This window comes from Pholcus phalangioides, unplaced genomic scaffold, assembly GCF_987345545.1.
Source record: "Pholcus phalangioides strain wild (caught in Gottingen) unplaced genomic scaffold, Ppha-v1.0 ptg000015l_1, whole genome shotgun sequence".
In the NCBI taxonomy this organism is placed as follows: domain Eukaryota; kingdom Metazoa; phylum Arthropoda; class Arachnida; order Araneae; family Pholcidae; genus Pholcus; species Pholcus phalangioides.
In genome coordinates, this window is record NW_028301608.1 from 45,830,964 (window position 1) to 45,903,052 (window position 72,089).

A 72,089-nucleotide genomic window follows, 5' to 3' on the forward strand; every position below is an offset into this window, starting at 1 on the left:
ATTTTTTGAAGACAAGCGTAAAAAGCTTAAGTTTTGATAAACGTCGTGATTCCGCAGATTCGGAACGTCTGAGAACTTAGTCACTTAAGCCTTATTATTATCCTTCGATTTGATGAAAATAGCCACTAGCGCAAAATGAAACTGTGAACGAGCAAATAATTTCTTTACAATGCCTTTGTTTCCGATTTTACTGAAATCACTTTTGTGTGATTCAGTATTTTTGTTTTAAATCATTCCCTTTATTGATTAATTTCAGGGATACGTTAAATGAAGAGGTGTGATCTCTCCAGCGAATAAAAAGAATACTTATAATATCAGAAATTTGAAATATGTCTATTTCTGTAAAAAACAATTATTTTGCTCTCTAATCTGTGTTTTTAAATGCATCAAATATCAGTTAACGAGGTGAATAACTTCCAGTAGTTAGCATGTACGATCCTCGTTACGATATCCGGGGTTCGAATCCCGACAGGTCATTAAAAACTCTTTTATTTTATCATGTATTGTTTATAGTTTTTGTAATTGCATTTTTAGTTAGGTTCCTGTATTTTAAAAATATGTGGCATCCATATTTGTTATGGGAAACTTTTTTTCAGCCACGTCGTTGGGAATTGTGCCTGTTGTGGCATTGTATTTGTATTTGTGAAGCAGTGTATTATAACTCACTTTTTTATCTATTAGCAATTTCATCTTGAAACGAAATGATTGAGCACCACGAGTTGTTCATTTCTCATTTGCTTAATTATTAAAGTTCTAAAAATATTCAAATCACATAACTATCACATTTTCTTGAACATTTTAGCACTCTATGGTTCTCCCCCATAAAAACATATAAATGTATTGCAAAAAAAAATGCTTACAAACAACGAATGTAAATGAACTATTAGCATATTTTTAATTGAAGCAATCATCATTTAATTTGATCATTTTTGTCTCGTCACGGTCATTTTCTGCACACTAAGGCTAATGAGACCGGGACGGGACCTACAATTTATTGCCGATTCCGAACGTCAGGCTTGTTTTTATACTCATAGAGAAATTGGGACGCTAACCCCTCGATGGGGGGACTCCCTGCGGTAGCAATTTTTTCTGCTGTCATGTCACCGTTTCTGTTGTACCCTTGTGTCCGGAAAGTTTTCTGACAAGAACGAACCGGGTATCGAACTCGCGACGCCTATAAACATCCTTTGGTACTTTAGGCGAGTATCTTATCGACCTGGGCTACCGTGCCCCTAATTGAAACAATACTTCAACACAGTATTTGGACAATTAAATTCAATATTTTAATTAGGCACAATTGTCAATCAAGGGTATAATATAGTTTGCCTTTATTTTACTGCTATTTAAAAATTTTTAGAATCTTGCACAGTGAAGTTGAATAGTTGTTACCTCGAATTTGATTTCCGATTCCTTCAATTTGATGCAATTTTATAAATCTTTGGCCATGTGAAATTTCGGCAATTCTAAAAAAAATGACACCAACTATGAATCAATTTTTTACAGACAAAAAAAAAGTATTGTACTTATATAGCCGTATTTTGTTCTGAAATGACACTCTAAAAGATATACTTTCAAAAATACTAAAAAAAATTGAGAAAACAAATTGGTACATTGGGATTACTTTTCTGACCAATGTATATTAAAATATACACCGGACCCGTAAATAGAAATACGAAAACGAAGGCCACAACAGGTCAACTTCCCAAGAAAGTATCTACCCATTTATGATAAAGTAGTTATGATAAACTTATAAAGTAGTACCCATTTATATATTCAAAACTTCAGCATTCCAAAATATAGCAATTTTCATAAGGAAAAAAAACAACCAAAAAGAGGAAATTACAAAACTAAAATGAGAAATGAGAAAACTAAACAAGAAATGAGAAAACTAAACAAGAAATGAGAAAACTAAACAAGAAATGAGAAAACTAAACAAGAAATGAGAAAACTAAACAAGAAATGAGAAAACTAAACAAGAAATGAGAAAACTAAACAAGAAATATATGATATGATATCGCTCTCCACTTGTGTTAATGCAGAATATACAGAAAACTGGATGTGTGAAGATATTTTTTGAGATGTTGATTTTTTTTAAGGAAGGGAAAAAACGCATCTCTGAAGAGTCGAACCCGGGTCCCTCGCTTGCCGAACGAGTGCTCTCACCACTAAGCTACAGAGGAGAGCCAATGCCGTGAAGGAAAATCTCTATCTCCTCTGTAGCTTAGTGGTGAGAGCAGTCCGGCAAACGAAGGACCCGGTTCGACACTTGGCAGAGATAAATGTTTTCCTTCCTTAAAAAAGATCAACATCTCAAAAAATAAATATCTTCACAACATCCCGTTTTCTGTATATCTTAACGAGAAATATCTAATACACTACCTATAAAAAATTGTGGTCGTCTTCATCTAAGTATGAATAGAGATTCGCGCGATTCAATCCAGTATGAATATCTCATATATCTTTTTTTTAAACGTGTCAAGTGTGGTTAAAACTACCAACTGGTGGTGAGAGAGATATCGAAGCGTTCCCGAAGGATGGGTGTATCCGGAAAGTTTTATTAAAATAGTTCCAACTGCAAACTATTTATCAATCCAAATTTTGAATACATTATTTATTGTAAAATTTCTCAATTCTAACTTAATGCATACTGAAAATTATGTTCATTATAAAATAAAACTATGATGTTTGTAATCACCATTATAGAAAATTAGCTATAATACGGGTGAGACTAGTGCTTTCTCTATAATGTGAGCATAAGAGAAGTGGCAAACGATTGTAAATTGATAAACATGTTTGAAATACATTGTTCGGGAACCACAATTACCAAAGTAAGCTTTTCAAAAGTCATTTTTGAGGCCCAAGAACCATTGTTACCAGACTTTTTTTTTACCAATTAAGGTAATTTTCCCAGACCTGATGAACTTTTTAAGTAGCCTATGGTTCAAGTCGCCTCCTGTTTGGCGTATACGTACCCCACGGCTGCTGAAAACACCGGTTCTAGTCCGATCCCCAAAGTTAAGCAGCAAATGGCGCGGTTAGTACTTGGGAGGGTGACCACCTGGAATCACCGCGTACTATTGTCATACATTAACACTAATGGTGCCACAGTGGTGGTCGGCTGAAGTCGTTTTTCTGTGGTTCCCAAATTCGATGCGTGAATGCGAGCCAATCTCTTAGTTAAAAGTCTCACCACAGGGAGCAACAGGCCTGCAAAACGGTACAAATACTCAATTATTACACACACTCCACTCAGGGTTCGAAATATAAATGGCAGCACAATAACAACCATTACACAGAAACAAACGTCACGTGGCAATACATACACACGTACAGCTTCTAGCATGGCCCAGGTCTTTTTCGACCACCTGCTTGTATTTGTTCATTGAGACAGAGCGGCCATGATCTGGTTAAAAGGAGGTATACACGCGTAAAATATTGTGGAGATCTTCCTGAAATTGTTGATTATTATAGAGAACATACCTGGACATACAGAAAATCATTTTTATATACTTAGATAACATTCAAATAAGACGTTATGGAGTCTCTTATTACGCAAAGAATGCAAAAATCTAATACGATTTCCAACAGTCACTCAAATTAGTTGACTATTTCCGTTAGAAAATCTTAATTAACTTTCATCATCCGATACTCGAAACATTCGTGCCGTTTACGTAGTAAATCTGGATTTACTATTGATATAAACAGAGAAGGAGCTCACTGCTAATTAGAATTAAATACTTCTATCGTGATCAAGTAAGCATCGAGGTATATAAATTCTCATTCGAAGAAAAAAACATATCCACCGACCATCAGAAGAGTCCTGACCAATAATTCTTTGGTAACACTCGCACACACAAAGTACAATCGTGCAAAATTTGATTGTATATATATATAACTGCTGCATTACGTATAAATAAATATTAAATTGTTCAATTTGGCGTGAAATCTATCGTCGGAAATTTTGTAATCTCTCGACGGAAATTCACTTTGAAGAGAATATTAACTTTAATTAAGTATGTTAGGTTTCCAATTTTATAAGACGATTACTCTTTCGAAACCTCCACATTCCGAAGTCTTCTGAGAACAACTTGGAAGTTTGTTTAAGCTCTTACAAGAATACGCTAAAATGCAGGGTAAAGCGCTCTGTATTGGCAGTAAATTAGTTTCCAATGTATGTACTTTAACATTTTCACGCAGATGCGTGTATATCACACAATTTTGTTGTACTTGATCAACTTATCACTGCATCGTCCGACGTAACTGAAGGTTTAATTTTCATCGTAATATATTTTGAGGAAAATCCGAAATTCATTCACCATAAAATATTTTCGTAATTTTCTAAGGTCTGATGGTTGGCATGTGACTGTGTGTTCCAGGTTAACCTTTCATGTCTACTGCATTAGAGAGAAAACATTTATTATCACATCGTAATTTCGGCTGCTGAGCTTGGGAGAAATTTATTCACTTATTAGTGATAATGAATAAGAATTTTGACTACTGATATTGTAGTTTAAATGTAATGTTCCGCAGTATAGGCCAACAAATTCAAGGTTGAGAATTAAGAATCTTCAACGGTGATTGTGAAATTTAATCATGTTGAAGTGCACCCTAAATAATAAAAAGTTCTATGTATTGTCTTTTTATTGTTATTATTTTTTTTGGAATATCAGTATAACAAATTAGAATAAAAATAACTATCACAAATAAAGAAACTTTAAATATTTATTATTCAGCTGAACTATCAACTCTTACAGTAGTATTTTTATTCAAAGTAAAAAACTACATTAAGACCTCGGTATAACGTCACCTCAAGGAACAAAATAAAAGTTACTTTATAAGCGGGGTTATTTAATAGTGAGTAGGTCTGCTGTAACAAATGAACATGCGGTCTGGAAAGGTACATCTATAAATGAAAATTCACACATTCAAAATTCATTTTACGTATAAAAATAGGACGTTGGGTCTATGGCACTATTATTTAGATGTTAACTCATTGAACTAACAAATAAATCATATAATTTGTTTCTGTTGATTTGTGTGATTTAATGGAAAAATAGAGTAATAGGCATTTATTTTGAACATATATGTTTACAATATTTGAAGAGATTTGTTGTACAAACCACCCCGGTTTGGGCATGGATGTCTATTAACACACTAACAAATTCCCCGGACAGATCGTAAAGATCTCTTGGGAATGCGTGATAATCACGTCACGTTTCAAAAAAAAAAAAAAGATGATGTCTCTGAAGGCTAAGTAATTTGAATCCACTTTTCCAATTGCCTCATAACGTTGAAAGGCTCTTCGGTGAACTTGAATGTTGTGAGGAACCCTTCGACAATATTCAATGCTAAGAGGGCTTCCGACATGAATGCTATTTCAATTTCAGATTTGCAGTCACTAAAATTATTTTCATCCCTTAATAATTCTATAACCTGAAACTTAAAGGCTTCAAAGGAAATGAAGGCATTGCTGTCCATCGTCGCGTATCCGATTTCATCATGGTAGCTTCACCACAAACAATCTGGAAGTTCAAGTCAAAGTATGACTTTCAAGTCATACTTTGACTTGAACTTTTATGGGCATTCATTACATGGAAAAAATTCTGAATCAACTTTGTAAGTGGTTTTGGACTTTAGGCATGATTCCTATTCCGTCTGCCGAGACTTTTAACAACTGAGATTTTTATACGGGATGACGTTAATAACTATCGATGTTTTCCGAGATCATGCTTTATATGCAGGACATATCTACGAATGTCACTACATGAATTTCTCCAGAAACTGCAGAAGAAACATCTTTTGTTACTATTTCGTGTAATAACAAAATACACGTCTATATTCCAACAATGAACTATTTCAAGCTAAATTCGACGTTGTTCTACCAATGTGAATAACAGTAGATTTTTCTTAGAATATTCTACTTTATTTCATTTACGTCGTGGTGTTTTTATACCGTGGATCGCTCTGAGTATCAAGTTGAACAAAACTACTCTGAAACAAATTTTACAATACCTCTGTCAGAAAAATACTTAGATCTCTCAAAGAGTTGCTACACAAATGATAATTCAATAAAAGAAGCTGTGAAAGGAAAAGTGCGTAAAAAGTAATTGCGGCTTGAATCTAGAAACAATTTCTATGAGTAAATTGGGAAAGCTCGATTCCATGATCAAATGTATACAATATTTTATCTCTCTAATAGTTTTTCCAAATACGGAAAAACTATCTTGAATTCAAAGCGTTTCATTAAATAACAGAAATTTTGCATGTTCAAAAGTAAAGAAAAACAGTCTTTGCTGGAGTATTAGAAGAAATCAGGGGGTATAACAATATACGAATTTATTAGTTAATTAGAAGATTAAACAGCATAATTATCAAACGAAAAATCACAACTTTAAAAGGAGTTTTAATTTTTCTCCGAAAAAATTAATCGCCAAAAAAAAAAGCAAAAATCATCTTCAAAAGTCTCCATCTTCAACCGTTAATGAATTCTTCATTTTCACTCTTTACGTATTAAGCACAAAACGTATAAATTTAATGTCACTTATCAAAACATGGAGAAGAGCACTTTTCCCGTCTTGTTCTTGCTCTTCTTCTTATTCTTATTTTTTTTTTCATTATTATTATCATTATTAAATATATACGTGTAGAAGCCATCGCTATGTTCTTAATCACACAATGGCTCACTAATTAAGTCTCCGTTGCGAGAACAAAAATTCCGTCGGTCTCTTTTGCAAACTCGTTGAAAACGACGTAATTCATTAGATAATGTCAACCTTTACCCTCGAAATTTCCAATTAATTAGCGAAAAGATTATTTTAAAGGCTTTGCTCGAGATGGGCAATCGACAATTCCAATGCAAACAGTCGGAAAGCGCATATACATATATCTATGTATATCAAAGGATTTTCGGGCGAATATATATACACACGCACACACAATTCTATGTTCATAAACCCTCTCTTGCTCCCTCTGTCTTCTCCTCTCCAATTTCCACCGTCATTGACAACATGTCCTCCAAAGAGATGAACGTCAGATCAAAGACATTGCATTGGAGCAGCTTCTAATTAATTTGCTTCCCTCTTGTCCCGCTTTCATTTCCTTAGGAAACAATTCCTTTTGCACCGCTTTCTCTTTAAAATCGCGCGGGTAAATTAAAAATAATTAACTGGAATATTATTCCCCATTTAAACACTTTTGTGTTTTCATATTTAAAAATTTGATATTACTTGCTCTTGTTTTTAATTAGCAGCAGCAGTTGCGTTGATTCCCTTTTGAACGTGAGACCTCTAACTGGGTTTATATGTCTTTTCTTATCATTCGACGTGAAGTAACACGAACAGTGCCACGGATATCTGTTGTACGTATTACAGGGTGGTCCGGAACTCTACTGACGAAATGAAAGTTCTGAGCACATGTGACGGCATGACGTGGAAGAAGACAAATACTTTTTATTGCGAAAAGGTTACAATCCATTCACTCCAGCGGAAAAATAGTAGAGAGGCACGCTTAGGTCGAAGTTGTTGTCGAGAGGGAGTTTTTGACGATTTCACGTCCCGGGAAAATTTGCTCGGGAAATCCGAAAAATAGCTTTTTCAATCAAATAACACCTGGTTTGTCAAATAAACAGATGTCAGCACTTAAAAAAAACAGGTGACAAGCGCAACTGTGATAACATGAATGCGTTAAGCCCACACATATACGCACACACAACGCGTCCGGCATTTACCGATCCGTAAGAAATTCCACAGAGGAATGTGTTCGAGGTACATGTATAATTAAGTAGTAGTAGTTGTTGTTGCTGAGGTGCTGGACTATTATAGAAAAGATCCGGATTCAAACCTCGTTAGTGGCACAGTGGTGATCGACTGAAGTTGATTTTGCGAGCAGATCTGCCATTTAAAAGCAGTCTCTTCGCAGAGAGAATAGGCAGACCTCCAACGAGATACTTGCGTAAAATGGAAATTCAGGAATTGATCACTTCCACTAAAAATTTGGGACACAGTTGGCTTATAACATAAATGCGTTGGAAACACGCAAAACATTATTGTATATACTAATTCACTATAAATTCCCCAGAAAAATGTTTACGCTAAAAATGTACGGTAAGTAGCAATAATACTTGTTGTCTCATGACTATTTCGCAGTTTATTAAGTCACTACATCTTTGCATAGGCACTTCATAAAGGAGAAGTGAGGTTGCTGGATCTTATATGTCTGGGACCTTTTTTAAATGTTTTTATTGTTTTAACTCTAAATTTAAAGTAAAATTTATATATTGAGTCAAAGTTTCGATCTAAGAGCCCAGTTTAGGAGGGAGAAGATGCTGCTTTAAAATTAATAATCTACGAAAACTAAAGAAATATGATTTCTATACATGATACAAAGGAATATACTTTAAATAATTTCCTTTTTTTGCATCACCATTTTATTTACATTTACCTGCTTATATTTCTTCCTTGAGGCAGAGCGGTGGGCCATGACCAGGTTGGGAGGAGAGATTTCTCAAGAAAATTCCCGAGGAAATACTATTTTCTGATTTCCGAAGGTATCAAAACGTTGGAAATTGGGAAACACTATTGAGTTTAACACATATTCATCAGTTACTTGATTGAAAACGTCAATTCCAGAAGTCAAAGTAGCTTCTCAAAGTGGCATCCGAGGGTGTTATTCCCCAACCGACAACGGTGAAGGAGTGTTTCATTCTTGAATTTTCAGCCTCCCACGCACAATTCGACATTCGAGGTGCTTTTCTAAACTAACTAAATAACTCAATTATGAGCCTGAATCTCACATCAACGATGATGTGACGTGTCTTGACATGTGTTATTTTAGCATTTATCAATCTTCTAATAGTTTCGACAGGGTTAGAAAACACCTATCTCCAATTTGGCTGTCAAATAGACTAACTAAATTGCCCCTTCAGTTACAATAATTGTAAGTTTTCTTCGCTAATTTCAAATTGATTTTAAATGACTAACTTAAAATTAATTTCTTTTTAATCACACACTTGTATATAAAGTTTTTTTTAATAAAAAACATCAGAGAGATTTCAAATATTAAATATGGACAAACATAATGTTCATAGTAAATAAATCAAATTCTTTATATGTATTTTCAGATCATGTACTATAACTAAGAGTATAACTTACTCAGTAATATTCAGTACCATAAAAAAATAGAGGTTTCCATATTATAAACAAACTACATCCAATATGATTATCTTATTTTTGAAACTATAAAACCAAAGTCATCGACGTAATACCCATGAGATTACAGTCTGAAAATTCGATTCTCCATTATTCTATACCTCGTGCTTCAATCTCGCATTCTTCTTTATTATTATTCTTCAATATATATCTTCTCTCATGCTTTCCTTTTTTCTTATTATCATTATTTAAAAGCTGAATAAAGTTATGTGGAAATTTTCCAAAGAACCGATTAGCGAGGATCAAAAACCCAGTCGCCATGTGGCTGATTTGTTTCATCATGTAAACTTCTTTTTTCAAAAACAATTTTCCATCCTTCTCTTTCCTTGATTTCCATCTAACGTATTTCCTTCTTGTTCTTCTTTTTTTTATTTCTTCCAGTATAGAGGGACCGATTAAAATACTTTTATAACGATTTCAATCTTAAGGGGATAAAGCTTATAAGAAAAATATTTCCGAATATTATCGAAACTTCACCGCCTTCCCAAGCTCTTCTTTTCATCCACCCTCTTCCCCCCAGTTCTCTCTTTTCACTTTCTTGAAGTAGTATTACAGCCCTAATGCTGTCGAAACGAATTTCAAAACGCTGATCCGATTATTGGAGTATAATTTTTTCCACCGTCTATTGCAATTTTCCAAGGGAAAATGCCTAAGAACTCTTCTTTACTTCCGACGAACTGCTTAATATTAATTTAAACTCTGAGGCTGTAGCAGTACTTCAGCAATAAACTTCAAAACGGTAATAAGAACAAGAAGAAGGGATTTTTGTCGGAGAAAAGCGTTTTAAGAACTGCGATCTCTGCTCCCACCGTCCCCAATATTTTCAGTAACTGAAAATGAAAGGGTAAAAATATATGCATAGATGGATAGAGTTTTAAAGAGAAAGAGTCAGGGAGTGCGGATGGGGAATTGGAAGTTTTGGAAGAGATACTCTCTCTCCTCTCACACAGGCATAAGTATAAGTATTTACTACGCTGTATAAGAAGTATGTATGCGTTTGTCCTAGAAAAATTCTTCATTGCTTTTGCTCGAGCATTAATAAATTGAAAGATTTTCTCGAGAATTTTAATTGGTACTGCCCTGCGCAAACTGCTTCTTTGTTAAGGGATTAAGGAAGAAAATGTTAATCCGGTATCAACACCATCCTCTCTACCCGTTTCTTCTCCTCTTCCTAAAAATTTAGCTAGTTTAAAATTCTATGTACTTTGTGAAGAAGAAATTTTTCTTTTCATGCATACACACTGATAAACCTTTCACATAGACTATGCTTGCTAAAGTTAAACGTTTCCTCTCATATTTGTTTACCAGTTGCTCAGATCGTTCAGGTGCAATAAAATTTTGTGGTGAAATAAAACATGAATTTTAGCGTGAACAAAAAAAATATTGGCTCACGTATGTTTTGGATTCAGATATTTGAGAGCTTTATATTTAGAGATTTTCATTCATGTATTATCAAACTTGAAAGTTTTAGTACTATAGAATATTTAAAACAACGAGGGACATTTGAATTTTTTAAAGAAAATAATTTTAAAATTTTATTAAATTCCTAAATTATCCATATCACATATATATTTAAACTTTTTTATGAATTTGCAATAGCATTTGAAGCTATAAGTGAAAAACGCTATTTTGTACAACATTGTTAAATAAAGCAGTGAAAATATTGAAAAAAATCAAATAATATTAAATAAAATAAAACTAAAATGTTTATCCTATCTCATAACTATGTGAAATATAAGCACAATTTTTAAATATTACAATATCTTGAACATCAGTTTCAATGATTCAGTTTCACGAACATCAGTTTCAATGATTCAGTTTCACGAACATCAGTTTCAGTTGAGGGGTGTCAAGGCCCCCCCCCCCTCCGCCTCTGAAGTCAATTTTTCAAAAATGATTTCAAAAAATATTTCATTCAACTGACAAAATCAAATGCAAAAAATCGTGTCAATCGGTTAATTTGTTCTTTCAAAATAAAAGAAAGAAATAATAAATTGTAGTGCAAATGTATGCAAGAAAAACGATTGTAGTTTTTGAGCTCATTTGTGAGATTTAAAAAAACAGCAGCGCCAAAAATTCTGAAACTTTGCAGGTATGTTTATTCAACATGTGTTAGTAAAATTAACCTCGAACTTGGATATCTATTTTTTTTTTTTAGCATTTTATGAATTTTTCAAGATTTAAAGTTTGAAAAAGATAAATTTCAAAAATCCGAATTTAACATGTTTTTTAAAAAACACTTTCCATTGGCTAATTGCAAAATTGTAGATTCATTTTACTAACAAATGTCGAACAAACATTTTTGCAAAATTTCAGAATTTTGATGCAGTAGTGCTTTTTTTTTACTGCAATCCGAGAAAATCACGTTCAAAGTGTTTTTTCTTGTATACATTTACACTATAATTTACTACTTCTCTCTGTTATTTTGAAAGAACAAATTAACCGATTGACACAAAATTTTGCATTTGTAAGTAGTTTTTGAAAAATCTGCTTTCGGGGTCGTGACAACCCTTAATTAATTCCAGTTAATTGATGTGTAGGTATCCAAATGAATGCGTGCTCTTGGCTGTAACAATCACTACTAGTCATGCAAAAGAAAGAATTGATTTCTTGGATATGTTTACATTGGAAGAACGCAGTTGTTGTGGGGAAATGATCGAAGTGTTTCAAATTTTCAACGAGATGGATAGGATGGAACATGAGTAATTAATACCCCGTCAATGAACTATTTCGACAAGCGGACACCAGTATCGTTTAGTAAGGGATGATTCCAGGTTGTGGTGTCGCAGGGAATTTTTTTTTAATTAAATGTCAATTCTTGGAATAAATTTTCTTCGTGGGTCGTTAATTCCAACACAATTGGCACGTTTGAAAAGAAGTACGATAAACATAGTGGGATATATCGAGAAGCTATTCATACTTAGACAACCATAGTATTTTCTACGGGCAATGTATTATATAATATTCATTATTCGTTTTCTTCTTTCGGGATATATTCTTTTATATTGAGTTCATGTATTATGATTATATTTGAGATCTCTTTTTTCAGCCACCTCACTGGGCATTTTGCCTGTTGTGGCCTTTGTGTTTGTATTTGTATTTGAAATATCATGGACAATATCTTGAACACATATTGAACAAGTTCTTTTTTTCAAACTTTTCTGTTTACTCCTTTGCTTTCCACCTGCTGAAAATCGGAAGATATTCTACTTATTAAAAGACGAAATACATTACATTTTACAGTTAGGTATATTTATTTCTAGTATGCCGAGGTAAAGGTTATTAATATTGGAAATTAGAACCATATGAAATCGTGACCTATATTTCTCCAATACATTAAATTATAATTTAGACTAAACTTAAAAGAAAGTACTTTCAGTGTGTGTGCCCATCAACCAACTTTCATACTGGAAAATATTATTCGAGTCCACATATTTCGATTCTCTTCAGCCTTCAACGAGAGTTTCGAAATTCAATAAACGATAACGGCTCTTCAAAAATTCGGAAAAAAAAAAGCCGCACAAACTACGTCCAGCTCTGGAAAATGTTGCGAATAGAGTAAAGCAATAAATGTCAGTTTGCATAAGAGGAAAGTCGCTTCACTTTGAAAAAAAAATACGTAGAATAAAAAATAAACCATATTATAAAAATCGTAAGATCATAAGCTTGGAAGTATAAAGAGTTTTAAAATAAAATCAAAGCTATTTCCATCAAAAAAAAATTGACAAATTTTTAATGATACTGGGAGAATTTTCTGATTTAAAAAGCTTGAAGTGAGTTCCTAACTGTAAATAGGAAATTAAGTATAAATTAGAAATACAATAGTTTGCATTCTAAACAAATTCTTTTAAAAGGAAAAAAATGCAGCAAAAATTGGATACAATACTTGTTTTTATATTTGTCTGAGAATTTGACAATATCAAGTAATACAACTCATACAATTTCTTTAATAAGTTTCTATCAATTGATGCGTTGTGAAATTTCAACCGGGCATTTATGAATGAAACAATCGAATCGTTTATATTAGTTCTTCTTTCAAATTCACTCACGTGCATTCATTATGTACACTACGTCTCGTTCTCAAAATCACTACTACTTCTGAAAGTTAGTCGTTAAACATTCATTTCCGATGCAGGAAAAATGTTATGAAGCAAAAAAACTGGAAAAATTTACTTTCTGTTCTTTTGCAGTTTCCAGTTCAAATTCCGTCATTTCTCGATTGAAGAAAATTGCATTTCGTAGCCGAAGTTATCGAAGTAGTCACTTCTCCTTCTTGCTACATCGTTGCAATAAGTTTCAGCTTTGCTTTCCACTGTATCAGGCCAAGCCGAGTGGCCTAGTCATTGTTCTCCTTCGCCTACAACGTCTACGTCTGGTTCAGGGAAGCTGTCGTCTTCGCTTCTACCGACCAAACTATGCATATCATCCGAAAGTCTCCCAGGAGTCCTCCTATTCGGATCATTATGTTTCGAGTCCTCTGTCACCTTCCTCATCTGTTTCTTGTGTTTCATTCGGCGGTTTTGGAACCATGTTTTGACCTGTTTTTTTTAGAAATAAACAAACAGAATTCAGTTTTTGAAAATTTTAAGCTATCGTATTTACTCGCGTATATAGGACGAGGTTTTCATTCAGTTTTCACTGCTTCAATAACCTAAGTCGTCATATATGCACGAGCGAATATTAAACAAAAAATATCACTAAAAGACAAAAAAAAGTAAAGGAAAAATTGGAATCGATGTAAGTAATTACTCAAGAATTAACAAAAATTTCGACTGATCGAAAATGATATTTCGGGATTTATTGAAAATTCAATAATCAGAGAGTGAAGTAATTGAAAATTTGAAAATTAATCAATAAAAAAATCGAAAATTAATCGATAAAAAAAATCGAAAATTAATCAATAAAAAAATCGAAAATCGATCGATAAAAAAATCGAAAATTGATTGATAAAAATATCAAAAATTTATCGATAAAATAATCGAAAACTAATGAGAGAGAGAGAGAGAGAGAGATTGAATTCACTAAAATTCAATTTTACTCCTCCAAATTTCACTGAGGAGCTAAAATAATCCTTCCAATTTTTTTTGAAATCTAGTAATTTATTTTTCATGAAAAATATTCCCCTCTTTTTACAAATTACCTTCAAAATTTTGGGGAGGAGTGAAAATAATCTTCAATTTTTTTTTTTTTTTTTTTTCGGATAATTTTGGCTTGAATTACGTCTCCCTGCATTTGCGTCATCTTGCACTAAAAATCTTAGTACTATCAGTACTAAGTAATCTTATCTATCATCTGTGAATACACGAAATGATGAATTTGAATTAATAAATTTAGTTATTAATTATTTTTCTCTCTAAAATCATGTCTTGTATTATATGCGACATCATCCTATATGCGAGTAAATACGGTAATTATATTTACCTTTCGGCGCCGTTAAGTTAAATGTGATAAATCCGGTTATTATGCTAAATTGCCGAGCATTTTGGTGAGTTTGATCAATTTCCCTAAATTAATCACGTTTACCGGCGATTATGAACAGTACACAATCGTCTTTGGTAAATATAATAAATGCTAAAAAATTATCACATTTTCGGCAATTATGCATAATGCCCAAGCGTCGCGTCGTTAGTGAGCATGATAAATCGTAATACATGATAATTTATACATGCATTGTATCATTATAATTTATCAGGGGCACTTTCGTAAAACTTTTTATCATTAAATCGGGGGCTGATACTACATTCATCACACATACTAGACTCATTTGGATTTTTTTTGTTAATAAATTCAGCAATTACACGAAGATATTATGCATAATCACAGATAAAAGCGATAAGTTTCAAGTATTTTTCAAATTTACCTATGACCAGTGGCGGATTTAAGTAGGTCGAGGCCTCCGGAGTAAAAGAGAATATTGGGTCCCTTAAATTAGAAAATAATGTTAATTTTGGATCTTGAGGGGCCCTTTAGAAGTCGGGGCAACGGGCGCGCGCCAGGTGCGCCCGTTGTTAAATCCGTCTCTGCCAACGACACTTGGTTAATATACACTATCACCGCTAAAAGTGATAACGTTTTCAGCATTTATCCAATTTACCAACAACGGATGGGTATTATGCATATTCACCGGTAAAAGTGATACATTTATCACACTTACCAAGACGATTGGTAAGTATGCATAATGCATAGTGTATAATAACCGATTTATTACATTTACCGTAACATATACAGTAAAAGTCGGCTATAACGAGTATGGCTTATAACGACAATCTCGCTATAACGAGTGATTTCCCGTTGATTGTCAAAGAGCTAATGTTACAAAAAACATCCACTTATAACGAGAAGTCCGTTATAACGACAATTTTCCCGCAACTGAAAGCTGTCGTTATAATGGACTCTACTATATATGTTGGACGCATTTAACATACATTGAAATTTATTTAATCACCTATATGCCATCATGTTGGAAAATTATCTCTCGTATGTCACGTTGTTCATGTCACACACATTGCATATTTTCTCTTCCACAAGAAATCTACTGCACTGCTGATAGTAAAAACATTTGAACAACAACGAAAGGTTTCATTTCGTTTAAATGTTTACAGTGGAGCTGATGTACTTCGGAGAAAGCGTCTGGTTGCAAAATCTATTCTACACTCGTAGTAGCTATCAGCCATGGAATACTATGAACACGCGTGATTTTTCTAAGAGCCAAACTTGTTTACGAAGCATAGTTATTAACAATTTCACGGCTGATACGTGAATGTGATTTAATTATATTAATTAATTATATCATTTGTGATTGTTACAAAATTGTATTACAGTGAAACCTCGTTACAACGATACTCTGCGGACCAAGAAAAAAAATCGTTGTAGAGTAGTTATACTTCAGTTATATCGAGAGATAGCGTTATCATCAGGCACCTTTAAATTTATGCTGTTGTTGGCACCTCTTCTAAATTAGCGTTCTTAGTAACAATAGAAAATGCATTTGTTAGCGTTTTTTCACAGCAAAAAATTGTGATTGATTTATTGATGAATAAAATTCAGTTAGTTGTTTAAAACAATAAAATAATTTACTCCACAACACTTTCGTATACTACACAGAAAGTAGGTTCACGGCAACTTCATACTTTATCAACACTTTCGGAGGATAGTTAGAGCAAAATACCGATGCGCTATTAGATACCTTCGAAAGACAAAAACTGGTGAAGATTTTAAAAATGCATTATATGTGCTTTTGATGGAAATATAAAAAATATCGTTGTAACAGTTTCGAAATCTCGTAAAAAAATATCGTTATAGAGGATTTATCGGAGTAAAAGTATATCGTTTTATCGAGAAGAGTTTAACATTAGAATAAGGCAATTCCAAACAATATATAAAAAAATATCGTTTTAGAGGGATTTCTCGTTGCAGCGAGGTTTCAATGTATCTATTTCTCGCTCTAGTAAAATGTTTGGGATCTATATAGAAGTATGTTTCTCTCTCTCTCTCTCGAACTCCAAGTGAATATTTTTTTTAGATTCCAAAAGAAAAATTCAAAAAAATTACTTTTTTTAAATCATTAATTTTTTTAATATGCCTATAATAATGTGAGTTACTATTGGTGGTTTTCAAAGATTGGATCCATAGACCCTTAGGGGAAACAATCACTAATGGCTTCTTGAGCTTGCGTAAATTGAAGTTAAAGCAGATACATAACATAGGCCTATACATAGAAATACTGTGTGTCTGCAACATCAATATATGTTTAGGTGGCGTAAAGTTTTGTAGAGAATATAGAATAATTTTGGAATACTGACCTTTTTTGCAATTAATATACTATTTTGAGACTACAAGGAACTATAATAATTTGTGTAGAAACGTATAAACAGAATCATATTCTGAAATATTGCGCGATTCACTCTGTGGTTAATCGGAAAAAATATTTCAATACCATCTGATGAGGAAAGCGCAAACATATTCTACATTAAATATAATTTTATACGCAATTGGAAGATGATGTGCTTAATGTATTCCAAAAACATTTTTTTTTTTTTTCATTTTTGTCAGGAAATAACAAAAAATCTTGATTTTACGAGTAACTGCTTTCCTGATTACAACTAATTTCTGGAATTTTTCACTTATATTAATTTAATTAGACTATATTTTTTTATCATAGATGTTTTTTCATGCAATAATCGTCTTATTATCTTTTAGTATAAATTTTAACAATTAGAATGACAACAAAAAATCAAAACTTTTTACATACATAACTCGACAAACTTCAGGGTAAAATAAATATAAACACTTTGCTTATCTCAACATGATTTGATTGATACGTATACTTTCTAGTTAGCACTCAACCCCCCCCCCACCCACCCCCTCCCAACAATCATAAAGACGCTTTATTAATCATTTTCCAAATCCGTCTCAAATGCTGACGTATTTAGAATGCCCAAACCAAAGATTTATGCTAGGAGGACCTCGGAAGGCCCGTGTATTCCCCTAGACGATAAACAATCAGAAATATTTTTAAATATCTTCATAAAACAATTAAAATATCGAAAGAAAATACCTTTATATGCTATCTTAATAAATTTCTGTTGGTTTAAACGGCTTTTCTAAGGTTAATTTGATATTCGTTTCGCACTCCTTACCCAAAACCCGGTGTGTTCTGTTCAATGGTGCATCCTGCGCACGCCCCTGTTTTTGATACACTGGGTAAAAAACCCTTTATTAACTAATTGATTCAGTAAAAAGCCAAAATAACAACATTCAAGAGTATTTTTCGGCTCAGCACTATAACAAGCAAGCACATAACAGTTTAAGAAAACCTCACGTTAGATTCACAACACGTGCACACTCATTCCAACATGTACCAATTCGTTAGAAGTTCTGCAGACGAATATGGACGAAGTGCATGAGTGGTTTAATAGTAATATTTATCGGATTTTCAACCAGCTCTCTTCGGTAAATTATAGGTTTACCGGTTTCCTTGGGCTTATCTATATATATATATATATATATATATATATATATATATATATATATATATATATATATATATATATATATATATATATATATATAGATTTAGTTTCTATTTTCTCAATCCACACTAAAACCGGATTTTTGTAATACGACGAAAATTTCATTCCTTTTAATCAAATAGATTACATACAGAAAAATTTATGTGGTAAATAATTTTGAGATCTTAACGACTACATTTAAAGTAATTGCAGTAGGTTTTTTTTATAAGACTTTTAGACAAATTCTGTCCATAGCTCTAATATCAGAATCATTATTTTCTAAAATCTCACAAATGAGCAAAGGGAGGGACGGATAAAGACAATGAGACACAGAGAAAGAGATAATGAGAAATCTCGTCATGTGTCTCACCGAATCGGCAGGAATAAATTATTTCACGAATTAAGACTTTTGCTCGTTAACTTAGGAATGAGCTAATGAACCTAGCCCCGGGCTCTCGCTTCGCACCATTCGACTGAACGGCTCTCTTCTCCTCAAACCACAAGCAGCTAAGAACGAAGGCAGGCATCGAACCCGAATCCTTACGCGGTGATTAACGCTGTGACGATGAACAGAGAGAGAGAGATTACGTGTTGGATTACGAGCACATTCGTCTGTAAGTTGAGTATTGCAGGTAGAAACGATGGAAAGGGCGAAATGTGTCACTTAATTGCTCCCGCATCCCGGCCATTTCGTCGTTAAGTCTTTCTCATTTGTAGAAATAACGAGGCTCTCTCTCTCTCTCTCTCTCTTATGTAACAGAAAGAAAATTCTCTCCACCGCAATTACTGTTAAAAGGTTTCATTCGTATCACGTTCTGCTCTTGTTTGTTTGTTTTTTTTTTTTTTTTTTTTTTTTTTTTTTTTTTTTTTTTTTTTTTGTTTCTTCATCTTCTCTCATTTCCGATGGCCTTTATTTAAATTTCCTATGAAAATAATTAAAATGTATCTCAAATTATGTTACCCAACCTATGTGCAGATATTCCAGTATGGGTTCTATAGGTATTCACATTCAATATACTCTAATAACTTCTCAGAAAAAAATATTAGATTTGTGATAACTTAATATGCTCTGGAACGTGTGATGACTGAGGCTCGGATTTTTATGACACATGCCATATTTTTTTATTACAGGTCATACTTTGGGCATTTTCTACTATTTTAAGCCTTTTTGACCGATCGGACATATTTTAGTAATTTACAGGCAATAGATATTTTTTGTGGTCATTTGTATCCACTGAGCTATATAGAAACTGGAGTGAAGACTCCCTATACAATAACAAGGATGTGCGCGAGCCGATGCGGGGGAACACAAAAGTGAGCGTGACGGACCGGAGTAGGCAAAACATTGCCGATTTCAGTACGTAAACTATGGGGAAACTTCCATCTTCAGTAATTTTTTCCGTTGTTTTCATATAATTTATTAGTATAGTTGTCCATCTGCACGTATAGAAATGGTGATATCGTGTTCTGCCTATAATTGCACCAACCGATGAGGAAAATTAAAGGAAGATGGAAATAAACTTCGGTTTTTCACAAGTTAAGTGCGCACGGGGTTTTATATTATATAACGTCTTATATAAACTTTTAAAAAAATAGTATTTTTCTTGAACGAAAGTATTTATATATTATATATATACATAGTTATTGGCCAAAATGTGAAAAAAAATAACGGAATGTATAGGTCTCGTATTTTGTAATGCCCCATTGCTTTAACACGTTCAGGGAATGTTTTGCCTACTTCGCTCCAAAAGGGTAGATACGCGCGCAAATGGTTAGGTATATTTAGGGTTACCAGATTCGAAAACTGAGAAAGGAGGACGCCTGCGAGCGCATTCTCAGTAAAGTCACTTTTCGTAAATTTCACAATAGATGACGCCACTATTCTGCCCACAACAATAATTTTAATGGCCACAACAATAATTTCTCCCCAAATCTAAAACGGAACTGCTAAAAAAACCAGAAACAGAAAACATTCCGGGAATTTCGGCGGCTCTTGCGGAATGTATGTGGGGACGAAACACAAAACAATCATATCAATTAAGAACAATATGTTTCAAAATAAGAAAAAAATTTCCCCCAGAAAAAAAAAAAATTCCAGAACCAGAAAATGAGGACAAAAGGGTGAATTTTCCGAACCCTATGAGGATGATTGAAATGACATTGAAAAGGAGGACATGTCCTCTTAAAAGAGGACCGTTGGTAACCCTAGGTATATTAAGTATCAGTTAGGTATAGGCATGCACACACTTTCGGCACCAATCACTTACCGCTGAAAGGAGGTAAAACTATAGCGAACTGCCTGCCCAATGACGTATACCGGAGTTGTGCTCGGTTTAAAAAAAAGAGAAGGACCGATTATACCACCGATTGTGATTGTATCTTATTTTATTAAACATGAAAGTTCCAGCACAAAACCGATTTAGTGTGCGGCACCATTGCAGTTCAGCTTCACGATACAATCAACGAGATTGCAGTAATCATACGTCTACTTTCTTACAAGCCTTCTTCCAATATTGCTACATCTGGTAATTTTTCACGAATTTTAAAATCGTTTTTTGCCTAGTAATTTCTATAAATATTTACAAGAAGAAACTGAACAGTTTTTTTTTTTAATCTGGAAGCTTTTTTTGTAACTGCGTCTCTAAAAAATTAAGTGGGATTCCAGAGCTTACGAAAGGCCAGTTATTACGCATAAAGTAGGCGTGGTTTCATTTGCATTTGATAAGAGAATTTTAATTGCAAAGCTAAAGAGCGACCATTTTCTTTTTTTTCTTTTTTTTGGTTTATTTTTCAACTTAATAAGATAAGAAAAACAATAACTGAAAAAGAAATAAAATAACGGAAATAAATATTATAAGGCACATTGTTATGTTTTTTAGGTCATAAATGATTACATATTTCTAAGATCTTTAGGTCATAAAAATCTGAGCCGTAATGATGATCAATTCGTAATGAGAATGACTGCTACATTACCGATTAAAGCATTAAATTACAATAACTAACGTAATCATTCATTTTAATGTTCTAGATCAGGGGTACACAACCTCTGGCCCGTGAGCAAAATGCGGCCCGCAAAGAGGTTCCAACCGACCAACGAAAGGTGTTTCTGTAAAAAAGCATCAATGCACATAACACGATAAATGCCTAGGCTGACCACATTTCCTTCATAAAAGTACGTGATATAGCGATGCATATGGGTTATTGCTATTAATTGCAAAAATATATTCGAGGGCAAATAAAGCTGCCAGTTAGAGAGAAAGGTGTCAAAGACGGATATGTAATTACCAGTTTGAGCTAAGAAAACTGTAAAAGGCAAGTGAAGGTACCAATTTCAGCAAAAAAAATTGTCAAAGGCAAGTTGCTAATACCAGACAAAGAAAATTGTCAAAGCAAATAAGATTTCCCAATAAAATCTGAAAAAATTGAAAAAATACAATTAAAAGTGCCAGTTTCAGCCAAAACATTTGTCAAAGGCAAAAAACAAAGTTTCCACTTACAGCAAAAAAAATTGTCAAAGGCAGGGAAGATGCCAACTCAAGTAAAGGCCAAAAAAAGTTTAAAAAGCAATTAAAATTGGCCAAATATTGAAAAAATTACTGAGAAATTGCGAATGGCGGGAATAGAGGGCTCCTACTTGTCATGAGTCATGATGGATGAAAATTTAATTCACCAAGACCAATTTGACAAATTTATATACCAAGATAGCGTATATATTCGTCAAATATGGGACATAATTATATTGGATGAATATGACTAATTAATTCTGATGTAGTCACAATTATCATATATTAATTATCAATATAATAATCTATAAGTCATGAAAATAATCGTAATTTTTGATTTCGAAAGTTAGAGATCTTTGAAAATAAAGATAAAAACGGGGCACTCATATATATAATAGAAATTGGGAGAACCAAAATTACGGGAATGTCTCCTAAAATACGAGTCATAGAGTCACCCAAGTCATATACAAGGTTTATGGCCCGCGAATAACAGAATCACCGCGTATTTAGCTCGCGGACTTGAAAGATTGTGCACCCATGATTATAAAACACAGCTCGAAATGTGTGTGTCCGGTATACTGTTCTGATATTCACTGTTCTCGGAGCACAAAAGAAGTGGCTAATTTTCCGCAAGACAATTATAGCAACCCTTAAGGAGAAATAATTGATTCAATAATAATAATGATAACAGTTTGCATTAACTCTGTTCATAATTCATTTGAATTTAATACCTTGGTATATCCGTAAGTGTGAAAAGAAGCACAATATAATCAGTGCACGCCACTTAATGTGATCACATCGAGACTCGGGGGTTTCTACTAACAATAACCAATTGATAACTACAGAGTGATTATAATCAAAGTCCCCGTACTCTGAGTAGTTTTTCTCAGAAACAGCTAATCCGAATACAGACAAATTTTTAGGATATCTCAATGAAACCATGGGGAGAGAGAGATTTGTGAAACAAAAAATATAGTTCAATTTTTGATCACCAGGTGAAAGAATGGCGCTTTTTATTTCATTTTACCAAGGTGTATATACTTATAGATAGCGTATATACCAAGTTTCAATGGAATACGTCCCCCCGAACGGGCGCTACATAGGTCCAAGTAGTTTCAGTATATTGACACTACTCCGACCTTAGTAGCTCCGTAACGGAGAACCTATTCCATTGAAGCTTTGTATATACGCTATATGGGTCGAGTGGGGTGGGATTCAATAAAAAACGCCACTTTTCACCTGGTGATCGAAAATTGAACTATTTTTTATATTTCATAAATATCTCTTCCCCATGGTCTCATTAAGATATCCTAAAAATTCCGTTATATTCGGATAAGCAGTTTTTGAGAAAAACTACCCAGAGTACACGCGAAGACTAATTATAATCCCCCTGTAGATCGGAAAAAAAACTGGTCGTAAGCACGTTTCCATACGTATGTTCCGTTCTGTCGAACATGACGTATGGAAACGGGACAACTGCATTTCTCTTTCCCACATAACAGGTTTCCTTATGTTCAACCATGAATTTTTTCTCAGTTCTGAAAAGGACTTTTTCCTCTTTAAGCTTAAGATCTTTTTCTTTATTCAGAAAGTGTGACGAATTCAAATGAACTGTCTAATGTGCATTGTGGATTACGATACTTTCCATTACAATACGTTTTATATTGCATGGTACTTACTATAAATTCCCTTGGGAAAATCTTCTGGCCGAGGAACTGTGAATGTGGTCAGTTGAGAGAAACTGACCATGAACTGAAGAAAGGGAGTTTTTTTTATCTTACACACCTGATCATTATGAGAAAGAAATTGCAAAAGAAGCGCTACACGTGCATGAATCACAGAGGCTATTACGGCCGTATTAGGACATTGTGAATCGAGTACGGAAATTTTTTGTTAACAATGGAGCCTTCTGACCCCTTGTAAATTGATAACGGTAACTTTAACTCATACGGAAGAAATGAGTCTGGTTCAAACTTAAATTCAAAATATGAGAAAATAAAAAAATTTCGACGACAATAAAGTATCATAAAAATCAAAGTCCTGATCATTATAAACGAACTTTTTCTCATGTTATGATATTAGTCCGTTCCGTACTTCATGAAAAGAATATCAATACCCGAATGAAAACATTATATTATTATTCTAATAAGCATCGTCGTCTGTGTAAAAGCATTATAGGACTGTATACGGGGTGATTACGTAATTTCCTTTGTCGCCTTTTACTGGCGAACCTTTGATCATGGAGACATATTTCCAATTTAAAAAACTATCCGAGTAACGTATAGCACTCAGTTACATCACTCACTCATGTTGCGAGGGGTTGTATAGTTAACAAAAATAAAAAGAATAACTTATTATATAGATAAGTCAAAAACTCAATTATTAACCCAAGAAAGTTATTGCCCTGCCTTTTCTGAGGTCAATAAAAAAAACACCCGTGTTTCTAAGAGCAATATTCACTGAGGTATTTGGTTTGAATAATCGGAGAAAAGTTGGTGAAGAACAGCAAAAAGTAACGGACAACGCTTCTTTTCCTCATTTATGTTGTTCTTCATAATTAAAAAATTTATCGGCGAATATTGCACTCAGAAACGTGTAATTTTCTTTGTTGTCCTCAAGACAGACTGGGCAAAAACTTCCTAATTTTGTTTTTGAGGACATTGTGCTCATAAAAAAAGTTTATTTTCTTATTTTAATAACTATGCATCCCCTTGCAACATGAATGACGTACCTGAGCTCTGCACGTTATTCGGATACTTTTTCTAACTGGAAATATGTCTCTAAGATCAACGATTTACCAGTAAAATGAGGCAAGGGGAATTAAGTATAATCACCATATTCAATTTATGTAGTATATAATAAGTTATATTATAAAAATTCTATATAATTTTATAACATATTCATATTATATTTTATTTCTTTCCACACTCACGAATATGAATACCGGTATATTCTAAGACTATATGGAATTTATAGTACGTTATTCACACACACACACACAGAATTTTAATTTTTTTTCTACGTCACAAAATAATCATTAATTAATTATTATTGTTGTACGTATAAAATCTTTGAGCCTCGTGGCATATTTTTCTAACAAGTGCGATTTCCAAGTACAAAAGTTTTTGGAATAATTTCAAAGTAGTCCGTGGCTATCGGTAATTTTTCGTTTACATATTGAATTAAATTTTCTTATGCTGTCGATTATTGTGTGAATATTAGCCACCATTCCTTTCATCTTTACTTCTAAAATCGATGTTTCTTTCATCCTCATTCTTGGAAATGAAAATACGAAAAAAAGTCTCGCAACTAAAAACACTGAAATAATTATTGTTCCGATTATTATACCGCATGACCAGTTCTCGTATAAATGTGGAAAAATAATTAAATATTTTACTTAACATTTAATCTTCAATTAAAAAATATATAGAATGCTCGCATTAATACTAGAATTTTCTAATTAATAGTTCATAAATGTTTGGTAAAACAGTGTTAGAGAGAAATTAAAAACCAAACTGCCACCATAAGCTGATTAAAAAAAAGTTAATATCTTAAGCGGCACCAGAAATTATAATTGATTTTTTTTTTCTTTTTCAATCTTTAATTTTCCATGATGTTCATCAGTAATAAAAACTCATTATCTCTCGGAAATTGCTTATTAATGTTCGAACTATAACGCCCTTCTAAATTAAGAGAACTGATAATAATGGTTTTTTTAAGGGGAGGACATCAAACGTGAAATCAACTCTCTCTGAACGTTTCATGTGAATTTCCGAATTATATTTCCTTTTAAAAAAAATTTTACTTGCAGTTTGTTCTCATGATGATCCAGCAAATTGAAACTTGAAAGAAATTTATTCGATTTTTTTATAAATTGTGAATTTCAATTTCAAATTTGTTGGAGGTGGGGGTTTTTTTTGTAAAAGTTTTGTTTCTATATATTCTATGAACTCATCATGAAGTTTCAAAACTTGTAAACTTAAATTATGGTAACAAATTGCAATTCTATTTATTTCTTTACAATAAGTAAATCAAACTATGTCCCAATTCATTTTTCGTAAAAGTTCATTCTTTTTGTTCCCGGGCATCCCAAAGTGATTTGGAAATGGTTATTATAGGCTGCGCATGTGTCTAATACATGACGGGAAGAACCCTCCCCCGTCTTAGGCTTGCATAATCGGTGCTCAATGGAATAAATTCAACTTTCAGGCTTTTAAAGCAAACTTTGTTTGAATATTCAACGCACCGTTGTTAGCGCCCCGCTAATTCCGAAACATCGTAATTTATATACATGGCATCTTTCAAATGGGCAAACCCACAATTTTTGTTTACCCATCATTTTCAGAGTTGGCATTTCCTTTTCCATCAATGTATATTAAAATAATACTAATTTTTAGTCCTGAACATATAGTCATTTTGAAATTTCATTTAGTTTTTTAACGGCATATATTCAACCTTTCAAACGGCGTTGACGAGATATCTCGCCTTGTTAAAAGCCTCCTATTCTAGCATTTACGAGATTAGATATTTTTAAAGTTGATTTCAAATCAACTAGGAAAAGAAAATCAATCTCAAGAGAGGACGATCACCAGCCGAAAAAACACAAGATTGACCCGACCGATGATTGAAAAAAGTCAAGAATCGTCGGACCAAAAAAAAATAATAATCCCACCACATCAGAGACCATAACCACATCAGAGAGGTGCAAGGAATAACAAAGAACCTCAATACTAGTGATTCCATTCAACAGAAAGATACATACGTTTATGGGACAGCGAGAAAAAGCAGCGTAAATTAGAAGCTTTTAGGTCAGGCCAATATTGTGTATATTCTTTAGAATTTATTTTTAACCGCATCGCTCATATGCGATTGGTGAGGAATTTGGATGATCGCTGTTTGACGAATCGACGATAAATGCGATAAAAGTTTTGATAACTTTGTTCTAACGTAATGGCATGTTAGAAAAACAGAGATGAGGAAAACAGTATATAACTATACTCTCTTATCTATAATACTTACAGATGAGAGATAGTAAATATGAAAAATATTTCTCTTTCACCCCCACCTACCTGTTTTCTTTCCCCTCTTATGTACATGTATACAGTACAACCTATTTCACCTTAGAAGTTTTATCCTCCTCATCAAGGAGATGAAAAGAACTACTTCATTTATATGATTGCAATAAAGTTTTGTGGTGGTGAGGAGAGAGGAAAGAAGACAGATAGACTTGTTTGAGTTTATTCCACTGGCGTTTGGACGCAATATTACGTCCTTGATCATAAAGTGGTCAAGTACTACTATAACGCGAGAATCTCTGTGCATGCACGGACAAGTTATTAATCTGTTTTTGTGTAACATGCCAAGGTTTTTCTCATATTACAACTGAATAAATACACCTTGTCTTAGCTTATACTTTTAATTCTGACCATTGCTCAGCAAAGTGATGAGCAATGATACGCCATAAATCAGTGGTCCTCAAATTTTTTAAGCGTGATCCCCCCCCCCATCACAAAAGTTTTATCGGTGACTCCCCTACATTTTGTGCCCAACATGTCCAGTTTTCTGTGGGCAGTGGGCATTTCTGATTTTTCGCTGAGCGCATTCATTAGCGGCAAATTTACACTCAATAAATAAATACATTTAATGAACTCTGCAGCACTTTTCGGGACAATTGTGCTCATCTCGATTTCTGTTTGCATAATCAATAATAACCGAAATCAAATTATTTTGCAATATTTAGTCGACAGAATTGTTTTATTATGAAATTCCAAACTATCCACTTGTTTTGAATCCTATGAAAATCCTAACCGAAAGGTGACCAGTCCATATTCCAAGGAACTTCCAACTGAAAGATCACCGCCAGAATCCTGTGGACATAGTTTCACTTATTTTAGCTAATCATTTAGCTTGTAACACAATTGTTTCCACGCCAAACAGTAGGCTCAGGAACACTCTGAGTTTATAGGCTAACATCATTGAAACTAAAGAACGCAGAAAGCTTTCTGCTAACTGGATGTCTTTCATTTCTTCACCAAAGAGCTAGTCATAAACGAGAAACTAGCGTCATTAGTTGTTCATAATCTAAAAAGAGCGTAGACATTTTCCCTTTATATTCACATAAAACTCACCATATTATGTTTTTAATTTTTTTTAAATATAATTTTGAAATCAGAAGATTCTCTCTCTCTCTCTCTCTTTCTGAGTGCAAGTATTAACCTGCGTCCGAGTGGTGCAGTGGTGAGATGCTCGTCTTCCTCCATGAAGGCTACTATCAGGATACTATATAAGTACAATATTTGTATCATTGGGTTGAGTTTACTGCAGTTAAAAAAAGGCAATTTGTGAATGAGTGTTGTTGTATAACTTTTAATATTTTAATGGGGGGTTTTCCATGATCACTTTACTGAATCTTCGACAATTCAGCGCCGACGATTCAGCGCAACGACTGTGTTTGGTAATAACTGTGTTAAGTAAATAACAATTCTCTTCCCATTTTTTCTAAACGTAGAACTGGCATACGTACCTTCAAAATGCTTTGAAATGATTTTGAAAATAAGATATGGTTGGAATTTTCTGACACAGGGATATGTCGTCGTCATACAAAATATATTGAACATATCGAATCGTCCCTGAAGGATACTACAGAGACAATCAAAAAGATTTACATGATATTGTGAATTATTTCGAAGGCATCTTTATTGGAAAGCCGACATCAGGAAATCGTAGGAGTGATCCAAAATTTGCTATAGAACTATGGAATCAGTTCGACGCCACTATTGACGGCTTTGCAAACCAATGATATTGAGGGCTGGCATAATTCGTTCAGTAGCACTGTTGAAGTCCATCATCCCAATCTTCTGTAGCTTAGTGGTGAGAGCACTCGTCCGGCAAACGAGGGGCCCAGGTTCGACTCCCGGTCGCGATGTGTTTTTATAGACCTGAGTTGCGATCTGTTTGAATTGAATGTGAATATTATTTAGAAATTCATAACAGCTCTGCAGAAAGAGGGAAAAACTAAAGTGTCTGGAAAAAGGGGGAATTGTTATTTACAAAACGCAAGTCACACTGCGCTTAATCGTCAGAGCTGAATTGTCTCGCAGTAAACTGTCGTGACGTCGTTTTTCTCTTTACTCTGTAATTCAGAGCTATAACTAGAATTTTTGTCCATGTTAAATCGGATTTTCTTCACACAATTCTGATTTTCTTTTTCTTTTTCACACATATTTGCACATCCAATTGCTTACGCAGGCATCACTCGGTGTATTCTAACTTCAAAAGGGTATCTTTACTAACACACAGAACATTCAATTGGTGTTGCTGAAGCTATAAACATAAGAATGCTTCCAGTTTTATGAATTTCCGTCAGTTTCGATCAAAACGTATCTAAGCATTCTCTCAAAAGCTCTGATTCTGAACAAAATTTTATGCGCTAAATGACTGTGCGAAAAAGGGGTTACCTGTGTCTCAGAGAGGCTCAAAGCAGTCGCAAGTTCCAGCCTTTCAGGGGTCGAAAGGTACCTCTGGGCCTCGAACCTTTTTTCTAGGCCGTGAAGTTGCTGGTCGCTGAAAACCGTGCGAGCCTTCCGCCTCCGGCAAGGTTTCCCTCCGTCCGATGGGAATAAGGGACCGGGAAACGGAATTCCTAGAAAATATACAATAAAGAAGAAAAATCCTGAGAATATAAATTGATTGATAATAATTTCTTGCATCATACTCTTGATACCCTTGGGTTGAAAATACAACAGTCTTGGAAGAAAAATACAATAACAATAAAACAACAATTTTTAGGGAGACTCTCGAAAGCTCCTCCCTCAAAACTTCAAACGCTTCGTGTTGAAAACGTAACGAAACATAAAAACATATTTAACCGAACAACACACCAGGTACTCTTGGTAAGAAAAGGGAGTCTGCAAATTCCACGGGGATGATAACAACAAAAATGAGAAAAATCTAACAAAATATATAAATTCAGAATTTCACAAAAAAAAAAATTCATTTAAATTCCCATTCTCTAGTAAAAATAACATCAGAAATTGGGGCGAAAATCCAATATCGGGAAGAGTATTCACCTGTTTATACGAATGTTTCTTGTTTGTTATTAGCTATATTGAATGTTTTTTATACTTATATACAGTACGTGCTTTCTGTACATTTTTTACCTTAGGGAGATGAATACGTTCTTACATCGTATTCCTGAAGGATTCTCTTCATTATTCATTTCATTAAAAATGTATATCTTTCATAAAGAAAGCAAAAGATTTTGATTTTTTTTTTTTTAGATTTAGCTTCAATAATTTTTATTAAAACCAGATTAAATTTTCTTATTAAGGGACTTTTTTTGGTACTTAATGAATGTAACGAGATATAATTTAGAGAGTAATCTCTAAATGTGATCTGGGATAATGAATCGTTTTGTGTTTTAATTTCATAACATGTGTTGTAAATATTTGAGAAAAATAGTGAATGGTTTTTTATTTATTATAAATTAGTTAGAAAAATTTGTTATTGACAGAAATTAATGATTTTTTTTTATTAGAATTCTTTTATTACGTGTGAGTAAATTGAATTAGAGAAGCTGAAAATATTTTTTATAATGATACACATACACATATGCTAGATTATTTTTCTAACATTCTGTAATTTATATTCAATCAAACCATAAAAAAATAAGTATCAGAAAGAGAAAATTTTATAAATATTGTAATTTATACTGTACTAGCTATAATACCCGGCGCTGCCCGGGTTTTCTTCAATGAGGCTTTTTTGGATCACGTGATATCTCCCTCTCTTTTTCTTGAGGGACATACAAACCGTGTCCAAGTTAACCAATATGGCGACCTGCGCGATTCATGAAATAAACAAATCTAGAATTACACAGAAACGTAGAAATGAATATATATTTTTATTTTTTTAAGGGGCGCTAGGTATTTCGATTCCCCCCCCCCTTGAACTTCAAGTTATCCTGTTCCAGCTTCCAAAAATCCTTAGTTAAAGCTGTGGAATTTTTTCGATGCACTTTTCACGGGCTCATAACTAATTTTAAAATATCCTAACCCACATGAATTTATGCAAATAAATATCAAAAGAGACAATATGGAGACATTAATTTTCATACTTGAGAAGATATAAATGAAATCAATGATATTGCTCGAATATCCAACTCAAAAGTATAGGTTTGGCTAATTACTTCATATTTAATCTCCTGGGCTTCGTATATCTCTAAGCGAACTGAATATTTCAAAAATCGAGAATTCAATACAATTTTTAAAAAAATCGACAATTTTAGCACTGATTTCTATGAGGATCACCCTTTTCCTGACTCTCAAAGCGATGCTGATGATGATTATGACGTCTATTCAAAAAGCCTCATTACTGAGAGTATATTGAAAATGTGGCAAACCATTATAAAGGCATAAACTATTATACATATACTAACAGGATTAAAGAAGTGACAAACCGTTGTAAAGGCATATACACGTCTGAAACGCATTGCTAGGGAACCACGGTAACCAAAGTAAACGTTCGGAAAGTGATTGTTGAGGCCCAAAAACCATTGTTGCCGGACAGTTTTTTGCCCATTTGGGGCATTTGCCCTGGTCTGACGAAATTTTAAAGTAGCCTATCGTTCAAGTCGGGTCGCATTTGGTATATATGCAAAATTTGGCGACGATCGATCTAAAATTGTAGATTTGTATAGAGAACATACACACACACAGACACACAGACACACAGAAAATCAATTTTATATATATATAGAGATAGATAACTATTTTTAGTTATGATGAATAATTCATGATTGAGTTCGTTTATAATACGAATTCACGTACTTATAAATGACCTTCGTTTTCGAACATTTTTATAACCTTCCTTGTGGTTCGCTATTGAGATGCATTAGAAATTTTAAGTTTTTCATGAGCCCTTAAATGAGAAATTCGGTTAATACAATCATGTTTTTTGGAATTGGTGTAAGGAAATTTTTAGAAAAATTTCAGACGAGCTAGCATCAGTATAATTTTCTTTGAAAAAAATCCATTTTTTTATAAGCATACGATATTTCGTAATTTCTGGAATAAACACGGAATATTCGCTAGAAAATATTTCCTAATAAATCTGAATCTGATCAAAATAGTTATATTGTACGTAAATATAGTATTTCTAGACTATTTCTTGATACAATCTCAAACTAGTCAGTAAACACAATTTTTTTCTTTTACTATGATGTAGTGAGGAGTTTCCGAACTAGCATCCACACGGGAATTTTATTGCAAAAAATTTTAGAAAATTCTACTTTTTAAATTGCTCGTAACTCCAGTGATTCCGCATAATCGCTGATATTATGCATAATAAATTCACAGTGACCATTTTGGTCACTGTGAATTTATCAGGTTCGATAAGTTTTATGAATTTAGCCCTTTCACCAGTGATTATGTATAATACCCAGCTCGTATTGATAAATATGGTAAATCATCAATGAATTATTTGAATTTGCCGGCCTTTTTACTCAAACTTCAGCTTGGGATAGTGGATTCGATCGGTGATGTTCATTATGTTTAAAAAAGTTGATAAATGTGAAGGACGATAACATTGCAAGACTGATAATGATTTATACGTTTTGTATTATAACACTTATTTTCATTTATTTTAATTTCAATGCCAAAATAAGTGTCGTGCACCAATCACGTACGGAAGTAACGGATAAGTGGTTGAATTTAACAGTGACATTTCCACATGAAATCTTTAATGGCCAGGGGATAACGCATAATCACCAGTAAAAATGATAAATTTAGGAAAATTTATCAAACTCACAGAGACGATTAGTGATTTTGCATAATAACCTCGTCGCTCCGGAGATATGCAGCTCATTTTTAACAGTTTTAAATGGTTTTAAAATGATTCTCTTTTTTTAAGTTGAGGCCTGATTTACACATACGTGTACCTAACTCAAATGATCCAAGTAAAGATGCTGACCCAAATTAATTATTTAATTACAGTATTATTATTTTTTCTATTTAAAGGGTATTTTGACATACAATAAACACAAATCGATCAAAAAAACATTTTTTTAACAGTCAGTGCTAAGAGGATAACCTGGGATTATAAATAATCACCGATTTGTCGCCTTTACCTTAACAAATACATTGATTACGGTACTATATTATATGTTTAAAATTTTCATCAATTCAAAATGTCATTTATTTCTAAATATCTATTCTTAAACAGGTTTTTTTATGACTAATGGCTTATACGAACACTGTATTACAAGTTATAAGGCACAATAAATATCAATAACATAAACAAATTATATATATATTGATATATATTGAGAAAAGTATGTGAGTCCTTCACCGAGGGGTTGGAGCACCAACCACTCGGTCAACCTCTCGGTGAGTATAAAAAAAAGGCTGCCGCGTTTGGAATTGGCAATAAATTGTAGGTCCCGGTCTAATTGACCCTCGTGTGCAAAAAAATTACAGTGATGCGACAAAAAAAATGAAAATTATATTATGCATATTGGCAAATAAAAATAAATAAAATACATAATGAATATATAAATAAATAAACGCGTTAAATTTCAAGTATTAATCATATTCAACAACGAGGCTTAGGTTATGCATAATCTCCAGTAAAAGTTATAACTTTTTTTTGTATTTATATCAAACTTACCAAGACGATTGGTAAGACGATGAATAATAACCGGTGATTGTGTGTAATAACGCATTTATCACATTTACCGTAACGTATGTGATTTATAAAAGTTGAGGATGTATATTCGCAAACCATTCAATAAAAATTTATTAAGATGTTCCATGAACAAAATTTTCCATTGAATTGATCAAAATGAAATTTAAAGAAAATTTTATCGAGCTTCTGGTTATTTTTCTTTCCCGTACCAGCATGCGTATCCGATAATATCCGACTCCATCTTATAGTTAGATATATCTGTACGCCATAAACTTCAGAGTCCAATCCCTCGTTGAATTGGTTATTATATGACATCGATATCGATTTGCATTTCATAAAATTTTTAAAACAATATATTTTACCCGTACTTATCTTATATGTAAATTTGAAAAAAAAATCATGTACTTGTATATCAATGCATATAGATGCATAACAGGACGGAGGGAAGGATTTTTACCCCGGATATGAGCAATCGAAATCCTAAGCCCACGTTTAATGCTTATAAGACGCGTACTTATCAGTATTACTCGTATTGGAACATCCGACGGAAAATGTCCAAAAATGGTGCTTCCCCCGGAGCTGGGTTTTTCTTATAGATATATTATGTACATACATACATAACAAAGCAGATTCCGATAGTTCAGAACTGTGTCTTCTTTTCTCTCGCTATCATCCACGAGAAACGAAAAAAGAACGCGGTGCACAAAATCGCTGATCATTAAGCGCGTAATGCCGGTCTCTTGAGGGTTTGATCCTTTGCTCGTTTGGCTATCAGGCACAAAACCAAATGTAAATATATTTTTTTTCCTTTTACTGAGATTTATTTTATTTTCTTATAAATATATTCAAAAAATGAGCAAATAAATATGTAGTCGGGGCGGGGGAAGGAAGCTTATAGTGTCTGTGTGTGAATCGGGATTGGTTTTCTTTTCCATTCTCGGAAGTTCCACGGAAAAGGCTCTTATTAATATTTAGGGTGGAGAAGAAAGTCCCTATAACAACCTGATAGCCACCATCAAATGAAACTGCTTATGAGAATATAATGAGCACGTCAGCTCGAAATAATAATCAAAAAATAAAGAAGCAATAACATGGAAGACAATGAAAAATTTCCTTTTTATCGTTTCCCGTGTAAACGATGACTCCATAATTCTCGTCCCTTATTTAAATTTTGATGAGGTAGATTTTCTTATAAGTACATGCATATGAATAATTTCCTTGCAAATCGTACTTAAGAAGCATGGCATTATGCTAATTGACTCCCATTTATTTTATTTTCCTTTACGGAAAAATTCTTTCCTGGGAATCAAAATGTTGAATTTTGATTTTTCCTACTTCTCTTTTACCAATTATTTATGTTTGCCTAGATTTACATGAAAGTGAAATCCAGATTTAGTTTCACATCAGTTTTTTTCCTATTCTTTTATTGGTTATTCTATATCGCCTCATTAGTTCCAAAATTTCTCGTTTTTGAGCCGTAATTACCGATGTTGTTACAAGCAGTTTATGGAGATTCAAAAAGGAAAACTTAATTTCCAATGTTTAATGAAATGTAAATTTCCAAATAATGAGAACATTAATGCGGGTAATTAAAAACATATACGTTTATAAAATGGTTAAGAGACCTATAAGTATGTTTCATATTATGATTAATCTGAGATCCCTGAATGCTCTAATTGTATGCCAACTTAACCCTCTATTGTTCAACTTCATAAAGACGCACCGGAAAAGAAATTTTACAAACACGGATGTAAATTAAGCCCCAGCAGTAAATTAAGCCCCCAACCTGTATTGTTAGCATATTTTTTGATTTAAAAAATGTATCAAAACATCAATTTAATTCATTAGCGTGGAATTTTTAACCAGTTACAATGGCCAATTAAGGGTAAAATACGTATTTTTACTTTATTTCACTTTTATCTGTAAACGGATAAAATCCTGGTTGTGTGTTTTCTTGAATTTTATTCCTTATCTTCTCAATATGGCGCGATTGTATAAATTTCTGAACACGACAATGCATCAATTCTTTCTAGATTTAAAAAAAGTATTGTACTTATATTGCGTACTTTGTATTGAAATGACAGTAAAAGATATACTTTTAAAGTACCGAAACAATTGGGGGGAAATGGTATGGCAGGTTCTTTTTTTTTTTTTTTTTTTGACTGTCTTTGTCATGTACAGTGAAATCTCACTACAACGATATCCCTCTATATAATAATAAAACCCTCTGCAACACGATATTTTTGGACCCTTGCTATACTCTAATGTTAAACTCCTCTTGATACAACGATATCCTTTACTACGATATATCTCCCCTCTATAACGATATTTTTTTGAGGTAAAGATGTTTCTGTGGAGATTTTCAAACCGCTGCAGAAGATATTTTATTATATTTCACTCTTTCACTCAAAATCAGCTTAAATATATTTTTAAATTCTCAACCGGTGTTCGTTCTATCGAGGGTGTTTAATATGATCAATATTTTGCACTGTCTACCGTCCAAATGTGATAATAAAGTTGTCTTGTGGCAACTTTCTGTGTATAATACACAAATATGTTGTGCGGGGAACTAGAAGTTGAAACAACTAACCGAAATGTATTAATCAACTAATCAATTAGAATATTTTGCCGCGAATAAATAGGGTGTTTTATCAATAAATTTAACATTTATACACACTTTTCCTTGTACAATTTTTATTTCAGCACAACATGTTCAACATGATGGCCATAATTTTCAGCTACCAACTGAAATCACAAGATGGCATGCTGCACAGTAGTCCTGTACCGCTACTGCAGAAACGGGTTTTCTTCATCTTCCGGGACGAGTAGATAACGATCCCCGTTTATTCACAAATTCCATTATCATTTTTCGGAGGTTCTTAACATTGATTGAACCTTTTGTGTAATTCCCTTCAAAGTCCGAAATTTCCGTAGAGCAGCTACTGCGGAATCAGCGTTTTGGTAAAACTATTTTACTAACAAAGCGAGGTCTCATAAATTTTAGGTCATTTTGAGTAGCAAGCACATTAAAAACAAAATCTTCGCGAATGTTTCCAGGTTTCACAACAGCTGTTGCGTGACTTCGAAAAATACTTTCATGTGTACTACAGAGTTTCAAAGTAATATATTGGAACTTTTTTTTTTCACTGAAAGAAATTCCTATTCCCTTTATTAAGTGATCCACAAAATTTCCCAGCTTTCTGATGACTGGTTTCGGCTGTAGGCAGCTTTGAGAAAGGATTCTTTAATTATGGACACCCTGTATGTTCAAAAAGTCCGAGTCATTTGAGTCGTCAATCTAAAGCAAAATTTGAGTTTTTTTCCCGGCTTCGAACAATAAAAAATGTTAAGAACCAAAAACTCTTAATGTAGGTATCGATTTTGGAATCCCCCTTGATGGACATCATTTTATTACCGTTATCAAAACAAATTGATTTATGTTAGGAATTTTTTGTTGTGTGTGTGTGACATCGCTTAGATTTTAGCGATCTTAAAAGCGTCACTAGAGAAAATGTATGAAAATTTTTTAGCGTAAGTTCAAAAAAAAATACTCATTGAAATTACTTCGTACTCTCTCTCACTACCTATATCAATTTATTCTTCTAATTTATTGATAATTTGCTATGACAATCAATACCTATTTATTTGGATGCCAAAGCTATTATATAGGGTGTTTCATAGCATATACGTTAATGGTGATAGAAAATAACTTAGAAAAGCACAAATCACCATATACGCCGCGCCCGAAACTCAAGTGCTAAAGGGCGCTTCTCAACACTACATTGACGGTGTTGGTGGCTGCAGTTTTAAGCAGATGCTGTGATGTCTGCGTAATTGGAAGTTTTTCTTTAAATTCATCGATATGTCCTTTCATTCTGAGTATGTCTATTTTGTTACTTATCATGTCATGGCCAGCACCTTCAGCGCTTAACCACTCTAGTTCCGGGCATGGGTTGTTCAGTGATTTGTGCTTGTCTTTATGTGTTCCATCACACTTTAACGTATGCGGTACGAATTCTGAAGCTGTTTGCTCGGACATACACTTCGCTGAACTCTTGAAGAAGATAGTTCCATTCACACCAGTAAAGATTCAAAGTAGTCACTCAAAGGGGTTTTCTTGAACATCATTTCATGATCCACACTGGAGAATGAATATTTAACGCGATCATTCTCGTACATTCCCTGTGATGATCTTGTCCACATCCCAGCGCGATTGCCCTCCCCCTTCCCATTCAACATGATGTATGTTCTTTGGAGTCCACAGATGGTTTGTACACCAACATTTTCATACGCCTCGAGAAGAAGTCCACATCGGAATTAAGTCGAAAAACACAACAATACGTTTATCGAGCATGTCTTTTTTCCTGATACCGTCGTCATTTGTTATAACGACCTTTCATTCCATGAGAAATAGACATTATATAGGAAGGTCGTTATATCGAAGGTTGAACAGGAACAGCATTTTAAGAGAATTTATATTTGGGCGGAATAAAAACAGTTTCTTATTTACTTGTTGCAACGTTAGCAGTTGCAGTGAAAATTCATTTGGTTAGACAACAATAATAATAAAATTATAATGAGTTACTTGCCCCGATATAGCGATTAATAGAATTGTGATAATTAATAATTACATGCATGCATACCTATGTACCAAAGTTTCCCCCCCCCTCCCCGATATCGAGGGTCAATATCAAACACAATTTTGGCAAACAAAAAAAAACAAATTTTGCATATTTTTTTTCAAGAATGAGGCGAGGCAGAACTGAGTTCGGACGTAATGTTGGATTGAATGGTCTTTGTGGGTCGTTATACTGGCTGAAGAATAACATTAAATAAATATGAAAATATTTTAGACTTGTGGTATCTGTCTAATTATTGAACAGTCCCAATAACGCGTCGTCTTTGTAATGAGCGGTGACTGTATTTTTTTTTATTTTTGCCCTATAAGCCGCCTGGTAGTCCAGTGGTTAGGGAGCTAGGTTCTGACTGTGCAGGTCTGGGTTCCAATCGCGGTTCGGGCATGGATGTCTACTAACACTAGCAAATTCCCTGGACAGATCGTAAAGATCTCTTGGGAATACGTGCTGATCACACTGATAAAAAAAAGTCTATCGGGAACCCACATAAAACACTAATTATTTGGACATCAATCCAAACGCTTCTTCATTTATTCGAATGGTCTTCGTAGGTCATTATATTGAATGAAAAATAATGTGGGATGAATAGTAAAAAAATAAGGACGCATCACGTACCAGTAGTTATAATAGTATCAATAACTCATGATCGTTATAACAAGTGTATACTATACTATGAGTAAAATGTGGACGTAGGCTCCATGGCAAACGTTATTCATCTTGATGTGTAACTTCATCCACTTATTCATTTAATCTTGATTTTGTGCGTGGATGTGTGAGTGGTTAATTTTACCTCGCATAATACATTGAGTCTTACGTAAGTAAAATTATTAGTTTGTACTCCACTGCAGTGCCGTAACTAGGCAGGTGCAACAGGTGCACCCGCACAGTGTCCACTTAAAAGGGGGGGGGGGCAGAATGTTCTTGAATGAGCCATTCTCTAGGCGCAGAAGGGGGTCTAAATGCAAATTCTTGCACAGGGGGCACAGGAACGGCTGATTATTGCTTATCACTGCTCCATTGTATTACTCACAGTCGATCAAATTAACAGTCTGAAATGGAAATTTTTCTAGCAATTTGAATTAATAGGAAAATTGCGTATTTGCGTCGCCTTGAAATAAGTTGGAAGCAACGCAATTCAGTTGCTTCGAGAACTTCCCAAACGAAATCAATCGAATTTAAAAGATTTAGTGAATTATTTCCTACATACACACACGCATGATCATTCAGCGATGTAATACTCTGATTCAGTTGAAAACAACCCCACGCTGTATGTTTCGAAAAGGATTTCAACGCATCATCACAATATACAGTCGAACATTTCTCGTTAAAATTCATCTTACAAAGATTATAAAAGCTTTCTTATTATACAGTATGCTAAATTTTAAATTAATAAATGCCAGAATTTCATAGATTTAACGATATTTATTATGAATTTTACTTATAACTTACAGTTGCGCTCATAGCATTTTATGATCAATATCATAAGCGAATTTCGTGACATGTATCTAGTTGGTCCCTTAAGGCGAAAACAAAACATATATTCATTATTTAATGGGAAAAATTTGGAATTATACCCTTATACATGAAGAATATTTAGAACGTGCTTTTGCAACATTGAGTCCGTATTTAAATAGCTAAACTTTTGTTTTCCTGATACAAAACTAGTATATGAATTTTCATTCGAAAAATTTTATGTTTGTTTTTTTTAATTTTTGAGATTTACTTATTTTTAATGATGCATATTTGAGAAAAAGAAGAAAATTTTGTTTTTAATAAATGGCTACTCGAAAAAACAAATAATCTGTTCACTTTCTGAGTTTCTATAACTTTTATCGAACTGTTGTCCGATAAAAGTTACGTGGCTGTTAGTTAGCTTATTACAAAGTGATTTCGTCTTCTTTCTGATACAAAATGTAGTGGATAAAATTACTAATGTATAAGAATTTTATTTTAAAAAGTGTTTAAGAGTGATGCGTATTTAATATATGGAAGAAAGTTTCATTTTCAATAATTGGTTTTTTTTTCAAAATAATTTCCTTTTAACCTTCTAGGTCCCTTATATATTTGAATATACATTGCAAGCACATATGGTCATGGCACAGTAACGAAAAACCCTCATTATACTAATTTCTTTTTTTGATTTTTGGTTAATCTAGAAAGTGCATCATTCGATAGTCATTTCAGTAGAAAATACGGCTATATAAATCTATATACGGCTATATACCTTTTATTTTAGAAAGAGTTGATTCAGGTATCATTTTTTGAGTGCTGCTAATATTTTACGTGTGAAAAGATTTATAAAATCGCACCTAATTAAGTTAAATGGAAATAAAATTCAAGGAAAAAAACTATTCAACTTTGCCGAATAAGATTTTATCTGTTAAAATATAACATTAAAATGAAGGCAAATGAAGGCATATTTTACCCTAAACTAACTATTTTAGCTAATTAAAAATTCACTCTAATTAATTAAATTGCTGTGTTTTTCGAACATATGCTTACAGCACAAAATTACATCCGCATTATGTAAAAAAAAAAAACCTCAATATGTTTTTATGAGAGGGAATCATAGAGGGTTGATAAATGATCGTCAAAAACCTGTATGTCCTGTTCACTTTTTTGGAAGAATCACGTGGCTACTGTTTGGTATGTTAGAAAGTTTGTGCATGAAGTGTGAAAATGTGATTTTTCATACATTTATATGTTCAAAGCGTTCATTTAAAAGAACAAAAGCCTCTGCGTCATTTTTTTGTGGAAAACGTTATTCCCAAGAAAGGTTCCAGGCACTGCTGTGGAAGAAAAAGAACATTGTATTGAAAATGTTCAAAGCCACAAGGAATAGACATTCCAACTGGAAAAATTTATATATATATAGAATATATACACATATGCAGTACAAATAAATGAAAGTATGGAGAAAAAAAAGCCTCAAAATAGAATTCCGACAATAGCTTCACTCCGCCCTGCGGCTAAAGTTGTTCTCTCTTTTGCGTTATATGCCTTCCAAAATGTTTCGTTTCAGCGAACTATTCTCTACTTTTCTTATTTCGACATATCTTGTGTGTATCTCTATCTCTCTCTCTCTGTTTGTATTCAGGAAAAGGAAAAATCCTAGCCTGTTAGCAGATCCTCACTTTTGCCTCTGTTTTTTCCTTGCACTTGTTAGTGTGGAAAACGGACCCAAAGCTGTCAAAGTGAAAAGGTATTTTTGATCTCCTAAAATCCAGTTTTGATGGTGTGTTTTTCTCGTTTTTGATATCATAAACGCAGCTCAAAAGATGAGAAACTTTTTCGGATATATACCAAAACACACGCGTTTATACACATATGAAAAGATCTTATCCCTTTGGTTTTCTTTTCTCCTCCATTTCTCTGTACTATCAATATATAAGTATAAACATACACAAGTAAGTATCTTTTGGAAACATTTACAAATAAAAACCTGAATAAAACGGATCAAGAAAGGAAATAAACTTTTAAAACGGTGAAGTGGATTTTCAAGTTTTTCTTGTATTTTTCTTTTATCTGTTTAAAATCCGTTGCATAATCCCCTATACCTCTGTTGGAAAAAAATTGAAATTTTAAATACTTGCTGAAGAATTTGATAGTGCTATATAAGCTATATATATTTACACCTTTTTTTCTTTTGTTTTCTCTCTCTTCTTTTACACTAGATTGAATTCGAATACTCTAAACACAACAAACACGTGTTTGAAAGTTCCAGAGTAATAATATTTTTGTAAAAACCTTTAGAAAACTTCAAGGGTTGTTATTTGAAGTGAGAAAAATTTCCTAATTATATGTTTTAAAAAAAATTGAAATATCCCTTTTACAGTTCTAGATCTGTGTGCAAATGGGGAGTTATGTATCAATTAATTTATATAGTTTAAGCCTAACAGACAATTTCAGTAATTTTTTCTGAAATTCGTTAATATGATTGCTATATTTGAAAATAGAAAAAATCCTAATTACACACACACATATTTAAATTTTTTTTTTTTTGAAATATCCCTTTTACAGTTTTAGATCTGTGTGCAAATGGGAAGTTATATATTAATTAATCTATATGTTACGTAAATGTGACAAAATGTTATTATGCATACCTACTAATCGTCATGTTAAGTTTGATAAATTTATGACTTTTACCGGTGGATATGCATAATATCCTAGTGTAATTGGTGAATTTGATAAACATGAAAAAAATTCCAAGTGTAGTATGTGTGAGGAATAAAGTCGGGTCCCGATACAGTGACAACAAATTTTACGATCGCATCCCGATATAATAAATACATGTATGAATTATGATGTACAGTATATCATATATATAGTACGATTTACCAACGATGCGATGCTTGGGTCGCCGATAAAAGTTAGAATTTTTTTTAGTAATCATTAAATTTACCAATGACGCTTGAGTACTATGCATAATCACCGATAAAGGTGATAAATTTAGGGAAATTTATTAAACTTATCAAAATGCTCGGCAATTATGCATAATAAACACTTATTATGTATAACTGGATTCATCACATTTAACATTATCACTGCAACATATATAGTTTAAGCCTAAGAGAAAAGTTGAAAAAAATTTTCTGAAATTTGTGGATATGTTTGCCTATTATCTTGAAGATAAATGAGGGAAATTAACTTTCTTTTATCAGTAGGTAAATGACTTTATTGCGATTTGTTGAAGATAGACTAATGTAGAATAATTCAGGAAAAACAATCGAAACTTTAAATCTCTTTTTGTACAAGAAGATAGGAATTGTTTTTTTTTATTGGCTATAATTATATATTTGGAGGTTGTTTTTTTTTTACTTCTTCTTTTGAACAAGATTGAGTTCGAATACTCTCAATACAACACGTATTTAAAAGTTCCAAAGTAATAATATAGTTTAAAAAACCTTTCCGAGGCTTGAAGGATTGTTATTATAACAGTGAAAAGCTCCCAATCATTTTAAAATATCTTGGAATATCCCTTCTACAGTTCTAGATCTACGTGCGAATGGGAAGTTGTGTAAAAATTAATTTACAGTCGAACTCAGTTATAACGACCTTAGTTGTAATGACATTTTGACCACAATGTAAATAATTGGCTGTCCGGACTGATCCGCCCAGGGAATAATGTTAATGAACCTTTCTTATAACGTCGATAAAATCAACCACTTCGGGTATAACGACATATTTTTCGTCCTTTTTGTATCCGGTTCACTATGACGTTTTCCCAAGAAATTCCTACAAGATTAGAGCTCATCACATCCTGAAAATTTTCATTTGTAGTTATATTTACACCAAACGTTGAAAAAAGAGATTTATATGTTCCATGTTTTTTTTAAACGTTCCAACTTGGTCATTAACGATACATTATACGAAGCATTTCCGTATCTTTTGCCGTTTCCGACCATTTCTTTTACAAAAGTGTCCCTTTTTTTTCGACGAAGCTTGCTTTAATTCGTAGTCTTTACTAGAATCAGGAATGAAAGTGATTTGTATAATTCACATAAATTATATTATAATGAATAGGACTATAAATATCCATCTGACATATTTGAAAGAAAAATTTTTTTATTCTGTGAAATACATTTTAACAGACTTGCTGTACCTTTTTTCTTCTCGTCGAGGATTATAACCAATTTTTGGTAATTTCGTCGACATTTTACAATACGTTTGGCGAGAATTGGTGATATCCCGTAATATATTGTCCAATTTCCTTGCATTATTCTCCATCAAATTGGAGAAAACCTTGGACGTAAAGAAATAAAAACTTTATGCAGAGTGTTTTATTGCCTCTAATTATAGTTTTTGTCAAAAAAAAACTTGAAAACATCAACCTCGTTTATGACGACATAATCATGGCATCTTTATGACCGAGTTTATTTATGAATGCCTAAGAGAGAGAGAATTTGAACGATTTTTTTTCTGAAATTCATAAATATGATTGCCGAAAATCATTGCCAATAATATCATTCGTAGATATGATATTGGCTTGAACATAAGTGAGGGAAATTAACTTTATCACCATAATTGTGAATGGCTTTATTGAAGTTTAACGAGGATAGACTAGCTTAAATCAAATAACAGAAATTGTTGTTTCGAACGAGATAAATTGAAATAAATAGACGAAAAGCGTAAATCTTTTATTTCCCAGTTTCCTTGGATTTTGGACATTTTCTCTGACACACAAGTGGACATTGCAGACTTTCTAGGAAACGTTCGGCTATTATCTAGTAACGACCAGATATAAAGGCTTTAAATCCTTCATTCAACGTGTGTCAGATAAGGCACCTTAAGTATTTTCCAGTTTCAGAACTTATTTCTGAAGTAAATCCTGTTGCAAAGAAGTCCGAATCGCTACGTATTTGTGTTTTTTATATTGATTTCTACTGTCTTTTACTGAGATATACGAGAGGATTTTTCGAGCTATTAAACAACTTGAAATTTGAACGTTTTATAAGCTTACATATATGGGAGGCTCATAATGCCTTTTCTACATCGAGTCGGGACTGAGATTTATCATTCCAATAATTAAAATGTTCCTGAGACTACTGCAATTAGCTATATTTTTGGGTATTTTTTCGAATATTAAAAGCATCAACTTTGATGAAAAAGTAGAAATTTACCAATAGGATGTACAGTGAGATCACGATATAACGACAAAGTTTAACGATAAGAAGAAAAAATATTGGTGTACAGAAAGAGAGAAAAAGAGATAATCGTTGTATATCGAGAAGTATTATCAACAAGCACCACCAAATCTAATTTTTTTGCTATCGTCGACATCTCTTTTGAATCGGCGTTGCCGGTAGTAGCATAAAATGTATTATTAAATATTTATTCAAAACAAAAAAATCAGTTTTTCCGCCTAAATTTCAGCTTGGTGTTTGCCCCTGCAAAAGTTTTTACTGCATCGCATTTTTGTTCTCCACACTCAGGAATTAGTGATACTAACAACTTTATTAGTATTATTTATACCGATGTTGTCAGACGTTCTCGCAAGAATAAGAGCAGAAAACTTAGAAATTTAATTACAGGAGAGTGTCAATAATCCGAAGTGAACGAGACCGAGACCTCCTCCTATGAATGAGAACTCAGATTATCCAAAAAGTAATAGGAAACAACTTTTTAAGTGGGGGAGAGGTACCTACTCTTGCATGTTGTTTTGTCTTTAATTCATTACACAACTGCCAAGGCCCATGGCATTTTTATAAGTCAGACTGGCGCGGATTTGTGTCCTGAAGATCTAATATAAATGGGTTTTTTTAACTATAAATTTACTATATAGGGGACCGGTGAAAAATTCTGACCTGAAAGGCCACCAAAGAGCCCAATCTAGAGATTAAGACCCCTTCAATCCCTATTGAGACTCCCTTAAGACTGAAATTACTCATATTTTGTAAGAAAAGTAACGCTAATTGAAAGAAAACTCGTTGTATTAAGATGATAAATGAATTTTGAATATTCCGGGCACCTCGGATTATCCGGATCCAGAAAGTTTCGAGACTCGAATCATTGAGATACTTCTGATATTTCCTTTTATATAGCTCACGGGTTGTATGCAAGAGGTCCCGGTAACCTTCAAGCATTTATTATTTTTATATGATCATCATGAACTGTAACTAATTTCATTTTAAACTTCTGACGGCCAGTGTTTCAAATTGGAAACCTAATTATTAATTATTACAAAAATATGTTTCTTCTTTATAAAAGTATTTGTTCTTCCCCCCCCCCTCCTCCACCAAAAAAAGGTAAGACTAATTTTGGAAACAAAAAATTTTCATTTAATCACTCATTTCTCAAATTTAGTTTTTTTTTTAATCATACATTTTTAAAAAATGAAAGTTAATTTTTTTTTATCATTTTCAACCCTTTATCTACTAACGGTACTTTTAAGAAGCTACCAGGTTAGAAAAATTGTTATGTGCTAACTAATTGTTTGAAAAACAGAATTTTTATATAGAGAGAGAGATAGAGGCTTTTTTCTCAGCCCAATATATCAAGGAAACAGATATTTTCTGGATTTTATACCGAGGTGGACTCGGAAAAAAAGCATCTGGTCTCCACCGGGAATCGAACCCAGGCCCTCTCATTCCGAGCAAACATGCTGTGTAGATGGTATCATGCTTGCTCATAATGCAAGAGGACCTGGGGTCGAGTTACGGTATAGACCAGATGACTTTTCTTTCCGTGCTCACCTCGGCATAAAATCCAAAAAATTTCTGTTTCCTTGAGTGCTTTTTATGTTGTTGTCTTAATTAATAATTAGAACTAAAACAACCTACCATATCATTTGCATGATAATTATATATAGTTGTTTATTATTTATATCATTATAGTTATATTGTTATTTTCACATTATTTCATTTATTGTTATATTCGTTTTCTTCTTATTCTACTTTTCATAATGTGGTAGATAAATGGTAAATATTGTTTTTGACATGACTTTTTACGTTGTTGTTGACATGGAGTGAGCCCAGAAAACATACGTACTTTTTTCATGAATTTCTCTTGGTTGATATCTTAAATAAAATATAAGAGCAAGAGAAATTGGAAGAAAAATAATAGAAATGAACCTGAATATGAATTCACACCCCCATAAATTTAATAATATTCATCATCATTCATTCTTAATTTTAAGTACTATTCGTATATGTATGTTTGAATAAATAGAAATGACATATATATATTTTTTTTTTTTTTGGCTATGATTGCAAATCAACAATGTTTCTCAATTTGATGGTCCAATGTCTCGTAATTAACTTAGTCCATTCAGGCCAGTTTTGTTGAAGTGTGTATTCACAATTTAGTAGAAGGTTCGATGTATATCCAATGTTATAATATAGGTTATCATACTTTATTTAAAAAAGAACATAATTTCATGTTAATTTTAATTTCGTTAGTTTATCTCACGTAAATTTATCATTTGTTATGGAATAGAAATTTTAAGAGATTTAGCTTTTCTACTTGGAAGACTACATTAAAAGTTCATTTATCATTTGAATGAGTGTGTGTGTATATTTATTTATCAATACTTGTTGTTTATCCTTTAACTGGCATAAACATTGGAATAAATAAATTATATGAAAGTGGATTTATTGTAAAATTTTAACTTTCTTCTTCAACTGAAAAATATCAGTTTTTACCAAATGTTTAACCAATTTCGGCTAGCGAACATTGTGAAGATGACTCAATTTCTCCTAGACGTTTTCTAACTTGATGAGTAATTGAGTAATAAAAAATATAAATCTTAAATAACCGAACTTACGTGTAATTTTGTTATTTTATTATGACGACCTATGTGATTCTTCATTGAAGATGAAAAACGAAAGCATGTACAAATTTTAGGACCACATCAGATAAAACGCCCAACAAGGTCCTTATGGCATATCCCAACGAGAAATATGGCATAAATATATTCACATTGGATATAGAATGACACACCAACTAATGTCATGATCATTCGAAAAATTACCATCGTGACTATTACTTTTGTGTTCTTTAGTATTTACGACAAAGCAGCTGTCATGTGTTATTCAATGCAGATCCAAAAATAATTTAAATTACGTTTTACAAACTTGATAGAAATGTTAATCAATATCATATTTTGTATTGTGAAAATTATAGTCTTCATTAAATTCCAATGAACTCTCTGTTATCACTATTAGGAAATTGCTCAATTGAGTGAAATTGAAAAATTTCGTAATTTATATTTCTAAATAATTTTGCTAGGTAAAGAGGTAGTCATTCGTCGAAAAACTTCTGTCACTATGAATAGAGATGAATCGATGATTATTTATGTGAGATAAATTGATTTCAGTTTGGAGCAGTATCGTATTTAATATGAATGTCTTTATTTTTACTTTTAAAGAATAGATTTTTTTGCAAATATATTCTTACTTCGTACCAAATTCTTCAAGACTAAATTTAGAAGAAAAATAATTCCTGAAGTATTGTTTGAACAGTAACCTAATTTCAGTATTGAATTATAATCAAATATCATAATAATTTTGTTCTTAAAAAAAGTCCTCACGCAACTGAATTTCGAATGAATTCTGCTCATTTATTTTTTTGATTTCAAAGCAAAAGTAGATAACAGTTAAATATTGTGTACGTACCATTTACGTCTATGAGTAATTTAATCCTCAGAAAGCGGAAAATCAAATTATTCGGATAACATGATTAACGGATATTAGATAATACAAATTAGAGCTAAAATATGGTCCTTGGAAGCTGATAAACACCTCGATTATAGGATTAAACTAAACGGGTAACACTAAGGATGAAAACTTCACAATTAATTCACTGTTTCATAAGTCTTTATATGATACATAAGTGCATTATCAATTAACAACGTGGCTTTTTTCGCCAATATTCTGGCTTAAAAACAGCTCCACTGCTAGAAAATGCATACATTAATGCATTCTGTAAATATTTTTTTATGACAGGGAATACCACACTAAGCATTATTTTGATTTTTATAATATATACTAGGAATATATTGCTAGATACGTGAGGTAAAAAATTAATTTTGCCGATCACACATCAAATTTTGAATTACTTAGTGATGAATGGTATTATATTTGAACAGATCTGTATATTTCTCTAACAGCGGTTTGTCACAGAAACCATTATATATAATTAATGTGGTTGTACTTATGTGCATTTATTGCACATGGCAGTCAATATAAAATAGCTGTTTATCAAAAAAAAAAACCTCTTCACTATACATATGAAAAAAAAATGAATTTTTTAACTATTCGAAATATCAACAGACAGTAATATTCGTATGAATCAAAGCAACTGAAGTTCGATCAAAGGAGAAATTTCTATAAACTAATCACCGTACACCCCCTGCCCCGCATTACCCGTCATACCGTAAAATTCAAGGAATGTCAGCTTTCGGAATTGTTGTTTCTGGTCCATTTCTTGCATATCGGGAAAAATGCGGCCCGATAAAGGATCACAGAATACATTCAAAACATCGATATCAATTTATATCAAGAGATGAGTGAAACGAAATATAATAGATATTTTCACCCTAGCAAACGTGTAATTTGTTAACGATGATGAAAACTGAACATTTACTCACACTTCTAACCTAATTATCGTCAGCCTGATATGAAAGACAGATACTTTGCGCGCTTTTTTTTGCATGTTCAGAGATTGAATAAAACTCCTGTCGCTTTCGTGTTACAATATCATGTATTGCAGTGAAAGTTTTCAATTTTTTACATTTCAATTGCAAACCCATGACACATAGAAATGCAAAAAATTTTCGCAATTTTACGAATATTTCCCTTCACCTCATCTAATGTACGAGAACGCATATGCTTAATATTCCACATTTTTTTAATAAATTACGATTTATGATAACAAAAGTAAACACGTTCGGTAAAACACAAAAGATTATAAAATGCAGAGAACAGTTAAAGCTCAAATCCGCCAATAAAATTGGTTCTTAGAGTCGAGATATTAAAAAATTTTCCAGCATTTTTGACTAGAATTTCCCGGTATGCCAGAAAATACTGGTATGTATTCCCGATGCTGGTGTCCCTCTCTGTTTCCCCGCAAGCTGTCTATAATGGGGGAGAATACGGTATTTAATTTATTTTTTGAAATATATTTTGTTCCAAAAATAAATTGAATATTTTATTGGAAAAAAAAAGGGAGTCGGAGAGAGTAAAAATATGAAGCGATAATCGTAGTGATGTAGGGATGAGATCGACTTACCTGCCGACAGCAGTAACGAACCGGCGTCAGTCGGTTTCGATAAGAAATGTTGTTGAGGTTGTTGACAGAAATAAGCTGTCATTGCTGGGTTAGGATTGTGTCCGAGTCCATAGAGGTGATAATACGGTGATGAGAGGGCCGCGCTGCGTGAAATCCCGCCGGGGCTTCCTCCCGGCAGGCATCCCGAGAGTCCATCGGCGGCGGCGACTGCAGCAACGGCTGCACGTGTCTTTGGAGTGAGTATGTCCTCGATCATGAAAGAGGATCGACGAGACAGCATCTTTTCGGCGTATGGATTCATTTTTACGTTCTCTTAATCTTTCTTTTTTATTTTGTCACAAAAAAAAGCACAGTTAGAAAGAAAAGTTTTCGATTTCTGTTTTCAAGGAGATACCACAAAACTTGTTACTGAACATCTTTCGCATTAGAAGAAATCTTTCTGATTTCAGTCAGTTTCTGATTATCTATCTGTTTATCGTTGTACTGTCTCTTGCAGGGATTCAACATGATATACATATGAATGAACGCAAAATTTTTGAAAACCACATGAGTCGACTAACCTCACATCAAGAGTTTTCGTTGGTGAGTCACACTATTGAATTTCAACGTATACTTTCTGATAATTGATCTTATTTTAATTCTAAATTTTCGCGATCATAAAATTAGAACTCCAAAATTTTGCGGCTCACACTTTTCCAATTTATTTATTTTTTCAAATTTCTCTAATTCAAATGCCGATCAAACTCACAGATCTAATTATTTTTCACTCAAAAAATATCATCTATAGTAATTCTCCACTTTTCTCTATAGTATGTGTCAGTTATCACATTTTATCACGAAATTGTCCATAGTGTTTGTTTGGAATAGTCATATCTTAATCATCATGATACATCTAATTGTTAGAACACGACTCCGATTTTGTCACGTGAAGATTTCCCGATACGTGATCTCGACGGCACACGCGGTAAAATAAAAAGTGAAATTATCCTTGTCCCGAATCACTTTTTTATATCAATAAAAAGTTTTAAAACAAACAATCTTGCAGCTATCAAAAAGCGTTAACGTGAATGAAAACTGCCGCTTTGCGATGCAATCACCGTACCAACACGCCCTCTCCTCGAAATCGTAGCGTTTATTGACTAATGAAAAGACTGAGTGGGTGGAGAGATCAAAGAAACGCCAGCCAATGAAAGTTCTCCGTGTAGAACACGTGGTTCGAGAGCCCGCGGTGTCATTGGAGAGAATCGCCGTTCCGGGATGTTCTAGTGTTAAACTAATCATTTTACTGATGCTAATAGTAGGATGTTAGTCTATGATGGAACCATGAAGCACACAAACAATATTATTACAATTAACGCAATTGTGAGCTAAAATAAGGATATAATTCTTTTTTTTTACATTCATTAAATAAAAATTCAGCTGAATTCAGCATTTTTACATAGTATTTGTTATCTAAATTTTTTAGAATTTTTCAATTAAGGTCTGTAGAAACCAAAATCAACAATTTACCCTATTTATGCCCAATGGGTAATTTTTCGCCGAAATGGTCGTTCGTGAATTACTATCTGAATTTTTTATTTAGGACAAGAAGATGAGTAAAACTCGTCTATTTCTATGAAGTCCCTGTTGCTGATGTTTGCTTTTTTACAATAATGCTTTTGATGCAGTGAAGCATCTCCAGGGGCAATTCATATGACTGTTCAACATTTTTGCAACTGCGGACCGGTGAAAGTTGTTGAAATTTCACGGACCAGAGAAAATATAGTAACTAATTTACGGACCGGTGCAAAATAAATAAATAGAAGAAATGGTGTGTGAGCCGGCAAAAAAATAATAAATAGGAAAAATAATTTGCAGACTGGCAAAAAAATAGATATAAATGGGATAATTAATATATATATATGTTGACCGGCAAGAAATAATTTACAAACAGAGAAAAGGAAATAGAAGTTATTTGTATATAGGAAAAAATAAGTAAATAAGAGAAATAATTTACGGGCAGGGAGAAGTAAAAAGGAAAAATGTTTTCAAATTTGCAAAAAATACTGTAAATTGGAGAAATAGTTTGTAGTCCTACAAAAAATAGATTTAATTTATTTATGGACAAGAAAAAAATAAATAGTAGAAATAAATAACTGCCAAGAAATAGATAGAAAAACCGGCAAAACATAAATAAATAGGATGAATGGTTTGCCGACCTGCTGACGGATAAGAAATTCAATATATAGACGGTATAATATATAAATTATACATTAGATAATTTTTTACAAAAATGGGAAGTAAATGTTGGTAATGAGCTTTAAATTAAATATTCTGATACAAAATTTACACCTCACAATATCATTAATTGATTTTCAAGAATAAATCTAAATTTGAATAAAAATAATTTAATTTTAGATTATTTTGTATTTATTATTGCTGGATTTTTGCATATAGATTATTGTAGAACATAAATTTTACAATTATCTATCCAATCTGTAGTGTACAATTTTGTGGTTTTTTTCCCCTTTAAAATCTTTACCACGTATTCTGAAATATTTGTATTCTAAAAATGTTTCACATTAATTAAGTTCTCTCTCTCTCTACCAAAGGTAATACCAAAAATATCAGTATGCTTATTTATGAACTGAAAATTAATAAAATTGAAATATATTTCCATTTTGAAGTTTAGTTTTATCCATTTGTTGAATACAGTTTTGAAAAAAATTAATAATGATTAACGACAACGTTACAATTAACATTGTGACGTTGCAACGCTGATTTTTTTTATGATTGATGATGGAGAAAAAATAGGATTAGCTGCATTAATCATATTATTACACGAGATTCTGTACAACTAAGTCACTCTTCCATTCCATTAAAAAAAGTCATTACATTGAAAATTAGTTATAAATAAATAATTTATAATACAAAATTAATATTAAAAACATGTGAGTGTACCCACAAGTATTTTAATGTATAGAAAAGTATGCTATGTACAGTTAGGTTAATTCGAATTTTGGATAATTCAACTTTTAAGAAATCCCCTTGACCTATCTATTTAATTTAATGTTAAAATTTCTTGTTTAATCCGGATTTTTTTCGAATGTTTTGAATAATTCGAAATTGGAGAGAATTTTTGTATGAGCAAATTTAGTTTTGTCTATACGTCAGATTTTGTTTATTTGACTGAGTTATTAGAACAATAAATTCTCAAAACACATAAAAGTTTGAAAATTCTGTTTTTCTCTACTCTTTCTTTAATAATTTTAATATTTATTTTAACATTATTTATTATTCATTCATTTATTTATTATTTTCCTAGCGTACATCAAGAATGAGTACCACTTGATAATGATTATGCTGTTCGTTTGTTCAGCCTATAGATCAAGGTGTACCATTCAAAATGAAAAAAAAAATTCTAAATCTTTTCGTCGCATTAGGAGCATGGAAAGTATCGCAAAGTTCAGATTGTAATACGTTAATGAAAGTGTATTTCCTTGATAGCATAAAATGGTAAGCAAAATTTGAAAAACAGTTTCGTAACGGATGATCATGAATTGTTTCCGTAAATAAAGCTTTCAGCATGGTCAAGAAGCTCTGCAGTAATGATGATGTGCGCGGATGCAAGTCGGTCTCCCAATTAAACAAAAAAGTCTCTCCGTAGACAGCAGGCAGACCTATAACACGATGCACACATAACATGAAATTTAAAGCATCTGCTATCTTTATTTCAAAATACAGAAGTCAGATGGCAGCTACAGAAAGAATACGAAGCAAGCACAATTTTGACAACATAAATTAGTTTTAAGGCCATACATATTCTCAGAACACATTCCAGCATGAAACAATTAGTTAGAAATTCCGTGTACGAGGTGCATTATGCGACCAAGTAGTAGCAGTATTGATGATGATGATTCTAGAACAGTGGAATAATGTAGCAGCTGAGATTAATTATTATAATTAGAAATTATTAAAATTTGGAAAACTTTCATAACTGATAAAAATTTAACAATTGATAATTATTTTCTTATGTGAACATTGATGATTTTTTTTTTGGACCGAGCTCTCGACCGAGATTCGAGGGACTCGGGTTCGAGTCCTGGTAGGGGCAGAGACAAAATTTTTCCGAGAATCTGTATCTCTACAAAATTAGCAAGTTTTTCTTTATATCTTGTTGATGATTAAGTTACAATTTTTAGTCAGTCTACGGAACCAGGATAAATTAATTGGATAATTCGAACTTTAGATAATTTGAACTTTTTCCCAGTTACTTTGGACTTCGAATTAACCAAGTTTGACTGCACTTATACTATATTATCAATAATTATTTGTTTGCTATTAATTTCATCATTTTTTTTCATAATTAATTTCCACTCCATTTCTTAAATTTGCTGTAAATGAGTGAATTCTGTATCTAAAAAGGTATAATTTATCTGTAATTATTATTTTCTAATGCCCATTTGATGAAGTAATAAGGCAGGGTCAAATAAATATACGGATAAGTCCTCGTGATTGATCATCACGATGATCGTAAGTCTTGTTTTCCATCGGTTAATCAGCTGGAAAAATACGATTTCGCTTCCATCATACGTTTTCATAGAGATATATATGTGCTTTTATTTAGTTCTATTTTCGTTAAGCGAGGCATCATCTCTCTCCAAACGAACAGATGAAAGAATTTTTCCCCTCGTTAAGGTCTCGTAATGGGAGTCCGATAGCTTGAGGTAGTATACGTATTTATACGTGATGTTCAGGCAATAAACGCAATAAAGTCCATGGAAGTTTCGCCTCGGGGGGTAATTAGATAGAAAAATGGGGAAATTTTTCAGTTCAAACATCTTTTTTCCCCCCATTATTGGTACATTCTATTGAAAACATCTAGAAATAATAACAAATGATCATGAGATGACAAAAAAAATGAATTTAAGGTCATAAAAAAAACAATAATTTTTTCTTCTTATTTCCACTTAAAAGATTTTTTTTTTCATATATAATCTAAATCTTTTCCTTTTTTTCATTATAACAATCTTAAACACGTAAAAGTTTGCCATCGGGAACTTGACGAAAATATAAAATATTAAAAAAACGAAGAAAAAAACATGCATATCGTGAATTTTTTCCCCCTGTTTTTAAGGAAAAAAATGGAGTTCGTAATCGTAATACTTATCAAATGACCGGTATCCTAAGAGTGGTATTGAAAAAGTATAAGGGCACCCGGAGGCAAATAATTTCCGAAATGTTTTCTGGAATAGAAGAGGGTAAAGAGAGAGAGAGGGAGAGAGAGAAAGTATTTGAGACTTGTACTCTACCTTTTTAGTGGCTGTTTCGAATAAATATTGTTTCAGTTGCAGTATCTTAATACGTATGCAGTGCTTTTAAAAATTTTTGCATGTTATTTTTGTTTCGTAGTAAAATTTTGAAGATCATTAGTGCATTAAATTAGTACATTAAATTTTATCGCTCCATTAATTTTTTAATGTTAGAGTTTTTATTTATTGTTGGAGGTTAAATAATTATTGCTTTAAAATGCAGGTAATTTGAATATTCAGCAGAAGAATTGAAGAAACTTCATTATTTCGACAAAAGTTTGAAATAGATTTGGAAAAGGAATTTCTTAATATTTTTGATTTCGGTGGTTTGATGATTTATCGATAAACATTTAACAATATCAGTTTTTAGAGAAAAAAAATAGTTTCTGAAAATGAAAATGCGAGTCCAATATTACGGAAAAATAGTCCAAGTTTAATAATGACATTTTACATTTATGCTGATTAATAAAAAATATACATAAATCTAGCTGTGAAATTAATTTATGCCATTAAAAGTATATATCAAAGCAACTCATTTTGATGTTGGGTTAATTTTACTTGGGAAAAAGGTATTTTCATTTCAGAACAATATTCATTTTAGAAGGATATTCATTTCAGAACAATATTCATTTTAGAAGAATATTCATTTTAGAAGAATATTCATTTTAGAAGAATATTCATTTTAGAAGAATATTCATTTTAGAAGAATATTCATTTCAGAAGAATACTGTACATTCAGAAGAATACTGTACATTCAGAAGAATACTGTACATTCAGAAGAATACTGTACATTCAGAAGAATACTGTACATTCAGAAGAATACTGTACATTCAGAAGGCTAGAGGCATACTTCCAATTAAGAAAAGTATCCAAATAGAACTCAGATATGCCGTTCATGTTAAAAGGGGGTGCATAGTTATTGAAATAAAAAAATTAACTTTTTATATGGGCATCCTGTCCTCAAAACACAATTACGAAGTTATTGCCTTGTCTCTTCTGAGGCCACCAAAAAAATTCCACGTTTCCAAGTGCAATATTAGCAGAGATATTTGAAAATCCAAAATCCTAGGAAAGTTGGGAAAGAACAGCATAAAGTAAAGGATAACGCTTCTTTTCCTGATTTAGGCTGTTCTCTCCCAATTTTCCTCCGATTTCTAAATTCAAACATCGCTGCGAATATTGCACTTATAAAAGTGGATTTTTTTTATTTGCCTCGGAAACAAAATAGTTTCTAAAAACGAAAGCATGAGTCCAATATTACCTATAAATAATCAAAGTTTATTAATAACATGTTACCATCGCATATATATTTTGCTGATTAACAAGATGTACATAAATCTAGCTGCAAAATTAACTTCTGTCATTAAAAAATTATATCAAAATGATTTTTGATATTGGTTTATTTTAACTTGGGAAAAAATTTATCAATTGAAAATAGAATATTTCGAAATTTAAAATTTCATGTACATTTCAGAAGAACATTTGTAATAATTTGAATAATTGAACTTAAAAGTGTTTTTCAAAAGGATGTATAATCATTAATATTTCCTTTCTAGTACCTATCCCGTTAGTTATATTATTTATATATATTTCTAATTATATTCGGTATGGGCCTTCAAAAATTATAATTCTGGATGCACTTTTGAAAAATAAGCATTTAGTTTGTCGATTTTCTGGTACATACAAAAGAAGCTTCTCAAAAATTGAAATTTGTAATCTAAAATTTCTTAAAACTTATTATTAGTATTATACTATGAACTTTTCCAAGTCAAAAAATACAGAAAATAATTTTTAAAGCTTGTATAATGGTTCTATTTCTGGCATGAGACTGACTCAAGATTTTGTTTTCTTCAACACATACAACCAAAAAAATTCTCATCATGAAAAATTTGTCAGAAAATTTCTAAAATTAGCGTTTTCCCACCGTTTTCAATACGATTGGCATGTTAATACAATTATTAAATGATTACATCGTGACCTTCATGGAATTTCACCATACTGAACATATTTATATATATTTTACCTCAATTTTTTTAAATTAAACTCTGATGCATGACTCGTTTACTTTAAATGTACACTAACCGTCTCTCAATTAAAATTAAATAATTTTTTAATACCGTGAACTTCGAACGGGAAAGAAAGCCCTTCCCGAAACTAGCTCTATCTGCTGTACCTTATCCTTACTTCTTGTACACAGAAGAATTCCTCTTAAGCCTTGGCTGCACATCGAAGATATGATTTATTATAAGGAAGAAAGTGGAAGAATTCTCCAGTAAATGGATTGCAATCTAGGCTCATAAGAGATAAAATATAATAATAATAATAATATAAGACTGAGAGAAATAAAGTGAAACGATTGTATCTATCAGGTTTCCACTGGCTCTTCTATTGCTTTTTTTCTTCGAGTGCAGTGGCTGTTGCAAAGAGAACTGTAAGTTGGGAAGCAATACGAAAAAAATAGAAAAAATAGAAATAAAATCTAGAAATTGCTACTGTTTCAGCTTCTCAGTAGATCTCTTTACTCGCTTCCGTTCAGCCAATGAGTAAGTCATCAGGAAGAAAAATTGCTGCTCTATTAGTTGCTGATCGATTGAATTGGAAATTGTTAGCTTGTTTATTGCGTTCTGTGTTGCTGAGAGGCGGGCTGATGCTCTACTACCGCCTCCCTCATTTAGCCTGAGTGGCCAGAAAGAAGAAAAATACGAGAAATGGGTCGAACTAATAAATAAAATAACAAGAGAAGGAAAAAGATGAGAGAGAAAAAAATACCATGAGTTTCTTGGTAAGTGCACTTTATCTAAAGGTTTAGAAAAACATGGTTTGACTTGGGATCTGAAAGAAAAAAAAATGAATCACTTAGAATTTTGTTGTCTTTTTTCGGGGTCTAATTCAAAGGAAAAAGAACATATATATATAATGTATAGTAAAAAAATGAATTCCCTAGTTTTTATAAGTTTTCCAATGAAAAAATAATAATAATCCATTTTATTAATGTTGTTAATGGGTAAAAAATAATCAAGTGCCCACATTTTTTTGGACTGTACGAGAATACTACTTAGGAGTAACTAAAAATAACTGTAATTACAACTTACACGTGTGTGTGTGTTGCAGATCGTACGCTAACCATTGTAGTTAGAATTTTTCTACACCAAATATATACGAAAATCTAGTCAGAGTCTGTTAAATTTGCATCCTGCATTCTCACATAGGTGACATTCAACTGGGGCTTCACAAATCGGTTTCTGACGATGCTCTGGCTTACGTGGTTCTATCCGAAAGTTCTTGACGAAAAACAAAATTATGCTTGTATCATGTCCACACTACTGCCAGATCTCACTCCGAGTGACATCTCTATTCATATTGACTAAGAAATCCTCAAAATGGGCATGATTCCTTGATGCTGAAGCTAGAGTTGAATATTCTGAAGAATTCAGAAATATGTACCTTCTGTTCACTGGGGTGACTTGGTGACTAGCGGGCTTTATTTCTATGCTATATTTCAGATTATGCTGCCACTGTAAATAAAATAAGGGTTTTCCAGGTCCAGTCGTAAGAGTGCGCCCGATTGGCGCAGTGATAAGATGCTCGTCTTTCACTATGAAGGTTACCGTCAAGGTCCACTTGTTCGAATCCAGGAAAGAACGTCAGAAGCAAGTTCTTTACCTACCGAACCTGGGGCGACCACCGATGGATGGAGTCTTCATTTCCCAACCAGCTACACTGGTTGGAAATTGCCGTATGGCGATATATGACCGGAGTTGGTGTGCAGTAAGGTAATCATAAGAGTGAGCCTCCATGATTAAAAATTGTGCCCAAGTCTCTCATAAATATCGCTCCCTTTTTTCCGCCTACTTATATAATAACCTGTTTAAGGTTTCATGAAAACATTGCATGTTTACAGTGCTTAGTGGTTACATCTCATAGTCTTCATTGAAATCTACTTTGATAAGTATACTTATTGTTTCAACTCTATGGATGTATCTCTGATTAATTTAATTAAATCAGTTTCTTAATTACTAGTTATCTCATTAGTTGAATGATTAATATTTTCGGGGTGACTTGAGGAAATATTCCATATTCGCTACAGGCATACACATTAACACACATACCATGAACATATAAGAAAATATTAGGTTCCAGGCAAAGTCGTTGCCAGAAATTTATTTCGAAAAGGGAGACCGGTATTTCGGGGGGGGGGGGGGAACAAATTGATAGATCAATAGATTTAACCATGTTACTCCATAAAAATTAGTCATTTTCTAAAATTTCTGGGGTTCTCTCACTACTGCCTTGGCTCCTGACACTATAGAAATTACCCAGAAGATCAAATCACCTTTTTAATTGATTTGGCATCTCCGACTAGGCAGATTTGCATTGTAGACATAAAATAATATTTTCTTACTCATTTATTTATATACTCATACTTTTTTTTTCATTCGGACCTGAATATTTCCAGTTGTGTCACTTCTCGAAGCACGTGCTTCGAGAAGTGAAATATCAAGGCAATAGCGTATTTCTGCCTTCAGGTGGGGTGACTTGGGTACACTACTCTATTACTTCAGTGCTCAAGTCACCCCACCTGAATAGGTGACTTGGATACGAGTTTGCATCAATTTTTCTCCATTATAATAAGTTAGAAAACAAATTATTCTTGCATAAAACAAATAATTAAAACTTTCTCTCTCTTTTTCAGCGGTGAAATTTTTGCTAATAAATAGTAATTCATAAGAAAGAGATAAAAAATGTCTAAAATCTGTACCCAAATCACCCCAGTTTACGGTACAACTGTATTAAACATTTTTTTCAATGATGGTAACTTTTGAATAAACCCTCGTACATATGAATTCTGGTCATTCCATTATGGTTCGTTATTTTGTCGCCAATTTGAATATTCCATGCCCCCGCATACAAGCGACTTTAAAAAAAACTCTCTATTAACATGAGGGATGTAACATGTATGTAATTAAATAAAATCACGATTCAAGTCGAAAAATGAGACTCCTTTTCGTTTTAAAACGAAAGTACTGAGGAGATAAAACAATTTGTTCCGGCAACATTCTACTACCATCGGGCACCGAGACTGTAACTAGAGAGTAAGGTATAGGCTTCCCCGAGGCAAGGCTTCCAGCGAAGTGGGGAGAGGGAGACAATGAAATATTATTTCCATTAAGTATGAATGGGATGTTACTTCAATGTCAGTATATCCCGAGGCGGGGACCGGAAAATTGGGAGTTTAGTGATCATTACCGAAGCATAACTCGCACCATTAAACCTGCGTTGGGGTAACGGGGAGAAAATAACATACGTGGTTCATCCCCTGCACTGACAAAGGAAGTCTTCCCCTATTTTACTTTGCTTTAAATCCGTCCATACAGAATCTGTATGAACGGATGTAATATATTCACATTACACGCATTTTACATGTTATATATATATTCCCCTTTCCGTATCAAATGTAGTTATCCAATCGTTTCTAATAACGAGAAATCATCTTCATTATGTAACATGTAGTATTTTTTTCACCAAATAACTTAAAATCACTTATTTATCTACTTCATTTGGGTATTTAGAATATACAGGGTGTCCTGTAAGTGCTAATGCCGCCTTTATCTCATCAACCGTCCGTCGTATATAGAGGTATGATTCCAATTTAAAAAAAATGCTCAAAAAGCGTTCGAAAATTTCCCTGCACCAGTTTTGAGACTGAAAATACAGTGTGTAACAAAATAAAAAAAAATTACTTTTCATACGGTCCCACTGTCCTTTAACTTCTAGTTAGGAAGTTGTCCCTGCCTCTCTTGAAGCCACCAAAAAAATTCCGTTTCTAAGTGCAATATGCACCAATGTATTTCAATTCAAAAATCTGTCTGAAAAGACAGCAAAAACTAACGGACAACGTTCTTTTTTCCCTCATTTATGCTGTATGTAACCAGTTAACCAACTTATACCAACTTTCCTCCGATTTTCGAATTCGGATATCTCAGTGAATATTCGGTTAAAAACGTAGGTATCTCTTTTGATGGACTCAGAAAAGACAGGGCAACAACTTTCTAGTTGGAAGTTAGAATACAGTGGGACCGTATAAAAATTTAGATTTTTTTTATTTCACACACTGTATTTTCACTGTCTGGGTACAGGGTAATTTTTTGAACGCCTTTTGTGCATTTTCAAATTGAAACTATACCTCGACGATGGACGGTTGATGGGATAAAGGCCGCATTAGCACCGACAGGGCACCCTGTATATAATTCTGTTTTACTCCATAGAAACTATTAATTTCATATTTTTAGAAATATTGTTTTTTCCCAACTGATACGGTGCACGCTACTTCATGTGATCACATCGGGATTCAATGTTTCTGATAGCAATAACCTATTAATAACTATATCCAAAGAATCCTGGTTATAAGTGCTATGACTTATAACATTATATTCCGTTTGGTGTGAACGGGACAACTGTCCCGTTCAAAATGTTAAATCGTGCTTTTTCTTCCAGTTCAAAAACAGGATTATTTCCTCCTTCAGCTAAAACATCCTTTTTTTATTTAGAAATTGTGAGGAGTAGAAATAATGGAACTGCCTAAAATGTATTACGAAAATTATGAGATACTTTTATAATGCACGGTACGCTCCACAAGATTCCCTCGTAAAAGTCTTCCGGCTGAAATTCTGTGAATGTGGTCAGTTGAAAGAAACTGAAATTTTGGTAACTGAAAATCAAAAAACTTGAAACGGAAATTTTGGTCAATAAAGGAGCCTTCTGATCTCATAAATAGTCGTGCAGATTAATATTAACTTATAGGAAGGGAAGGGAGTCTGGTTCAATCTTAGCTTCAAAATATGCAAAAAGGAGAAAAAACTTTTGACGAAAAAAAAAATAACATAAACTGAAGTCCTGATGACAAAAAACGAATTTTTTCCCCATGGTATGATATTGGCCCGTTCCGTACTTGGCGAAACTGATTACAATACCTGAAGAATAACATTATCAATGATTCCAATAAGCAGCGCGTCTACTGTATTTTAGTACAATAAAATGCTATAACATCATCAAACAGGAAATACTGATTGTAAGCCGAAAATTCACTATATTCATAATAAACTACTAAAAAGAACAAATCCACAGGATACTACACTAATGAAAAGTACAGCATATATCTTATTTCTTGTCGTAAGCACCGCAATCAGATGGAAAAAACATCAGACGAAAACAATTTTTAGCATAAACCTGCAATTTTCTGAATGAGAATTAACTTTTATGTGATATTATGTTTGCATTCCCCAAGCATATATATTTTTTAATATGCTTGCTAAACGCTCATAAATAATTTAGTTATTGATGTATGAATATTGCTTGAAGAATATGTTTTTCAACAAAAATCAACGAAGGTGCTGCAATCCTGAAATAAAATCTTTTTTGAAGCCTAATCGCGGCAATCTGAAAAATTCATTGGCACAAAAAGTTTGCTTAGAGTTTGAGACGTATCGGTATAAAATTTACCTTTTTCCCAGGAATAAATTAGACCTTCAGAAATTATTACAGTGAAACCTCTCGATAACGGACACCCATGGGATCAAAAATTTTGACCGCTAATAGGGAGATATGATGTACAGTGGAATCTCGTTTATACGACTTTCATATTTATACGATGTTTGGTTTCGGTCCCAATTGGTTCCTATGCATTTTAATATCAAAATGAATATGTAAGTGCAAAAAATGATATACTGGCGGTTATGCATAATCACCAATCATCTCGATAAAGAAAAAATATGATTACATTTTATTAAATTTATCACTTTTACCGGCGATTATGCATAATTCCCGAATAAAGTTGGAAAGTCTGATAAATATGGATAAATGTATAACCTTTCTACTCTTCATTAAACCAATTAATTATTTTTACTCATACATGATACGTGCACTACACATATTTTGCAGTAAAGGTTAAATTAATTCAAGTGTGAAGAAAATAAAAACATTCACATAACAACATTATCAGTCTTGTAATTTTGGTTTTTTGAAATGTATCACAACAAACAAAAGCAACATTACCATCCTGGACCATAGTTATGTTGAGTTAATTATGTAATTAATTGACGATTTATCATTATTTGCCACCACGAGCTTGGGATTGAACATAATCTTAGTTGAATATGATAAATTCACGGTTTAAGATAAAAAAAATTAATAAAGTAGAGTTTGTGGAAAGTAATTAGAGTGCCGGATTTTATCGTCCACTATCAAGAGTGTCCGCTAACGTGCAGTTAAGTACATTAAAGCCCTATTCCACGAGACCGGGAATCAGAAAAGTGTCCGTTAGGGAAGGTTCTACTGTATTTTTTTCTTTTTCGTATTATACACAAACAGATACATAGTTGTAGAAAAATCATTGCTAAATGCTCAGAACCAAATTCAAATACGAAAACAAAGCCTACAAAGGGCAAATCGCCCTGTAGGCTGAAAAAACTACAAAGTGACTGGAAAAAAATTCCCATAAATTTCCTCTTCAAGTGCATAAAAATTATTAACTAATTCTGAATAGTGCAAATGTAATTTAATAGTTCATATTTAAGTGTAATTTTTGTGTAAATTTTTGTTTAAATGTAATTTTCCTTACAAAAGTTAATCTAGGTACCTTCATCGTGAGCCTTCAAAATGATGTTTTTAGAAACGTAAGTGTGATGGTGGATAGACCACGAAATACGGTGCTTTTAAAACCCCCTCAGAAAAAATTGGAGTAGACTGTGTCGTAGGCACGGACGCAAGTTTTTGACGTGATTACGTTTTTTGTGCCTACTACCTTTGCGTGGTAGATACTGACATAATAAAATTGGTATCATCGGATTTGTGTTCAGAATATCTAACAGACGATACCGATGTTGCCTATTTGCGTTGCGAACTTCAGGCGAAAAGGAGTAAAACAATTTCGTTACAAATTCAAGCCACGTGTCTAGAGCCCAGACCGAGAGACATTAAAATGCGTAGGGTATCATCGAATTCATCTTTGGATTATCTAACACACGATATGATTCTCCTTTATTTGCGTTATGAACATCCCGAGATATAGAGTAAAACAATTTCGTTACGAAAGTGGGTAGGGTACCTTCTGCTCAGGCCAAAAGAGGTATTAAAACTCAAGTGGCATCATTAGATTTGTCTCAAGAATACCTATCAGACAACACCATTGGCTTCTATTTGCGTTGTGAACCTCTTGAGATATAACGAAAAACAACTTTGTTATGAAAGCGGGTAGTAAGCCTGGTGCCCAGACCGGAAGATCCAGAGTGATATCATTAGATTTACCATAACGAGATCTACCCGCAGACATCAAAAACACCGATATATTCTGAATACTTCCTGAGATATGAGCGTTTCAAGAATTCCGTCACGCAACTTTTGCGAATGCTCCCAGTACCGTCAGATGATTTAAAATACGTATTCACGTCAAAAGTTTGACAAGCAGCTAGAAACCATGAGTCTCTTCTCGGTCGGTTTCACAAGCAGCATATATAGACAATGCTATTTCTCAACACAACGAATCGGAATACAAAGAATATCATCGAACTTCGGATCAAAAAAAAATTGTATGTGAACTTAACGAAGAAAGATGAGAACATCGAATCCAAAATCCATCAAGACCATTGTTTTCCGTCACTATCCATTCACTGGGACGATAGTAGAGCCTTTTCTCTTCCCCCTTACGACGCGCGTCGTTTCCAGCCTCCGCAGCTTGGAATATTCGCATACCGAAAGAGCTTCCATTATATGATCCGAAGTCCCCGAAATTGCCGGTTATAACTGATTTTTGAAGAACGTTCCTGAAAAGCGCTTTTATTTATTTTTTTTTTACTCTTCCTTCTATTCCTTAGACTAAAGAATATAGAGACAGAGAAAGAGCTGAAAAAGAGAAACATTTCGATTCGGCACTCAGAGCCCAAATCCAAATGGAATACCGAAAAAAAAAATTCCACCACAACACACACACATAGTTACACTAGAGTGTCTTCCTTCAATTCTTTAGAATTTTTTTTTTTACCGCGTCTTTCAAAAAACAGAAATTGGGGAAATCTAATTGCGAAGAGAACAGTAGAGAGAAGAAGACAATTCTCGTGGTCTTCCTCTTCAAGTGCATAAAAACTATGAAATACTTTTCCAATGATTTGACAAGAAGCAGTAAAATTCCATAGAAAAAATTCCAGTGGTAGTTGGTGTTTTATAAATCTAATATTTTACTTTTTTGAGTATATTTTGCTGTGAAATCATGCACTTGTTTTCAAAAATCTGTCTGAAATACGAATAGAAATATATATTTTAGAAAGAAACAGATAGACACTGCGTGAAAAGAGACAGGGAGAGGAGGAACTATCTTCACATCTATATTTTATAAAAATTTTTAAGGAAATATTTTCAGAAAACTATTGTTCTGGAAAAAACTATAATACATTCCCGATTATCCACAGTAAATTATTTGCAATATACTCTATATAATCATAAAAATATAGATAGTTCGCAGTTATTTAAAATATAGTTAACAACAAAAGTTCATCTGAAAAATAGAAAGTATTATTTTTTTTCACTGTTATTTTTAAGTCGCGTGTTTTTACGCGAATTGGATTGATACCGTTGTCTATGATTAAATTTAGCGTGTTCAGAGGGGTCTACAGTTTTACATGTCATTAAAAAACTATGAAACTTTAGGAAAGTTCTTATGAAAAGGTGTGAAAGAAATTTGGAGCGAAAATAATCTTTTTAATACCCACCACTAGATGTCATGTTCTATTCGCATTGTAAGAATAGAACACCAAATTGCTGAAGCTTCGTAGAAGAGAATTCAAACACCTCTAGCAAAACCATTTCTATTCTTATTTTCGTCACTAAAGAGGAAGACGTTTGAGTATACAAGAGCGTGCATTGCTGGTGAAACTCTTTCACGAACACAATGATTTGGCAGTAAAAGCTATGTGAATATCTTCAAAAGAATGTTTTTAAAATTTTCTCCTTACCTTTGCATTTGAACATTTTAAAATTTCCATAAATTTCTGATGGGGCAAAATTTCGTCTGCAGCTTAGAATATTTCATATCTTCAAAAAGGGGTGATTGATGACGTAAGCAACCTTCAAAGCCCCCTCCCCCACCCCGATGCTGACATAATACTTGAATGACCCCTAAGTAGAAATAAATACAACAAATTATGATCGTACTATTATATAATGCAATAGATTATGGTCATTAAATTTTTGAATGATATTTAGCACATTATTTTTACAAAATGTCAGTGGAAAAACTTACCTCGTCGTTATCCTCGGAAATAAGTACCTGACATATGTCGGGGTGTCACTGTATTAGCTTTGTAAACATATGAGAGAAAATAAGGATTCTATATTAGAAATAAGTATATCCCACACAGAGTCGCCCTGGGCAGGAGATGGGTAAGTCATAATGTTTAGAGTGGCAAATTGTTTCTTTTGATATGGAAATTATGTTATATTTGCCTTGATTTATAGTTATCTATGTTTAAGTAATTGATAAAAATTAAATTAATGTCCACAACGTTTAATGGCTGATTAATCAATGAGTACGTGCATTTTGTATTTGATTTCCATACTATGCTCTTGTATCGATGGCATAACATTACCATAGAAATTACATAATTTTCTTCATTCATGCGATTTACAAATTTTTTTAATATAATCGTTTTCACTCGCATGAATCCTTTGTACCATGGGTCATGTTGAGAGAATATGACGCGCGATCGATTCGTCAACCATGGAAAAAGCAGTGGGAGGAATGATAGTTTTATTCCCTATTAATGAGCCGAAAGCATGTATCAACAGACGCACAGCATTGCTGCTAATTTATCCAAAGGCCAAAACAGGATCGAGAACCGCTTAGCAGTACAAAATGGATCGCATGCATGATATCAGGAGAACGTGGAATATAACAAGAATCTCACTAATGATCTGTTTGTTGGAGGTCCAAATCACTCGCTTTGCATCGGCTCATTAGAGAATACGCTTCCCGCTCGCAGCATCTCAATAATCTACAGTAATTTAGCGTTACTGCACCACTTTAGATATCAACATCCCTTCTAATTACCGGTTGTATGACGTGATGGTCCTCTACTCTAGAGAATAACAACGAACGAGGCGAGTATCGTCGTCGTCGTCGTTTACCAATAGAATTCGTATTGGGCAGGGATCGATTCTGATTTAAAGATTCCTTCCCCCCCCCCCCCACGCTACAGGGAGCTGAAGTAACCAATTTGTTCGAGTAAAATATCGGATACAGGTCATTTTAATGAGCACGGACATTCTCTCAAGAGAGAGACTTTTCAATCCAGGGAATTTCATAGTGTACTTTGAAAATTTCAATTAAAAGTCATATGTCCGCTAACAGTAACTTTAAATAGCCACAGAATATACATGAAAATGCATGATTCACATGTTAGATCTTTCACCTTCTATCTTTCGGCCTCATTAGGAGAGGAAACTAAAATTGTTTGGAGCTCTGCACTATATGAAGGTAAATTTGCCGCTATGTTTTGCAGAAAAAGATAACTAACTGAACTTTATTCAACAACAAACTAATCAATTAAATTTTTTTGCTGTGAATGAATACTTTCAAATTTGTGTGCATTTTATGCTGGTACTAACATCGCCAATTCAGAAAAAAGGTACCAGAAACAGCGTGAATTTGCAAGTGCTTTACGATGATGCCACATTTGATATAACGTGATTACCTCTCTACAACGATATTTTTTCTTGGTCCGCAAAGTATCGTTATATGGAAGTTTCATGGTAATATAAAAATGTTTGTTTATTTATGTAATTTGGAAAACTGTTTAGGGCCTATTAATACAATCAAATTAAGTTATGACGACATCGAAGATTCCGCTCAATTTTTTCATCATAGCCGACTTGTCGTTACAAACCGAGATTGATGTTTTTCAATTCCATTTTTGATCAAATATATAAACGAATACAATTAAATACTGGGCATGAAGTTTTTTTTGAAAATATATCTCCAGAAAATCAAAGAAAGATGGCAGCACCAGTATAACATGAAACTAGAGCATAACTCTAACAACATAAGTACGTTATAAATACATACACTCAGAACACGCATTCCGTCATTTACCGATTCGTTAGAAATTCTGCAGAGAAATGTACGTGTACGAGGTGCATGTACGGTTGAGAAGTAGTAGATTTCATTATCAATAGGGTGACAACATTTGAGCACGTATATCCCAATTTTTTATTATTAAAAATAATAAAAAATTGGGATCATACATACGCGTGGCATCACCTATTTTCACCAAAAATGCTGGGAGTTGTCGACGAAATTACTGAATATTTCTTATAAAGTACCTTTGGCGAGAAATATAGTGCTAGTGCAAGCCTGTAGTAATTTAAAATGTGTTCCACAAAAACTTCTAGGAATTTAATGGGAAAACGCCATAAAAACAAAGACCTAGATGACGAAGAAATATGTCGTTGTAACCGAGGTTGTTGCCTTTTTTTCAACGTTATAAGCAAGGCTCATCAACGTTAATCCCTACAGCAGAGCTTCTTGACCTTTTTCAGCCGCGACCCAAAACCAACAACAAAATCAGCTTATCGGCCCATGGCACTATTTGTTTTTGGAAATTAGTGTAACCAGTGACGCAATAAGTGCATTCAGTGCTGTAACTAGGCTGGTGCAATCGCACAGAGTCCATTTGGAAGAGGGACTCAGAATGGGTCTAAATGGGCCATTCTCGGCCCTATAGAATGGACCAGATGGGTCCTAAATGCAAATTCTTGCACAGGCCACAGGAATGGCTAGTTTCGGCTGTGCATTTACAACAGGACTATATGTAGATCTTTGACTTATCTAGGAAACCTCTGCGAATGAAGTTTAAGTCGTGAAAAAACAACTCAAGAATCCCTGGCTGTAAGTGGATTTCTACGACCCATCTCGGACTACCCCGGCGAATCAAGTTTGGGTCATGGTCCACATAACTCGAAAACATTTAGTTGTAAGTGTATTTGCGCAACCCTTGCCCCTGCATGTCAAGTTCGAGCCCGACCCATAGCTCAAGAGTCTCTGGCTGTTGGTGGATTTGTACGACCCATCTCGGAAGCCTCTACGACCCATAGGTTAAGAACCTCAGCTCTACATGAATCAGTTCAGACAACCGAGTTTGAATTTATCTGTTCTTAGCGGTGTCAGTTATTCCTACCTGAAAGAGTAAAGACTAGATCAGTGGTTCTCAACCTTTTCAAGCCCGCGACCCCCGGTTTCATTCATTTTTGTGAATCGAAGGCCCGGTCAAACACACGACCAACGGAAAATGAATGAGGAAAAATGAAACGGCTAATCACTCGCGGCCCGGTATGAATGACATCAGAGCCCGGTACAGGACCGCGGCCCGGCGGTTGAGAAACACTGGACTAGATTATTTTTGAAGATGAGAAAGTAGCACTTACGCTCCAGTCTCGGTAAATAACAAATTTAAATATTGGTACTGAGTAAAATAAAAAATTATCACCATTCCTGTCGAAAATAAAACAAAAAACTTTTTCATAAAAAAAATAATTATTATTTAAAAATTCAATGAAATCTTTCTTCCCAAATTTTTTTTTCTCTCATGAAATTGCTCTTACGTGTTACTAAAAAAAAATCGATACTTATAAACGAAACAGAATTCATCCCACTTTTCTTTTCCGTTGCGATTCGCTCTTATGAAAAATTACTTATAAATCTCAAATATATTTTTTTTAATGTGGAAAATAATACTATAATAATAAAGGTGGGTGTAATGTGAAAGGCAATAAAAAAAAAAGATGGGGGAATAAATAATACCACGTCGAGGTAGGGTCAGAATCGGATCAATTTCCAGAGTAGTTGTTAATTGGGCATAAAACTCGAATTTTGTTGTTGTTTTTTTTAAAGAAATTAATTGTAAGTGCAAATATCAATTAAAATGCAAAGAAAGAGCTGTTGGTTCTTCTTTTTGTTTTTTCCTCTTCATTACTCGATTTGAATTTTGTATTTATGAACAAAAAAAAAACGTAGAAATAAATTAAGAGAGAGAAAAAAATAAGTATTGAGGTAAAATGATAATTCTTGTTTTCAAGTGTACTTTTCTGCACTTTCACTAATGGCACGAAGAAATATTTTATCTTGTATATTCTTTTGTTTTTGTTTTTTTTTATACAATAAATACATAACCTTTTTTTCGAAATATTCCCTTCTCTCGAGTAATTTCCTAGTTTTTCGTGTTTTAAGTACACTTTTTTTTTCCCCTCAATTCCTTTTGCTAGTTTATAAATTGATAATGCCCCTCGGAAGAATTTTTTTTTCTACACCGATATTTTTTTTTCTAAGATATTCGAATTTAAAAACGTGTATTTGATTCTCAATAGGTTAATATAGCTTTATTATTTTTATTTTTTATTTAAGTATATTATTTTTTTTGGGAGATATTTTTCGGGAATTAAATGGACGTTAATTTTTTGCTTTTTGTTTTTATTCGGAAAAAAAAATGGTTTCAATTAGCATGTAACATACCGTTTTTTCATTTTCAAAAAGGTCTCTTCGCGTTCTCCTAAAGTCATTCTTCCGCTTTTTCGAGGCTTAGTTCGTCCTGGACTGGAGTATGCTGTAAGGTTTTGGAGACCATACCTACAGAGGGACATAGACTTGGTTGAAGGGGTGCAGAGAAGAGCTACGCGTGTCCTTATTGGCACACAGGGCTTGAGTTATGAAGAAAGACTTCATTTTTTGAATATGTTTACATTGGATGAACGCAGGTGTCGAGGAGATATGATCGAAGTGTTCAAAATTTTCAATGGGATGGATAGGATGGACCATGAACTTTTAGTACACCGCCAATCGACTGCTTTTACAAGGGGACACCAGTATCGATTGGTGAGGGACAATGCAAGGTTATGGTGTCGCAGGGAATTTTTCTCCAATAGGGTTGTTAATAAATGGAATAGCTTACCCCCGGAGGTAGTAAATTGTAACACAATTGACACGTTTAAAAAGAAATACGATAAACATGTTGGGGTAAATCGAGAAGCTATCCATTCTTAGAATAAGACAACCATAAGTATTCTTTATGGGCATTGTATAATATTTTATCATGTGTATATATTGTTTGTAATTTGTGTTAATTGCATTTTTAATTGGGTTGCTGTATTTTTGAAACATATGACAACCATATTTTTATGGGCATCTTTTTATCAGCCACCTCGTTGGGCATTTTGCCTGTTGTGGCGTTGTATTTGTATTTGTATTTGTATTTGTATTTGTATTTGTGTGGAAGAGGCGTATATAAATTTTGTTATTAATAAAAAAATAAGATTGTTATTATGTGATTTTTTCTTTCAATTGAAGAAAACTGAAATGAAATGATACATTTGGATGTTAAATTACACGTTGTGGATTTAAATTATGCATTCCATAGCCAGAGCATGCGCTGTCAACTCATGGACGAGGTTGAAATATGACCCTCCCTGGGAGTTACTTGATACGCACATTAAAAATACATACGTAACTCAATATATATTCATTGCGCCAACTCACTACTGACGTGATAAATGACACAATTTAGAAAAAAAAAGCTTAGCCTGGATAATTTTGAAAAATATGACTATTCCCTCTCAAACTTTGCTTTCGTAATAAGGGTATTGATATTTGTGAATTGGTCATTTACCTCTCGCTGATTCTCATATGTTACTGCCAAAGCCTGAAGTGTGGCAGTTTGAGAATTGGCCGAGAGTTTTCGCCAAAGTCGTATTTGCTAAAATGATTCGGGCTTTGGCGAAAGTGGATGGAGATCCCTGACCAATGTTCGATGTTCGAATGAAGATGGTCCGGTAGGTGCCAAATCCATTTTTTTCATCGACAACGTGTGATTTATTTCTATATACAGGGGTTGGACAAAATAATGTGAACACCTGTGCAAAAAAAAAACACTCGAGGGAACCTGTCGTATACGCCCGCCCTCTAGTGTGGAAGAGTTCCACTTAGTGGGCGATAATG

General features: G+C 33.1%; 1 protein-coding gene across 1 annotated transcript; it reads right to left on the reverse strand.

The window, feature by feature from the left end:
• Nucleotides 1-13,181: 13,181 nt before the first annotated feature.
• Nucleotides 13,182-50,747, reverse strand: LOC149076097 (brain-specific homeobox protein homolog). Its single transcript, XM_089245491.1, has 3 exons — nt 49,767-50,747; nt 29,178-29,362; nt 13,182-13,744 (listed from the first exon to the last, which is right to left on the reverse strand). The coding sequence occupies exons 1-3, from the start codon at nt 50,065-50,067 to the stop codon at nt 13,547-13,549; spliced, it is 684 nt and encodes a 227-aa protein (XP_089101617.1). The 5' UTR covers nt 50,068-50,747; the 3' UTR covers nt 13,182-13,546.
• Between the last annotated feature and the right edge of the window lie 21,342 nt (nt 50,748-72,089).

Excerpts from the sequence above, each read along its gene's own strand:
- LOC149076097 (XM_089245491.1), bottom strand. The coding sequence starts at position 50,067 with ATGAATCCATACGCCGAAAAGATGCTGTCTCGTCGATCCTCTTTCATG. Across the intron at positions 29,363-49,766 it reads TTCGTTACTGCTGTCGGCAG|GAATTCCGTTTCCCGGTCCC; the intron begins GTAAGTCGATCT and ends TATATTTTCTAG. Across the intron at positions 13,745-29,177 it reads TGAGCCTCTCTGAGACACAG|GTCAAAACATGGTTCCAAAA; the intron begins GTAACCCCTTTT and ends TAAAAAAAACAG.